Here is a 72,089-nt window from a genome sequence, read left to right as displayed (position 1 = left end):
CTATTTTGTGCTCACGTAACATACAATGAAAATAGATGAATCAGAAGCCACGAATTCTAGTACACCACAACTGTAAAATGAGAGCCCCAAAACTCATCAATAACGAGTGAATTTTTTTATTTCTTTATGATACATAGATTAATACATTCCTCAGGCATAATATATTTCGTTCTTTAATGTCTAAACATCGATTATTCGTGAGCGGCGATACCATAGGGTGAAATTACACATGATTTCATATACCAAAATTTGATTTTGAAACATATATATCCCAGAGTTTTTGTCATCCCCTTAACCTCTTTTATGGTGTTTTAAATCCTTAAACCCTAAAATTCCACAGTAAAAGTTAAAACTCCTCTCACATACCAACTCATAAGAACCTACTGAAAATATCTACCGCAAAAAAATGGAAGAAACTGGCAATGTGTTTGGTCAAGAAAATATGCTGCTTCGGTGAAATCGAAGAATCATGAAATATTTTACGGGTTACACAAAATTCAGCACAACAGATTTGAAAATTGAAATAAAATACGTTTTTAATGGTTTGCATTTACAGATTCGTAAAATAAATGGTACTTTCGTAAAATAAAAAAAGCGGTACTTTCAAAATAATCATGAAACAGAAATTTCACCTGTAACTCATTATTTTTGGGGCTTTATAGTTTTGATGAACGAGGTTTCATGGCTTTTGATTCATCCATTGGGTTGAACAAACGATTTTATGCCCCCATAACATATAATGGAAATGTATCATTATCATTATATCTCATTTTATCAATTTTTAAAGTAAAGTGTTCCAAAAAAGAATTTTCAAGTGTATATTCAGAAGTATGCGTGTTAATAAAATGTTTTATCAAGGATTTTTGACCGGCTGTTTTCCTCCTGTTAAATATTATATTTCCTCCCATAACTTTTTGGGGTTATTTATGATGTCTCTGAATTTCTTAAAGTAGTATGATGACTTGGCTTTTCTAATTTCATTATAAGTGAGATTTCTATATTGGGTATACTTTTTTCCTATGCGAAATATTTGAGGGCAGCTTTTGAAAGCGTCATATAATTTATCTCTAACTCTAATCATATTATAAAGCCTGTTTGACATCCACAATTTTTTAAATCTAACATTCGGTTTAGCTGAAACAGAAGTAGCCTATAAATATGAATTATTAAAATAACCATTTATCAAAACAAGCTGCTTGCTTAATAGGCTCCCTCTCAGCTAGAATAGTGTCAATATTTTTCTATAATAACAAAGAATTTATTATATTACCATCAATAATTGTTCTATGGGGATACCCAAACTGAAGATTTAAGAGGGGGTCAGGATAATTGTCATGTTTAAGGTTTATAGACACACCTGTGACATAATGGTCAGCCAACCTTGATTGGACAATGAAACCATTCACTAACTTTGTGTTACCTCTGAAAAGTATATGGTCTATTGAAGATTTTGTTAGTAATTCTCCCTCAAGCTCTTCTCTCATTTTTCCTTAAATCACATTAATGAAACCCAGAGAACTCAGAGTATCTTTATGTTCAGAGACGATATTACTTTTCCCTTCATAATCAATATTTATGTCACCTAATATAACAACTTTGTTATGAGCGGTCATAAAAGAGAAATTAAGGGCTTCTTCTAATTCATGTATAAAGTCTGTTGCCTTTAAATTCGGAGGTTGGTAAATGCCCATGACATTGGCCGAGGTGTGAGGCAAGGCTGTCCTCTATCGCCGCTGCTCTTTAACGTGTACGCTGAAGAGATGGTAAGGGAAGCGTGGGATGAGTTAGAAGCTGGGATAAAAGTGGGAGGAATGATGTTCAAATCAGTGAGATTCGCGGATGATCAGGCGCTGATTAGCCAGTCAGCAAGGGGGCTTCAGGCTCTAGTAGATGCGTTATACGAGCGTTGCGAGGATTATGGGATGAGGATTAATCACAAGAAAACTAAGGTAATGCGGTTTTGTAAAGCACCACGAGCGAGGAATGTGAGACTTAATATGAAGGTGGGTGGTGAAAAACTTGAGCAGGTTGAGCAATTCAACTATTTAGGCAGTACGTTAGAGGAAAACGGATACAGTAGTAAGGACATCAGGAAGAGAATAGCATTATCGATGGAGGCTTTCATGAGCAGGAAGGAGCTTCTAAGAGGATCGTTATGTAAGAGTTTAAAGAAAAGGTTACTGAAGAGTTTGATCTGGAGTGTAGCTCTCTACGGTGCGGAAACGTGGACACTGAGGAAAGAAGACGAGAGAAGATTGGAGGCATTCGAGATGTGGGTATGGAGAAGAATGGAGAGGGTGAAATGGACGGAGAGGAAAAGGAACGACGAAGTGCTGGATATGGTTGGCGAGGAGAGGCAGCTTTTAGATGAGATACGCAGGAGACAGATGGTATGGATGGAGTTAGTGCTTAGCGGGGAGGGGATGTTGAAAATGGTGTTAGAGGGTAGAATGTTAGGTAAACGAGGGAGGGGAAGGAAAAGAATAGGATTTTTAGATATATTGAAAGAGAGTAGGCCTTACTGTGAGTTAAAGAAGGCAGTGCTGGAAGGTAAGGGAGGCTCCCAGATCACTTCTTGCGTACTCCATGGAATACTACATATCAATGTTAGACACATGTAATACACCCATTACAAACTCAAAAAATACTAAGTTATGATTCATTTGAGAAAAACCTAATGAATCTTTTATAAAAATAACAACTCCTCCTCCTCTTCTATTTTAAGAAAAGGAAATTTTCCACGAAAAGCACATAGGTACGGCCGCAACGAGATAATAGCCGTGATAGTTCTGATAGCCGTGGTAATCAGTGCGTTAAAAACTACATACTGCTGCCCTGAACCGTCCCAAGAGGTTGGGTTGATGACATACCAACGGGTGAGGGTGGTTTAAGGCGGGTGGGGATGGTTTAAGATGGGAGGGGGATGGTTTTGGGCGGGAGGGGGTGATATGGAGGGGTGGGGGCGGTAGGGGTGGGGGTGGGTGCCCCAAAGAGTCCCACGAGGGTTGGGTTGGGTCACACCCATGGCTAGGGGGTGGGGTTACGTCATCTGGGTAAAGGTGCCCCAAAGGGTCCATATTAGTAGTGATAGGTCAACGGATAATATGATCCTTCGAAAAACAAGAATAATGAAAGAATTAAAATGATGGGAAAAATTGTACCAATTTCAGTATTTGCAGCTAGCATTCGAATTTTGATGCCAAAAAAACGTGGAAATCTTCTTGCCGCGGCTCCAGATGTGGCATTTCCCCGAATGGCCCGCTGAAACAATGAAATTAATCCCTCTTCCACGATCCGACCCCACCACGTAGGTAAATATTTTCATTTCCCTCGGGAATCACACCAAAGAAATCATGGAACCCCATCGGATGGAGGAATCCCTTGTTCGCTCTTTGACCGCCTTAACTCGACAGTGCACACAAGGGGAGTCGGGGTGCGAGGCCGCTTTGGCGGTCGAAGAGGAAATAAAGAGAAGGACGGCGCGCGCGTGCATGGCGGTGCATCGAGCGGTGGAAGCGAGAGAGAGAGCGAGCCTGTGGTCGCGGCGTCTCCCTCGCGAGAAGTGAGTGAGACAAAGTGCCCACGGGGGCGTGAGGAGCAGGTTCGCGCCCCTGAGGCCTCGGAAGTGCGCGCCTCTGAGCTGCTGCTCTCTCAAATTGCATTTCGAACCCGATTTCGCCCCGCTGAATGCCCCGGGGGCGGGCCAAGGGTCTAAAGGGATGAAGAGGCAGGGCTCCGGCAGGAGGGCCGAGTGGAAAGACGGAGGAGTGGTTGGGGAGGGAGGCTCACCACTGCCTTTGCCACTGCAGTTCCGGGAAGCACAATGTGCGCTTTGTGGCCGCCGAAATGGTGGTATCTAGCCCACAACGGCGCGTGATTAGAACGAGTGTCCTCGTGTGATTGTGATTGCCTGCATGACTGGGTCTATTCAGTTGGCTCTTATATATCGGTTTAAATACTTAAACTTCTAGCCGATGCGCTTAGATACATGCGATCTCTGCAATCCTTCCCTACCCAAAATCTGTGTTATTCACACTCACCCTAGTGGCTAAATCCGAGGCAAACTCTACCTTCACCTATTCAAACAACCTTCATTTTGATGTACTAAGCATGTCATTGAGTGAATGACCACCCGGAATGGGTTCATTTTGGCTTAGAAAACCCAGAAAGTTATTAAAGTATTGAAGAGAGCGGAGAGTCGGTCAACGAATTCGAGCCACGTCCCGGCCACTCCGGACCACGCTCCTTCCCTCTGCACCTCGTCCACTCCCTGGCCGGGTGCGGCTCCCGCTCCCCTTCACGCTCCGCCCTCCACACCCACCCACCTCTTTTCATCTCCATATTTGCGCGCTCAATGGGACGACGGACGGCTTGGGACCAGGAATCTCTCGCGGCTCGAATAATACAACCGCTCGCTCGCTATATATATAGGAACGACCCAAATCCTCTTCCGACCTCACGCATGAGTTTCCGGGGCTCCCCCTCCCTCTCCACCCTACGTCGTTTCCACCTCTCGATTTCCACCCCCGCCCCTCACACTCATTACGCTTGCCCACCCTTGAAAACACGTTCGCCGCGTCCCGCAGGAGAATGCATACAATGCACGGCTTCATTTCTCTCTCGTGAGGGAATAAACATTTTTATGGAGCACGGTCACGGTGCGCCGTCAAAATCGTACTCTTGAACTTTTAGCACTTTAAATTGGGAGAAGACTCGAACAAAGCATACGAGTTTCTCCGTGAATACTCTGTTGCAATGCAATGTTTGCAGCTCAAACGACAGCCCAGCTGAACTTTGACCCAAATTAGTGCGGAGTCAATTGCTTTCGTTCAATCTCGGAGTCTTCTCTCTGCGCAGAAATTGGTTGGATATAATTATTTGAAACAGCCAAAATTAATCATTGGTTAAAAGAATACTTGGTTATGCTTAAGATAGTTTAAAAATATGTAGTAAGCATTTGCTATATCCAAGAAATTGAATAGGTACCGACAGCAGATGCCATGTAAACTTTTTCTGATGTCCAGGAACATTTTTGACATGCATATCGATAAGACGCGATAAGAAGAGAAAAAAATAAAGGAAGACAGAGAGAACAATTGATCGTGGGCACATCTGACAAGAGTCTCACCGCCGCCTCCACGCAACATCCTCAATTGGAGAGCTGCCGAACGGAATTTCCACCTTCATTTTTCGATGATTTCTCCGTACTCCACATCCACATACCCATAGGCGTTCTTCTTGCCATCTCAACTGCCACCCTTCCTTCATATGTACCACTCATACAAGGGTAATGCTAAAGGTCAGAAACCATATTACACCCCGCGGTACAGAACATTTACAGTATGAAGACTTCGCAAAGATTCGAATAAGAACCATGATTTGAGCAGTTTCATCAGTGAGTAAAATGAAGCATCATTACAACTCAATTTTACATTGAGTAACCCCCGAATGCTATATTCCTGTGTTATCAGGTCCTATTTTACCAAGTGTACAGCATTTCAATAACCCTAAAACTCTTACAATCAATATAATTCGTTCGTATGAATAATGGAAGTTCTCCAGGTGGGGCAAATTCAACATACCGGTCAGTCCGGCAGCCTTATCTTTTGAGCCTAAAAACTGTCCTCCTCTACGGATCTCCCATTCCCTCCCTTCCACCCTCTTCTCCTAGGAGACACGCCTTCTGCACAGAGCCCATCATCGGTGGCTGCGACCGGAATTCCGCCGACGCTGTCGCCGCTGCCCCCGGGAGGGACAGGGCTGCTTGCCCCTCGATTGTCGTGACCGTGCGGGCGGAAGACGGATAGACGACCCCTCGGGAAGCTCGAACTTCGGGTGTTGCTTATGCCTTCAGTGCCTTGAATGGGCCAGTTTGACTTACTCTTACCATCCGCAAAATCTTACCGAGACATTCTTCTTTGTTCCTAGATTCTACCTATCCGCCCTCCCCAACTCCCGGTGCCAGAACACAGTCGAAGCAAGGAAGAAACGAAAATCGGAATTTACGTCTGAAAGAGTATTCTAACAGTTGCCTCAAAAATAACATTCTTTCAAAATAACATTTCACCTTTAACACATTATTACCAAACACGATCAATGCATATTGTTCTACATATTAGTATTTTAGACACACTGATAGGCGCATTCATCATTCCTAAACATTTTCTTGGGATATATATTATCCTACAGATTTATACACGTCTCATCATACGAGAAATAAAAATACTTATGTGGGCCAAATTATTACGTTGAATTCGTTATGATATTTATTCCAGTCGTTACTAACATTTCCCTAAGAAAATATTTAAATAATGCTTCGTGTATTCGAGGTATCAGTAAGTAATTAACACATTTCTTCGTGTTCATCGAAAGTTGGAATGTCTAAATAGTTGTCATAAATATATTTTGGATAGATAAAAAACCTTCGGAAACAATTATTACATAACTTGTTTGCCTCTTTCTTACCATTTTAAGGCACATTTAGTACATGTTTTATCTTTTACCCTTTCACTGAGAGGTCAAACTAAGTCTTTCCCACTTTTTGTTTCTTTTTTCAGCTAGAATCAGTCGTAATTGGCGCCTGGTGATATCATGCATGTCAATGTCCTCTACATTATCATGTATAAGTGTTTTCGCAACAATAATAGAACTTACATTCACATAATGAATACCTTGTGGCAGTCTTACGGGTGAACAAATACTGATCATTATCCTACAAACAAAAAACTACGCATGCATAGTTTTCATCCGATAAAAATATACCGTGTCGGGTACCTGATGACTATTTCTGCGTAATTAATAAAAACAATATGTATTAGCTACCAAATATAAAGCTTGTGATTTAGCGATTTACGGTGCGGAAACTTAGACGAAGACGAAAGATGGATAAGGAAAGAATGAAGGCAACCGAGATGTGAGTATAAAAAACAACGGAAAAGGTGAGATCCACGGAGAGGAAAAGAAATGACGAAGTGCTATCCATAGAGGAGAGATTTGAGGAACGGGGGGAGGAGAAGGATAAAGGTAAGGATATGGATAGAATGAAAGGGCTCTAATGCGAATGGGCGTTACTGTTAATTTAAGTGGTAAGTTCAAGTTCAAGCACAGGCGGAGTGATTCGTGAATTCTTTCATGTATTCCAGCATTATCAAGATACCTTTCATAATAATCAAATATACTCCCTTTTTCATTTCAGAAGGGCAGGTAAATTTTGTTTTTTCATGACCACCGTAAATGGTTGACTCACAATCATAATGCCACGCTGATATTGCCCGCACTATTTTCTTAAAAAACACCGAACAATACTAATGCACGAGTATTCCACAGAAAGAAAAGGACAACATTTCCTGCGACGCATTGCGGCCAGAAAGCTTGCCATTTTTCTCAATGTCCATAAATATCTCGCTACTTCTTTCACTGAAAAATTATATTTATCTTCAAAGCGATTTTAAGGCAATCCGATTGCTCATCTGAAAAATATAATTCAATAATTATCTTCTTTCATAAAACAATTCTTTTGCCGGTGGTTTTTCTAGGTAAAAAATTACAATACTTCTTCTTTTATATTAACAGGATGGGAATAAGTTACGGTATTTAAAATATAGGCACCACTTGTACTCCGAATAAACTTAAACTTGGGGAGTAACTGATATTTCACTAGTAAACATTGAAAAATGTCTGAAAATCCTTCGCCTTCGACACGGGTGAACGCGAGCATGTTAGTAGCCGTGACGCAAACGACAATAGTAAATTGGCGTAACATATTTTCGTATTTTATCAAGACCATGTTGAGAAAAATATATTGGACTATTATGCTCGAAATGTTGTGAAAATTTTATTTCTACTATATGTGCTGCATAAATTCACCAAACGATACGGATGTCCTTCTCACTTCCTCTCACGATGTGTTAATCGCCAGAAAAATCCTTAAATAGGGTAGTTTCCTTCATCAAAGAAAACGAAAGGCATTGATTGCGATTCGTTACCCACCATTAGTGTATTCAAAATACACAAATTATTTGGTTTTTGAAATACCGGTTTAGACGAATGGCAAGGGTCAAATTTTATCCTCATTTGAAAAAGGCCAGATTGGCGCCCATGCGATTCCACTCCGCATGACGTCACAGGGACCTAGTTTCTACACGAGAGGATAGGAGTTATGCATCGTCTGAGGTTAGCAATGCATGCATGAGGCACAGAGCTCAGGGAAACATGTCTTAATAATCACCTATTAAAACTGGCTAATGTCGGAAAGTTTTCTTCGTTTGATAAGGTATTAATAAACCTTTTTTAAGCCAAGCGCTACCGTTCAATAAGGTACTCAGCTATCCGCTAGCATCCTGCGACGTATCAGAGCTAAGCCTCGCCTCAAGGTCACGTCACCGGGCGGGAGGGGGAACCAGAAATACGACGTACGGAGATATTTCCCGACATTCATACTTAAGCGTCGCGTTTTCGCGCGCTTGAAATTTTTCACTTTTAATTTAATCGCGAAAAATAGATGTTGTAATTTAAAAATCTAAAAGCGCGAAATTCGTACTCCAGGAGTAATAATATTTCGATTAAGGCAATAAAAAAATAATAGGAAACCACCCTATTCTTCTCCACTTTCTTCGATGGTGGAATTGTTTGACTGTGGGGGGGAGGGTATGTAGGGGGTAGGGTCCACCGGGACCTTCCTACCTTTGAAATCGTGCTTGGCGAGGGTTAAAGTAGTGAACTTGCACCATTTGCACAACCCGATCAAATCAAATCGGTCCCAAGGGGACAAGGAACGCGTAAGCAATACGCGAAGGTCGACTTCGGAGAATAACAGAGACGGCTGCGCCAGGTATGTGGACCGACTTTTGAAAGTGACTGTACATTCTACCCCGCAAGCAGCCTAAAAGGCGGGTGGTAGCATAGATCACTTTACTCTTCAGCGGTATCTATACTTATTTCATCTAGCCCCACATAACCAGTACATATATACGTATCACCATAAAGACCTACAGAATTTTATTATATTTTCATATTACTTCCAGAAAATAAAGTAAAATTTCTATCCACGCTCGGTTGGGTACGCTAAAAGCCACATTTAGAAATACCATATTTGTAAATTTAGACGATAATATAATATATATATAATGACTACACTTCCTTTCTCGAAGCATAACACTCAAAAGAAAACGAAAATTAGATGAATTAAACGCATAATGCTGGATCAAGGTACCTATAGTGTGGGGGAAGAGTGGATCACCACGATACCCTGTAACTTATCTCTATCATGGCTGTCTGCCGCGATGTTCAGCCAGCCACTGAAGCGAAGACGGCGAGCACGGGAGGCGTGCATATTGAGACGCGCTCGACGGAGAGCAGTTGACGATGAGAAGGGGAGTGAGTGAGTAATTGTGAGGACGCGGAGAGCATCCGAGAGGCGAGAGGGGGGGGCGGGGGGCGATGATACGGCAGTCTTGATACAGCGGAGAGTAGCGCGTGCGGTGGAGCTCACCGTTCAGAGGGGGGAGGAAGGGGGAGGGGACAGGGGGAGGGGAGGCATAGCGTTGGACTCACAGGGTTGGCTTAGCAGTTCATCGGAGTGGCGTTAGGGGGGGGGCATCACATCACTCGGGACAGACTGACTGCACTCGCCTCTTTATCCCACCAACCATCAATCCATGCATACATGCGTGCATTTACACATCCAGGCAAGCACGGGGTCCTTTTGAGTCTCCTCCCACCCTCCCCACCTCCTGTCCCGCCGCCAATTGCGTGTAGAAGCCCAATGACGCCATCCGCCCAATCAATAATGGATGGAGAGAAAAGAGTGGGAGGAGAGAGAGAGGGGGAGGAGAGAGAAAGAGAGAGAGGGAGGGAGGGAAGGAAAGAAGGCGAAGGGGAGAGGAGAGAGGAATTCGCATCGCACCAAATTATCATCGTGTTTCCCTCTCCCTCTTTTGCGGGGCAGTTTCGGGTCACCGTGAAATTATTCAGACTCCCTGAGGGAATAAATCCACGACTTGAATTAGCAATTGAAGGTTGGAAGTGCATTTTTACTTTGTGAGCCCACAGTTAAACTAGAAAGAAAGACACTTTACACTACTTTTACTATCCCAATGACCATGCTCTCAACGAGTTCTCGTCGCTCCGTCATTGAAATTTTCCACAGCAAGGAACCGTTCCATTTCCTAGTTATCACATATTCGCATTAGTTCCTCATAGTTATCACAGATTCGCTTTATTTTCAAGCGAAAAAAGAGATACAATTTTGACTCTCCCGGAACTTCTGGAGATTTCCCTTTGAATGGAATCAATTCAGGGGTTAATAAGTCAGACCTTTTTTTGGTGGTGTTACAGTAAAAGTTGAGTTTGGCTAAAACAGCGTTGTACAATATTCATCGACCTCATCAACAGAAAGGACACTTAAGATTCCAGTTTTTTGTTTGAACATAATCGCGACTTAAATACTGCCTGGTAAGGAGGAAAACATGGGCTAAAGGAGAGAGAACCTTCTACACAGATGAGAAACATTCTTATGAAAATGTCTTCCGACTCGGAAGCTCGGTATACGTGAGGCCCTCATTTTGCATGATGCGTCGTAGGGTCTGTGAATGAAATCAATGAATAATAATTATAATAATGACAATGATAATATAATAATAGTAAGTAATAGTTCTATAATAATCATAGGTTCCCCCAATTACGATCATTTTTGTAAAATTGGACTTAACTTACTTACTTCTGTTTCTTGAGGATCGATAAGAACTACTTGTCATTTGCACCAAACAATTCCATCACTACAATGGCCATTCTATTTTCTAAATTTTCCCAATATTTATAAATATCCCACTTTTCGACTGGGCCATTCAAGTTTCTCTTTCCCATTGTTATCCGTAGCATTTTTTTGTTCCTCCTCATACTTAATGGATTGGCCCCAATGTTTACCTCATTCTGCACAAAATTTAGCCAATCTTATCCTCAACTCAAATGGAATTAAAAATCCGTTAGTAACCCTTGGGATTTTTCGCATGCTGGTTTGCTTCAGCGCACTCTACTTCTGTTATCCTCCGTGCCATTATAGTTCCGTCTAATTAAACTTGCAAGTTTTTTCAAACATTTCACAGGATTAAATTTCTTTCCTGGAGAAGAGTACTCAGAGCAAATTGTGGAGCGTAGTGACATGAGGACAGAGGAGATGATTTTTGCTCCATGAAGTTTCTGCGCTTGCGAATGACTCCGCGATGCTTCAGCGCTGTCTCACACTTGGGCTTTTTCCATTAAAGTTAATATCTATAGATATTATAATGACTTTCCTTGGTTTGAACCGAAGACGTTACAGCAAAATTACATTACCATCAACTAATTAGCTAAAAACCTCTGTGCGACATCTCAGTATACAAATAGAACATCAAATATGCTTAATGCATACAAATTATCAGATAAAATTCGAGGAATCCAGCGAGATGGAGTGAAATTGATTCATAATGAAACACCGACTTGCAATTTTCCACGAAAATTAAATTTTATTTTTGTGGAAAATTGCAAGTCAGTGTTTCATTATAAATTATCAGATGTTTGTGCGTCGCTACCTCCATAAAAAATTAAGAGGAAGTAACTCGATCTCGGACAAAATGAACGTTTTCTAAAACCTCAGAAAAATAAACAATGGACGAGGGCATAATTTTGCAGTTGACAACTCTATGCATAAAAGAGATTTGTTTTCTTGGGTTAATTAATCAGGAGAGGAAAAAAGTTTCCACGACGGGAAGCTGTGCGAGGAAGGTGAGGGGGGGTGAAGGGAGGGGGTGTCATGTGCGCGAAGCGACGAGCGTGGATGACGACGACGCGGCCCTCTTCCCTGACACGCTTGTTAATAAATGCCGCGAGAGGTGAATAAAACATGAGCGATAAGGATGAAATTGCTTTTTAAAGCGCTTCCTTTTTTCTCTCCCACACCTCGCCATATTGTCATTAATTGCTCAATTCGGGAGAAGAGATAAGGTGCACCAGCACGGCAGAAGTTTCCCAATCACCCCCTGCCCCGTTCGCATGATCTCGGTCGGTAACGACCAACCAGCATTCACACCACCGCGGTGACTCAGTGCTGCCTTCGAGCGCCCAAGTTTTAAAACTCGTCTGAATATAAATGTCCACTGGAAAAATTATTCTATTACCAATAACTAGAGGTCCGTGAATTTCGCGAGACGCGATATCGCGAAATAACGCGAAATAACACGAAATAGCGCGAAATCGGTCAGTTAAAACGAAATTTCGCGTTATTTGCGATTTTAGGTGGATTAGCGAAAAAATCATATCTAATGAGTCGTAATCTATTAAAACATAAGCCTTCATTGTTTAACGCTGCCGACGTTTATTTGCTCTATCTCATTACGATTCCAAGGTCAATAGGCTCGTTTAGTCTCGCGCATAACGCATCCGCGTAATATCACGCACTGTGGTGCTTTATCCGCCAGAATTTGCCGTTAAATTTATCACTGCCTCTTTCTTATCTGAAGAATTAGATATTATGAATTAAAAATGCGCGGAAAGATATTTAGCGCGGCCGCGGAGGAGCGGAAATACAAGCTCACGCGCCCGATACGCGTCAATGCCGAGCAGTAATTCCGGCGACTCACCGCGGTGCATTAGACTGCGTTGTTGGATAACTTGTTGCAGGAATACCTTGAGTATGGGTCTAATGTAACAATTTCGTTAACTTAAACACGGCCGCTGGCCGGCACGGCCCACAGCGTGGCAGAGAGTCGTCTCGTCTGAAAGCGGCCTGAATTTCACGGCGTCGTGACGTGAGCGGCGGCCGGCAAAAAGTCGTTGCGTCAGAAAGCGGCCTCATTGTAGCACTGCCTTATTTCACGGCGCACCGCCGGGCCGGATTGAAATGGGCGCCGTGGTGACCACGGCGGCCGTCAACGGCACCGTGCGTCAACTGCGCGATTTGATTCGTTTTAAGACATCCATAGACACGTAAGGTTATTTGAAAGCACGAAGCGCTAGCAGTTGGGAGAAGGTAAGGAAGGAACAGAAAGGATAAGAGGATAGAGGATTCTCCTTATTTGCAGACGGATCGTCGAATATTCAGCTCTCCACTGAGCTACAATGCAAAAAAATCATTTGGACATTGGCCAAATCTAATACCTAATTCTTCAGGTGAGAAAGCATCTCATTCTAGATGCTTCAGGATTGATAAATGGGAAATAATTTCTCAAGTTTCTTTGAATCCGATTATGTTTTGTTATGTGCGCTTCTTTCCCTGCCTTTCCTGACCGATTGGCAACAGCTGTAATCAAAACTAAGCGACTTTGTTGTATCTAGCTGCTGTCCCACCTTCCCTCAGCACCTGGGTGAGGGGTATCGAAAGGGAACCCACGACATGAAACATTTCAGACAATTTGTAAGTTATACGGTACCGCAGCTACCCAGCACTCAGTTTGAAAACACCACCGTGACAGGTTGTGTTTTGGGGTTAGACTGTTTTTTTATCGTAGTTCTAGCTTTAAATATTGAACGAAGGATAGGAATTTTAAAATGCCAAAAGCTAGTGATACTCTTCACACCTTCTCGACTAAATTCACTGACCCTGCAGGGTTGAGAAGGATTTTATGTGAAAGACAGAGTATTACTGCGCAAAGTTTGCGATAAAACGATTTTAATTCAAAAGATGTGACACTTTGTTAAAGCACATCAGTAGCGATACACATAAACGTGCGAAAGAAAGGGGACCCACAAAACGACAGCTATCCTTTGAACACACAGTCAGTCACTCAAAGAAAGGAAAGGAGGAGCTTGTTGTTGCTACTACAGAAGCATTTTTAAAGGCTTTATTTAGTGTAGAGAAACTTGACAATGCAAAAATCCCGGAATGGCTCTCGAAGTATACACATATAAGGTAGTGGGGATTTTGCCGTTTGCTGATCGTATTAGCCAAGACTACATACTTGAACCATTCATATACCTTGAACCAATATAAATTGAACCACTTCTTTCATGTTGTTTTACCAGAAATTTTGTGCTATCGAAATTGTGTTAAATGTTAAGTAAAATGCTTAATAAAAGTATAGGTATTAATGAAACGTGTACCATAAAATAATAAAACGCCTATATACCGGGAAAAATGTAACATTATAATAACACCGCCAAAATTTTCTATAACACCGAAATCATATGGTTTTAAAACGAATTTTAGCAAAAAATAAAACCACTTTCACGGACCTCTACCAATAACTCCACTCACCCGTTTTGAAAATCATCTTCACTACGCTGAAGCTTATTCCCGATTCATATTCGCTCTCAACGTCTCAAAATGATCACATTGTTCTCATCCGCATACTTCATTTCCAGTTTTGGCGAACGCAGGTAAGAACTTAAGATAACCAACGCACGTGTTCAGACGGACGACGCGCGGTACGGACCAAGGTCGCGAGTGAGCTTATGTGAACGGGGTGTCATGCTTTATTTTAGTTTTTCACACCGCAGCGCGCTTCTTTCAATATGGGCTCCATCGGCTATTTCATTTCATTGCCAATTAGAATTATAGAGTTCGAAAATACGTGAACCTGGATTTTTCGTTTCCCTATTCTTCGATTAGTTTTCGAGATATTCGCCACGAAAATTCGATGCCTAAAACCCTTCCAAAATAAGTTTGCAACGCGATGAACTCTGAAAGCGAGATGGTCGCCACTTCACAAACCCTCGGCCTTGAGCACAGACCTCCGGAGGTTCGTTGTTGTTATTCTATTTTGTGGCGTTCTCAAATAAATTAGACAGACGGAAGGGGAGAATATGCTAGATGAGGACGTTCGTGTGTTTTTACAACTATTTTCATAAACATTATTTTTTCATTCTATCTAAACAAATTACGAAGTCATTCAATATAAAAAATTATTAAATTGCACACAAAAATCATAACACTCTAAACAAGCTTCTATACACAAAAAGAAAATCAGAGACCCCTAAAAATCTGAGAGGACGAATATTCAAACGTACCTGAATCTATATACTCTCATTGTGTAGTAAACCGATACAGGAACCACTGTTCTTGTTCAGCCAAGCACTGAAGTTTTTGAGACATTATTAAGATAAAAGAGTTTTTTCTTCTTCTCATTTATTTTCTGCGCACCGCTTCTGCATACACGTTTACTATCAACACTTCATGGAGGATGAAACTCACTCACTAACCAAACCAGCATTCACTGAACTAGTAAGGTTTTTAGGAGAGATGACCTACGTATTTCGCTAGTTTCAAAATCACAAGCTAGATATGCATTCTAAAATTTATGATAAAACCTTTCAATAAGGAATTTAAAAGGTATTAAACAACATACCCATTATGAGCAGCTACCACCACTATCCTTTAATTGAACACAAGCTGATAATTTTGATTGCTAACGCAAAATATTCACAAATTCACAATTTCATAACAGAGCATCAGAATTTCGGTGCACTTCAATGGAATTTGAACCGATTGGAGAATGAAACGTGTGGCGCCAATTCCACGGGGCTTGAGGGGGGCCGAACCCCCTCAAAAATTCGTATTGCTTGTGAAGAAAAAATGTGTCAGGCTTGTCGATTTTTCCCGGAGTGTCTAAATATCAAGATTCGAGTTGTCAGGGTTCTAATGTTGATCCTATGGCCCTTCTAAAATGCTTAATAAACTTAAGTCACTACTTATAATATTTGCCGGGGAAGATCCCCGGTTTGGGCCCCTTAATATTTTTTGCAAGTCGGCGTCCCTGAATGAAACTAACAGCAATAAGTATTCAGAGGGGTCGCGGACAATACGCAGCATTTCAGCAGGTTAAACATTCTGAAAATATCACGTGTTGCTACGACTGCATTACATTCGCGTTCATCAACGGTTGCTACTTTATATTTAAGCATATTTTTTTAAGAGGACGGAATAAAATAAGCGATTGAAACTAAACTCCCTAATCTCTGGATGAAAGTAAGAAAATGCAAATTAGTGATATGAAAGGGTGAAATATCAGCATGTAATGGGAACAATAATAATTTTTATTTATCGATCAAGGATCGTATATTACTGTGAGCCACAGAACAGAGACATTGAACACGCCTAGGAAGATAAATGATTCATAACAATGTATCGAAAGAACGATAATATATGCAGAATAAAATATCAATCATAAGACAAACGCTTGAGGAAGCACAAACAAACACTAAGTTCATGCGAGGATATCGTTTGCAAAAATGGGCATGAAAATTCCGTAAATATTCACATAAAACAAGTATTTTCCTTACCTTTCCACAGCTTTCGGAAAGCGAAACAACCTCCAATCCGAAATATGGGTATCACACCCGGAAACACAGCATTAGTACCTCATGTTCAAAATCACACACACGCGGATTACAAAGACGTGTGACTTGCTGCTATAACAGTCGAAATATGTGCAGTCACCGGCGTGGGCAGGTAGGACCACATGAGTTCCACGAAAACCCTCGCCTACTTCCTCCTCCCTCGCCGTCACCTCCCCTACCGCTTGTAGTAACACTCCCAGATGGCGTGAGTGTCCAAGCTACCCGGAAGCCCCAGCCTTCCTAAAGGCTGTCTAAGGTGCACAACGGATAACACAATCTATATGACGAAAATAGAGAAAATTTGTGTGCGCGCGCAGCTTCCCCCTCCAACAACGCTTCCTTCCCAACTTCCAGTCCTGAGAGAACTACTTGGCACTGATTCCCACGGTACCCTATGTGAAAAAAACAAACAAGAGAGGTGCGTAATTATACTCCGACATTGTAATATGATATTTTTTCCCGACGAACGAATTGGGTTCTCGACTACTCAGGAACACCTGCGGGGATATCTGGTTTCGCTACGGAAATGGAGGCTTTGGGAAGAGCCGACTAGACTCCTTGCTTTGAGATTGTGGGGAGCAATGGATTTGGGCTTTTGGGTCGGTCGCGGTGCGTCGTGGTGTGTCGCCACAACAGGGAAAGTGAGCGAGGGAGGGGAGTGAGTAGGGGGGAGGGGGGGAAGGCGGAGGAGGGGAGGGGGAGACGGTATCAGCGGAGAGAAGGGGATGATGGACGGCCGAGGTTCCTCCAAAGAATAAAAAAAACTTGAAAAGCAAGCGAGGGCTGACGCGAATGATGATTCGAAAGATCATCCCTACACGGTGAATGATCATTCGAAAGATCATTCGAATGATCATTCGCAAGAAATTCATACGCCGGTACCGCTATACACGGTCACGGCGAGTTTACTTGAGGGTGAGGGGGGGAGAAATTCGCGGCGAAGCGGGGTCGCGCCGCTACCCCGGCCACCGTGGCGTGGCAATCGCGTGACGTCAGGATAACAGCCAATCGGCAGCGACTAGCAGACAACAGCAAACCGTTTGTAATCGTTTGAATCTAAACATGCCTTCGTCTCAACCGGTCTCAACGTTGTCATGCTTTTGGATACGACGCGCGGAAAACTCCTGATAGCCCTATCAAATTGCATTCATTTCCTCGGAATGAACATCTGTAAGTACAAAGTGAAAGAATCTTGTAGTATAAGTTGGCCATTAATGCACTGAAAGCCAGTAGGTGAGAACGGCGGTTCCGCTGTATATCCCTGTTCTTCCAATTCACTTTCAAAATTAATGAAACAATCTGTTTTTATGTGACATATCGTACTTAGCGTATAATATTCTTATATTCTTGGAGTATCTGTGGATTTTTTTCATTAGTGTCATACTATATATGTGCTGTAAATGGTGTTATGACGGGGTGAATGCAAGTGCAAAGGGTGGGGTTTCAAGTACTATTAGGTCATTATTTTCTTCCATGCGAGAGACAGTCATTCACTATAAGATAATTTTCCACGGAAGTACCCTTATATTAGGGAAACTGGCGTGATGAGTAATCCCTTTGAAGATAGTCCTTTCTATTCCTCCAACACTTTGGCGAAGATATCCTATCTTTATTTCAGATTTGCGGGTGAAAAAATGTTCACCATCGATGACCCTCCACATCTCCTGAAGTGCCCACGAAACATGTTCATGGAATATGGCAATAAAGAAGAGGTATAAACATTAGCAAATTCTTCAAAATTGTCAGTATTATGTAAATAACCATAATTAATTATAAATTTTGTTGTAAATGACAGTTGGTGGTGTAGCTATTACAAGGGTTGGAAAATAGACCCACAATGAGGAGACTGTGAATCTGAGTAGAAGACTCACTGGGAATATCGTTCACTTCCCCAAGATATCCACCGCTGCTCTTAATCCTAGGTGAAGAGAGAAAATGACAGGGAGCCTTGCCGCCCATGTATTCTGTCGATTACGGTCTTCTCCATTTGGACATTTTTGTTCGGTTAGGTGAGTATGATTTCATATAGATATGAGAAACTGTAAATAGATAAATTTAGTAAGGGAGACATCCATGTTATTTTTACTGCCTATTGCAGGGTGGATTGATTAAGGTGTGAGTGTGACTGCAGAAATCGTTCAATTCATAAAGCAGTTTTGCAGCTTTAATGGAAGTGCCCAACAGAAGAACTCGAATGGAAATCTTGTGGCCCCTTGCATGATAAATGTCAGCATCTGGAATTTTAGGAAGAAGGTATTGAAAAAGTTGATATATTTGTGATTCGCCAATTCTATGCAGTCTCTATAGTGGGTATTTCTATATTATGTTTTATTTATCAAATTGCATTTCTCTGGCAATTTGCATTTCTCTGACCAAGCATTAGCCTGTACCTCTCCTGATGTTTTCACAAAGTTGTATGGTATGGTTTTTTGGAAAGTATCTTTCCCTGTTACTCATTTAGTCTGTTTAATTACTCATGCACCAAGATTCAATAGAACACATCAGTCAGATTACACAACATAGCCAACAGTCTTAGCACACCTTACAAAATTATTCGGTACATATAATGGCCTGATTTATTTCAACAATCAACGATGGGAATACCATTCAAGATATGTATAAACATACTGTTGTCTATTTAAGATGAAGGAGATATTATTTCTTTGTATCTTATGAGACATTCTTTTCTCTGTCTTTTAGGGAAGTGTAATGAAACTTTGTCTTAAGGCCTCACCCTTAATGAGCAAGATATGAGAAATATTAGCGAAAACAGTAGTTACAGTTTTTGCTACCAACTTTAATAAAATAACCATTACTTAAAGACAACGAGTACCAAAACCTCTAATTTTTGCATGGCAGTGGTAATACAGCCAACTTTTTGAACAGAGGACAGTAAAGGGCATCATGTTTTTAAAAAATTCATAGCCTAAATGCCTCTTTTTTTGATCTATAAAAATGGCCATTGTCTTAGACAAGGAACTCCAATGTATTCAATGAGATAGGTAGAGAAAGTATGACTCACTTTTTGCATTTTTCTTTCAATTCTCCAAAATTATTGTTGCTGTGAGAACAATATTGGTGTCAACAGCATAGGGAATGGATTGGAACCATTTATTTGTAGAAAACTATTTATATGATCATTTATGTCTGAAAGTGATAGGATAGGCACAGGGAAAGAGCTTAATGGAACTCCTTGCTTTAAGCCTGTTCCCAGGCAAATGAAAGTTACTCCATTTCCTGAGGTAATGACAAATTGAATTTGGTCTTACAAGTAGGTTTCAATCAAAATTAGCTATGACACAAAAACCATCAAGTCAAGTTTATTGAGTATCAATTGGTGATCCACAGTGTTAAAAACTTTTGAGAAATCGAAAAATATTGTTGCAACTTCCATTTTAATATCTAGTGCATTGATAATCTGGTTTTCTAATTGATGGATTTCAGAAGATGAGATTACTGTTTCCTGCCCTTGGTATTTATGGTTAGGAAGTAAATACCTATGTCCTTATTGATGTTGGGGGAATATGAATTATTTAATCAGTATAACTGCATTTATCAAGGGAGATATTATCGTGGGAAGAAATGGATTGCTAGACAAGTGAATCTCATCTATTTGTCAGCATAAATGTGAAAATTATAACTTCATATCTCAAATGAAACTTGCCTAAAGGAGGTAGTAAAGAAATGCTGCCTTCGATTTTTGGTAACCAAAACGGTTGTTCCATAAGAAATGCACAAGGATAAATGTTTTACCACCCTAAACACTTAAGGTCGCTCACTCAAAAACATTTCAACTTCAAACAAAGGAGTGGATACTGCTTTGGCAAATCTGGACAGCTTTTAATGGAAATTTTGAAGCATGTAGTAGGGCATTTACAATTTTCTGACATTTTCCGACCTTGAGTTTTACATGATATCAATGTGGATTGTATGCCCCTAAAATTGATTAATTTGGAAATTCCTAGTAAGTTTACATGGAGACTACTGTTCATTATTCCAGAGTTAGGATTCTTTTGAATGCGAAAGTGTATTTTTTCCATCCTTAGAAATAAATTAATAAATATTTAAGGCTGGGTAAATTAATCAAATTTCAAAGTAAGACAGAGAGTCGGGTTTTTCTGTAATCAGAAAAATCTTTCCTGTTCCCTCCTCATTGTTTTGTTTGCTTTTATTTAATAGTTCATTCAGACTGTTGAAAAGTTACTGCAGTCAAAAATTTTAAATACACAAGTGTTCCCACTGCTAATTTGCTTTGAGTTGTATTCTCACGTGTAAAGATTTTTTAGATTAATTCATTTAGTCATTCATTTTACATATCAAATGAGGACCATAGAAGCCTAGGGGGACTAGTGCAATTTTTTTATATAATAGCTGATAATTCTTGGTAGTTAATTGCACTTATCTTTCTTGGTTTCTAAGATCCTCAATTATACAGTAAAACCTCTTTACATCGTAATGGAGGGGACCAAACGTTGGGCAATTTGATGTTTGGAGGTAGTTAGGCTGTCTTGGGAGTATCTCCTTGGTATGATAAGTGGAGGTTTTATGAGATAAAGAGGTTCACTACAAAGAGGTTTGCCAATAAATTTACATGTAAAACTGACCGCAGGGGTGGTATGAAGTGTGGAGGTTTATGATGTAAAGAGGTTCACTGCATAGAGGTTTTACTGCATATGTACATAATCCTAACAACACAACACATTCGAATTTGTAAGGGAGTCTTAAATCATATGACATTATTGACAATGGTAAGATATTTTCATAATAATATGTTTTGTACCTTGGCTTTACTTCAACTCCAAAAGTCACCTCAATTCAAGTGATATGTAATAACATCCCTTTCACTACAGTAATTTCTCCTGTGTTTCGAAATTTTGATTTGATTACTAATTTTGTGCAATATGGATTAAAAACTGGAATGAGATACCATGGATTAGTAGTGGTTTTCTGTTCATCGTACTCTACACTGTACAGTGCAGTATAATCTCCTAAGTTTGATGTATGATAAGTACATTTGAGAGATTCAGCCATAATAGTGTGTGTGGAAACCAAATTGGAAATAGGAAAGATTCACTTTGTTACTTTTCATTGATACGAATGCACTTTGAGATATGAATGGATAACTGCAGCTGAAATTTTTTCCAACCGGTTACAGTAGGCTATATGCTTTTCAAAACATCCTACCATGTTTGGTAGGCAACTAAAAATCGTCAGTAACAATCCCGATTAGGTTGACAACCGAACATCATCTGTAGCCGACCGGGTTCAGTAGGCTACTGAGAATCATCTGCCTGAGTGAATTCTTCCCATTTCCAATTTGATTTCCACCCTTACCAATATGTCTGAAGCCTTCTCATTTAAACTCAACTGATTTGGGCGTTACTTAGTAGAATGATGAAATATTCATGGTGAAACAAAAACCAAGTACTGTTCCAAAAACTTTTTATTTGGTATCAACTATCTTGTATGATGTTGGGCACTATATGGTGGAAGTTCTTAATATTAGTAAAATAAGACATTGCAATATTTCCACTGACTTTTATTATGGCACTAACATTTCGTCATTACAAACAACATTATCAGGTGTTGCTTGATCATACTTGATAACGCTGTTTGTAACGACGGAACACGTAGTGTCATAATAAAACTCAGTGGAAATATTGCAATGTCTTATTTTACTAATGCTATCAACTAGTTTCAACATCATTACCGAGACAATTTGTCTTGATAGCAAATAAAAAGTTTGTGAAACAGTATTTGGTTTTCGTTTCAACTTCTAATTTAATTATATTGCATCAAACGTAGGACATTATACTGTAGTACACATTACGGTATATAGCCTGATATTTAAAATAAAATTTTGTACATTAATTGTTAAGATGGAAGCTTATTTGTTAATATAATGACTAGATTTTCAATGTATAAATATTATTTTAATGTGTGTTGGTTGTAACCCATGTTTATTGATTTGAGCTTTCCTAACTTTTTACAATGTTAGTTTAGAATGGTAGAACGTACGAGTGGTACGTGGGAGTTTCGTTCCAATTAATTCTTACAAACTAATCCTTATCCGCTTTACGTGTGAATTTTGTGGACTCCTGCCCTGCTTGTTAAAGAATAATTTCTGTTGTAATAACGATTTTTCATGTACAGACACCAGCTCAAAATAAAGGCTTTTGAAGCGTAATCGTATTTTTTACTTATTTGAAGCAGTAATACCCCTATCCTTATAAGATCCCTACAAAATCCTGTCCCTAAATTCGCGCTGGTTAAAGGAAATAAGAAAAAATAATAAGGAATACGTAAATACAGCAATATATGCAGACGACATTGGCAGTCAATTCCGATTGGCTGTTATCCTGACGTCACGCGATTGCCACGCCACGGTGACCGGGGTAGCGGCTCGACCCCGCTTCGCCGCGAATTTCTCCCCCCCTCACCTACAAGTCTACTCGCCGTGACACGGTGAATGATTTCAGCGAATTTTCTGCGCAGAAATGATGCGCACTGGTGCGACTATCGATAGTGTATCTCGATTCTAATGATAATTCCGACCGTTTCTGACAACGACCAAATTTGTTTTGGAAGTTGCAGACGACGGAATGCTTTGTTTACATGTGCGCTTCAATATAATTTTGTATTGCTTTTACTTTCCGTGGTGTATGACGTTCTAAGTAATGAGAGGAATTATAACGGTAGACATTGATAGCGGAAAACCACTTTATTAAGGGCGCGTTTCGTAATTCACTGGCAGTACTGCTACTGCTGCTGCAAAACGGAACGGAAAACAGTATTGCCACTGTAAGCAAATTAGTGATTTTGGAACGGTCAACAGTAGCTGCTGTTGATAATTTCGCGGGAAATAGTGGACATAGCAACCCCTTTGAAAGAGATTAATTCTAGATATAATTGGGATTTTATGGATTTCAAAATACGGGTTTAATACAGATTTAATACTTTCTGTGTTTGTAGGGAATGCATCGTGCAAATACCATTTTCAAAATAAATTGAATATATATACGTAGTAAGCATGAAAGTTCGAAATTGATCGATTGCAGCCTAAATAAATATTTTTAAAAACATCCATTGCAATTGAGGATAGACATGTAAAACTTTCAAAATTAAAAGTACTTCAATCTCAGGTTGACAAATGCCTTCAAACAGTGCGTAAACATAATCAAGAACAATTTACAAGGCACCAATACAGGAATTAATTAGGTGTACCTCTATATTCATGTTTGAAGAAAATTTAAACGTAATACACGCTATACACTTCACATATTCGTACTTCAAGCAATGGCACAAAACAATTAGGTCAGTATCCTGAAGCTTAAGCAGACGATAACATACGTACAGTTAATATGGTAGAATAATGTAGTATAGAGAGACGAATTTCCAACGTGTAATTAAAATTGCTTTTGCCATTACTTATGTTATTATTACGCTCACACATTAAACGGTACGGTGGAACAAGAAAGTATACGTAGATATTGCATTGCATTGATAAAAGAAATCAACAAAGTTTATGCATGCATTTATGTAACACACGATACCGATACATACATTGAGAACGTAATTTTAATAATGATACTTTCTTGCATTGAAGTTTTCAGGAATTTCTTGTACCACTGGAATTTACGAGACACTATCGGTAAATCACACGAAGTTAGCAAAACAAATATTTCATATAGGTAAGTAATCAAACACTCATTCGCGCACAACTTGCCATTATCAATATCAACAATATATATTTATAATTTAAAATTGGAGTTCTTATTCTCAGTTTACGTGAATATATTATGAATTATGTACGCCATACTTCATTTACTTGCGTACCATATGTTATTAAGCAAAGCGGTTGCTGTGTTCCAAATACAGGTGAACATCGCCTTTCGTCTGCTTACTGCCGCAACTGCTGCTCTCGGCTTGCAGCAGCCACAGTAGAGTTCACAGTAGGGAACGTCATCAAATGACTGACGTCATCGGTTACTGTACCGTACTGCCAGTTGATTTTGGAACGGTTTGGCAGCACTGTCAGTACTGCCAGTGAATTTCGGAATGCGTCCTAAATCGTGCGTTTTGTGATACCGTAACGAAGTACATAATAAGTTGTTTTCGCCGCAGAGCAACGATGATATGCTTGAAGATAGTACACTCTAGAACATGATCATGAGGAAACTTACGCTTCAAATGGCTACCCGAGGTCTTTTCCCTTCCAATTCAGTAAATTATTAAATACGTGAAAAAATAATTGTGGGCAAAACTGCACGTTGTTTCTCGCTCAGAAAAATCCTACCTTATGGAGACGAGTCCCGTTTTGACGCCGCAGCGCCCAGCTCTAATAAAAAATACACAGTAAGCTTAAAGCAAAAGCTCCACTAGGGTGAAGGCCGGTCGACAAGGAGTTTTTATGTTTGGGGTCCCTTCGGGTACACAGCCTTCACAATGCAGTCGAGCAAAGGTCATCTCTGCGCGAGAGAAGAAAGGTAACGGGAAGATGAAAAAATGAAGGGACCTGCTCTATTTTCCAAGGAGTGCGCTTCAGCATCCTCATACTTTCTACTATGAAGTTGGCTCTGTGTTATCTCATTCTTTGCTACTCCCCCATTACCGTAAAACTACGAATGCTCTCAAGATATCTTGTGCGAAATTTGCGAAATTGCAATTGCGCGAAATTACAATTAAAGGCTATATGAGTAAGTACCTCAATTATTCACCACAGAGAAATCACTATATTTTAAATATCGATACTAGGGAAGAATGTGGACTGTGACATTCATGGACTAGTTTATGGGGCTTGCTCCTTGACTTATAATTGGGAGTCTCACCCCAAACTTTAGCGTTCAAATCTTTAATAATGTTTAATAATTGTAAATTAAACAAAAATAGACGTAATCGAGGAGAAAAACGACGTTTTTATTCATTAAATATCAGAAATTTTATTTCCGTATTACCCTATTTAGAAGAATGATGTTAAGAAACTTTTTTACTGCGGTTAACGCGTTTCGGCTCACTGATCCATCATCTGGCACAAGACATCGTTAATTCAACCTAAGATTTTAGGTTGAACTAACGATTGTATAGTTACAATGGAGGGAAATTTTTATACATTCGAATTACATGAAAATTATCTGGTATAAAAATAGTATCAGCGGGCGAAAAAAGATCCAAATAGATCTTAAATCAACGACTAGTCTAAAATTCAGGTTGAAGTATTCTTTGCAGTTAATTTTTCATATATATTTCCTCATGATTACCTATAACCCCTCAGCTCTCGAAAAATAATTTTACAAGGAAAAGAAATGAGATAACCTTACAGACACGCCGCAAACACCATTTCGTACTCCACGAGTTGGCGTTACTACGAACCTGCAAAGAAATAGAAAATATTTTATAATAAAGAAAACAGGAAATTACATTCTATACCCAAATCTGAAAAATATCGGCCATATTTCGGGACAAAATTAGTGGCTTTAAATTATCATAAATTCATCAGTTAACATTCAGAAAACTCATTGCTGGTTATTTAAATAAAGTGTTATATTTAAAATTACAATAGATTCTACTGCTTGAAATGAGTTTGAATTATAAAATGACCCAAGTGATTCAATGAAAATCATTTGGTGAAATTAGAATATTTTATTTATTTCAACCATCCAAAAAGTTCATTAAATCACCTCTCAAAACGTACCATTTATTAAATATTATAAAATAAAATGCCGCTATAACTATAAGAAATTAATTTTATTAAAAAATACGTAGGCTTTCCTGAAGAAATATATTTGTGAAATTTCCCCCTTCGTCACCAGGGCAGTCACCAAGAGTCTAGGGGCCGTATTTTAAGACGTTCCTAGAGGAACGACTCTTCCCGTATGACGCGTTACTAGGGGGAAGTCAACCTCTAAGCGTTTTTTAAACGAACCTCTTCGTTTGTAGGACCAGCTCTATCTACAAGCATACCGATTGTCTCCCTCGTCTCCCTACTATTTTGAGCATGGCTCAGACCATGCTACTAAATTGTAGGAACGGTTTCAATGCCTAACATGGCGGAATGCGTTGATCACCTCCGGATTTTGGCATTTTTTTTTAGACACATGTGGCAATATGCGATCATAATGTAGTTAAAATGTCGCTTCTTTAACCGGTTGATGTTTATTTATTTCATCATATATGCCTGTTATAAGGAAACGTATAAAAAGAACGAAAAAGTGAAGTCCGTAATAGCAATGAAGTAAACAAACATTGCATCAACATGGACGCAGCATTTGCAAGGTACGTGATGGAAGAGCCGTATATTTATGTTGGAAGAATGCACCTAAGGGATAGGCAGAATCCCATTGAGTTTTATTCAGAAGCGGAATTCCTCCAGAGGTATCGCTTCTCAAAGAGAACGGTATCAGACGTCTTATTACCTTACGTGAGGAGTGAGCGTTTAAGCAACCGTGGTTTGCCGATTCCGGATATTTTGAAGCTGCTAATTGCCTTGAGGTTTTACGCCACCGGGTCATTCCAGGTATGTGGTATCTTTTACTTAATATTTATAAATGTGTTTTTGTCGCGTTGATCATGTAATACATATTCAAATCCCTTTTGCAGTTAGTTTGCGGCGATCTGGCCGGGGTTACTCAGGGGACGGTGTCCAAAATTATTAAGGTATGCTTTCTCCTTAGTTTGGTGCTTGTATGAGCGTAAACTTTCCATTTGTAGGGGGAGAGTTATAAGGTGTTTCATGACAAATATTTGGTAATCATTACAGAGCATCAGTAATGACCTGGTGGCAGTATTACCTCGGTACATGAAGTTGCCAAGTTCAGATGAAGATACTGCTCGATGCAAGAGATCTTTTTACGAAAAAGCTCAATTTCCTGGAGTGGTGGGTTGTATCGACTGCACCCATGTTCCGATTGTGAGTCCGGGGGGGGAGTTTGGCGAGTTGTACAGAAACCGGAAGGGGTGGTTTTCCCTAAATGTGCAGGTATGTATATTTTATTTATCGTCATCATGTTGCACCAAGTTGTTAGATTTCTCGATGTTACACTACTATTTATTCAAGTTTCTTCTGCACTACTATTTAGAATGCAATTTCATTGTTTTTATGTCAACAAGTGCTAAAGTGGAATCTTATAATTTCATTTTAACTTAGGTCGTTGCCGGTCCAAATATGGAAATAATGGATATAGTTTGCAGATGGCAAGGTTCAGCTCATGATGCTAGAATTTTCCACAATAGTCGCCTTAAGATGAAATTTGAGACCAATGAGGTGAAGGGCATCCTTCTCGGAGATAGTGGGTATCCTCTATTGCCATATCTTTTCACACCAGTTTTAAGACCAGAGTCTGCTTCTGAGAGGAGGTAAATAAGGAGAGAATTTGTGATTCACGTTGTAATTTTGACAAAAGTTACAGCACCTCAATGCCTTAAGTATGGTGTTTTATGAAAACTAACCTTTCAGGTACAACATCTCCCACATTAGGACAAGGTGCACCGTGGAGCGTACATTTGGGGTGTGGAAACGTAGATTTCCATGCCTCAGTATGAAGCTCCGCGTGAAGTTATTTACTGCACAGAAGGTCATTTTGGCTTGTGCAGTTCTTCACAATGTGGCTATGCAGAATCATGATCCTATGCCTGATCGTATGCCAGCTATGCCCAGGTTGGAAGTCCCTGTACAAAGACTCCAACCTGTTCACGGTCGCCCAAATGCCATCCGGGCGGCATTCATAGAGAGGCATTTTGGTGAAGAGGTAATTATTTTTGGGAAAATTAATATGATATGAAAATTACCATTTCAACTCCATTTGGCTTACTTTATGTGATATCAAAGAAGGAAATGATATGCAGAAATGGAGATATGTATGACAATGGCTGGAAAGATTTCAATTTTAACTTCCATAATTTCATTTATTTTGAAAGCTCACTGATAAAATATAATTCGATTTGATTTAAGATTATATTCAGTGTACTCCATTGAGAATTCACCATGTTAATCTTCAGATCTAACAACAATGTACTATTGACTTAGATTACTCATTATATGTAGCCCTGAAATTGTAAGGTATGCATGTTCTAACGAAATCATACAATGTCATTTTTCTTTTAAATAGGTCAATGTTCTTGAACCTCAGAACGTGGCATAGGATTTGATTCTGCATAAACACAATGAGAAGAACTTCACGACCCCAAAATTCTTGTGTGAAGTAAATAACTTCATGTGGCGTGGCACCTTGTCCCAGGAAGCAGACCTAAGGTATAGAGGATACTTACTGACTCCAAGGATATCATTTGTCTCATTGGTCTATGCATGCCATCTTTTTTGGAAAATTTTGCATCATGAGCTTCAACTTGTCATTTGTAAACATATCCATTATTTCTATTATTGGGTAAAACATCTCTGTACAATTCGCCGAGTAGGGAGCATGGTTGCAGTGCAATCCACAACTCCAGGACTGCTTGCATTGCGCAGTATCTTATGCTGAAATTGGCAACTTCATCTCGAGGCAAATTATGGTTTGAAAATATCCGGATGAGGCAAACCGCGGTTGCTGAGGAATTCTACTTCTGAATTAATGGGATTCTGCCAATCCCTTTTGTGTATTCTTCCAACATAAATGCACGTGTCTTCCATCACGTACTTTCATAGTGAATTGTTCAATTGCAATGGATCTTAATAAATAAATTATGTTATTCTGATTTAAAACCATGTATGTAGTTCCTTCATTTCCCTTTTTGCTCTAGGCTCCCACAAGTTTTGCATGTTCCTTGCAATGCATGAATATGGATAGCAAAATGAAGCATAAGAAAAGAGCTATAATTACTTCTCATAGCTATAACCCTAATTTCAGGCCTCTATCTGCGTGGAAATTAATTAAATGTTTTATATATTATACATACTAAAATTTATCTAGCAGGCACATCCATGGACCATCGGACCATGTTATGCCCTTTCAATTTGTCCATTTCATATTTGTGAGGAAATACAATTTCATGGAAAAATAATCATGAACGATGAATAGGCAATCAGATAATATGACAAAAAATGGGCTTCGACAATTAAATTTTAGGAAATTAATAAAATTAAACAATTCTGTATTGAAATTAGCATCATTTAAAGAAAACCTTAGCAGAATTACTTTTCATTAAAACCTGAAGAGGTAGTCAGTCCCATCATGAAACATGACTGTATGATAGTAGGACTGATCAAAGGGAAGAGCAACAGGGGAGGGTTATTCAAGGTCACTTTCCATATTCTATGCTGTTAACATATCTTACAACAAGGAGAAGGTAATAAAAAATGTAAAGCAGGAACTTGATTTCAGCAATGGACCACTACTACATTGGAGAATTGAATCGAGAGCTACACGCAATCAACCTTCATATTGATGACAGATGTGATGAACTACATAGAATATCAAATGAAATCTTAAAAAAAGTCTCCTACAAAGGCAGCAATGCCTTGCACAGCAGTGAAATTACTAATGAGAGGAGTTGTGTAAGCATAGTATTTCATTAGCATTAAATTATTTTCATTCATGGGAGGTATTGAGAGAGATCGTTCACATGAAAGCAACTATATGCTAGAGTCACTATGGTTAACCATGATGCATTAATGACTGACATGTCAACATAAATATTACTCACTCAATTTGCTAAACGAAAGTTTTTCCAATGAATAGTTTGTGTTACCTTCAGCAACATGTTAAAGTGATCCAAAAACTGCTTTATATTAAACCACAAAACTACACCTTTGATGGTGACCACTCATGGTGAGAAAGGAATGCATCAAATTAAATATAATTATTACATTACGTATTGCTTTTACCTACGTCACCGAATTACCTGAACAGATTGAAAGAAAGAGTAATTTAAGGAATGGGAAATGCAGCTAAATAACATTAGCCATGTTCAATTGAATTAAACTTTATTTAAAATTTAAAAATAAATAAATACAAAAAAATTACAAAGGAAGGACGAAGTTGTTGGTTGACAGACAAAACATATTTCTGAGAGCAAGAAGACGATGCAAAATCAAATGCAAAGAAGGCAAAATTGCTGGTTGGATGTGCAGAATTACATGAGGAAGAGTTGGGATATGGCTAATGAAAGGCAGGAGTCAAGCAGGATGGAAAATAGTCATGCAGGTGCAGAGGATCTCTTTCCAGTTACAAAAAGGGCACCATCACCAGGGGAAATGGTCCATGAGAAGGCATGGAAGCAGGCGGGAGTAATGGCATCTTAAATGACACAGACGCATCCAGCAGTCCGGGAGAGAGAAGCAGGAACAGGGAGCAAGCCAACGCCAAGATAGAGGAGGAATTCATAGAGGCGTATCTGAAAGCTTACAAAGAAGTTGGCATATAAGCATATGATGCATACAAACTCCACACAACAATACAGATGTAATTTGGCCCCTCAAATCATGCATTACACCTTCATATCAATATGCAAATACAATGGTCATTCACATGCTTTTATTTACAATCATTCATTTAAGGAAGCATTGCATGGATTAAATGTTATCATGCTGGGTTTCATAACTGCAAGACTTCATACACTGAAAAGTTGGCTATGCATTTGAAAGTTTGAGTTCCCACAACTAATATGCCAATTCTGCAGAAAACTGAAACATGCATCAAACTTAACATACATATATTTTGTTTTCATTATCCCTAAAATTGGCTGATTTGAATGAATGTACTTTCCTGAATAGCCATTGGATTAGAATCATAAGCAAATAACTTTACAGATAACAAGATAATGGAGAATTTTAACAAGAAAGACCTTTACCTAGGTGAAAGAACGCACATATTAGGGATAATGAGTAACCAAGTAATGAATCCAGTAAGAAATAACTTTTCATTTTCCAGTATTTTAAAGTTATTGAAAAATAAAGACATGCCAGTCCTATAATTAAAAGCTATTAAGATAAAATAGAGAAATCAAATAATAGAAAAGATGTGTGACCGTGACATGCATTATTCAAGAACCAATGAGAAAGTGCCTTAAGCTTCATTGTCAATTCCTGTCAATACACACTTCAGTGGAATTTCAAATAAAACCAAATTAAAGGAAGTACTTCATACCTTAATGAATTTAATCTTTTAATGGGGGATAATAAAAAAGTTCAATAACGGGCAAATGGAATGAGTGGAAACAGAAATGTGTTCATGAAGAACTGGAGGCATTCCCTCCAATAGCAGTCTACCACTGGAAGAGATATTATTTCATGCTGTAGATGTTTCATTTATCACTATTCCAAGCACATCATCAAACAACAAGATAAAGAACAATGAAATGTCCTAGAAATTAAAGGGAATGCTATGCTTATTGTAAGTTAGCTATTTGCAGAAATTTTATTCATCAAGAGGTGTATTAAAAATTTTGAAATGAACACTGATGCATTATGAACTCACAATAGGAATGATTATTGCCTCATGTTCACATTTAAGATTCTACTCATGTATTTGGCTGTTACTAAACTTGTTTTATCTTTGCAGCATAGTAATATATCATAACAAGTACCACACGCTTCAGCTTCGCCTCCTCCGTTTGAAGCTGTATACTTAAGATACGCCTCTTGAATTCCTCCTCCATCTGGATGGTCTTTCCAGCAGCCTTGGCGTTGGCTAGCTCCTGTTCCTTGATTGCGCATGCAATCTCTGCTTCTCTCTTCCGGATCCGCTGGATGGCATCCTCCTTTTCATTATAAGATGCCATGTGCTCCAGCCTAGCTTCCATCTCCTTCTCAATGGCCGCTTCCCTGGTAAATCGTGCCCTTTTCGAACTGGAAGAGGTCCCTGCACCTTGCATCCTCGGAGTGTATGCTTCCTCTGCCGGTCTGTCCTCAAAATCTGAGGAAATATCATAAAGTATACCATTGATTAATGAAAAACATCCGATTACATTCCTGGAAATGGTATCAAGAAACTCAAATTAACCTTGATTATATTTGATATCCAATAACAACTTCCATAAGTCGCAGGAAAATAAGAACATAATACACAAAGGCTAGTACGATACAGTTAAATTTCTCTTTAAAGAAGTGTTATTCTTTCATGCAAAATCATGATACTGTTCGCCATTACTAATTTTTGGCTGGAAGATGTTAAATGTGATACTTTTTTGATTGTTGTTAATCTCAGTGTGACACTATGGAATTCCCTTCATTAATGATAGGTACATAATCCTTATTTTCAATCAACTTGCCTGATATCTCAGAAACGTTGGGAAGAAGCAAACACTCCGAGGTCCCAACCCTACCCACCGTGGAAACGCTAGGGACCGGCAATGCATCGCAATCCCCCGCATTCGGCGGTGAGTAGGAGATGGACGGCATGGCTATTTCCATCTCTGGTGGCAAATCTTCCCGGCTGGTGGACGGCATAGGTCCGCCACCAGTCCTCATCCTCTCCTGCCTTTCATTAGCCAGCTCTTTCCTCTTTCTCATCTTCAGGTTATCCCAACTCTTCCTCAATTGCTTGGCGGTGCGCTATAAGGGCGAGAAATTATCGGTAAGATTGAGGTTTACGACACAAAATAAATTACTGGACAAACTAAAAATCAATATCCATCACTACAGCCACAATTTATAATGCTACGTTTATAAAAAAAATTACTTACTTTACCACGAAAAAAACAATTACAACTATTCCGCCACCATTGTGGAGTAGTTGTAATCATTACCGCTACCACGCCGATACCAAAAGCTCACAACAATAATTCCAATAGCATTCCATAACATGGAATTATTGTTGTGAAGTTTTTGGTTTCGGCGTTGGAAAGTAACATTTATTTGTATTGCATGGCGTGAATCATACTTCATCTTGCATTGCTAATGAAGGGAAATACGTTACAAGTGAATCTCTGACAGCGACATAATCACAAAGGTTTTTTGCAATCTACTACCAAAATGCACTTGAGGATTCCAGCAAAGAATGGAAAACAAACTTCAAAGATTTATCAACCGATTCTAAACCCCGAAGCCAATGAATGATCCAGGAACTTAAGTAGCGTTCAAAAAAGTCCTTCTTCTAAACAGAGTTATACGAGTTATGCAGAACCTTTCCTACAATCGCACGATACATTCATAACCATCATACTTCCAAAGTTACTTACCCTCCGCACAAATTCATTAGAATTAAATTCTTCCTGCACATCCAACCAGGCTTTCGCCTTCTTCGCATTTGATAATGCATCCGTCTTCTTGCTCTCCAAAACCTCCTGATGCTTAACAATGATGTCAACCAACAACTTCGTCTCTTCCTTTGTGAGCCGAACCATACGGCGGTCCTCCATCTTTCTGTCTGTTTCTGTTTCGCGCAATGAACTGTGGGCAGCAAATGCCACACGAAACGTCAAGGACGCGTGACGTAGATATGAGAATTTCAGCGATCAACTCAACACTCACTACTTCGAAGAGGAAGAGATTGCTTTCGTAGTAGGAACGTTCTTGACTGCGAATAGTAGGTGGAGATACATCTCTAACTCTCCCCACTCCGGCGAAGAGTAAGAGAAAGAGATTCGTTTAAAAATACGGCCCTAAGTGTCTTAGAACTTCAGAACGTTAGTCAAGTCTTGATCCTGACTCAAAATCGACTTGACTAACTCTTTAGAATAAAGAGATCTCAATTGAGCCCTGAAGTTCATTCCGACTTCTCTACAGCGGAGAAGTTGTGTCTAAGCTGTAATTGAGTGGTCAATTTCCAAGATGTCCGCCGCCGTCGCCTTAAGTTTTTAAAATGAAATATCTCTCGTAAAACAATTTCACGAGTGATATTGTGCTCCAGTAATTTGAGTTATTGATCAGCGGGATGCCATGAGTGACAATAGATTAGGTTATTTCATATTATTTAAAATGCTGCTGAACTCTAAAAAAAATGAAAATTTTTAACTGATCTCCACCATAATTACACTAGAACAAGTTATTTGGACGGAAGTGAATTTCTAAAATACAACATTTTCCCTGCTTTGATTGAACACAGCTTTTAAGACGTCCGGTAGGTAATTGATCATGAAATCCGAAATACTGACACTATTTTTGAAAATTGAATATCCAGGGACACAGGCATTTAGTACAAAACCTCAGAATGGAGGGCTAAGAAATAAAAATATGCACCATATTCCGTGGGCGCGCCCACCTCCATCATAGAACAAGAGGGAGAATAGTTATTCCAGCCCTTCCTTAATCAAACAGATTTCAAAAATTAATTTCTCTATATATCACGTATACTACTAAAGCACACTCTGTTTTGACATTATAGCCGTACTATGCTGAGGAAGTATCTCGCTTTAGATATCCACACTGAGAAGGAAGACTGTGATTATGACATTTACGAAATTGAAATGAATTTAATATGAAAGGATAGATTCAATTTTCCCCCTATATTGCAAGATGCGAATGTAACAGAAATGGCTGAAGGTGAGGATATCGTGTGGCGGGGGAAAATAGTGCGTGAGAAAGGGAAAAAAGGAATATTACAGTAGATTTTATTAATATTTATGACGCTGTTATAATGGCATCCTAAAATGGCAAAATGGGCTCTGGGAGTTAAAGTCATCTTTGGGATGGAGAAACAAGACGGGAGCCCCCCTGCTGAAAACCCTCCTCTCCCCTAGCTCTATGCGTACATGCGTGAACATCCCCGCCACTTCTACTAGAATACTGCCATAATTTCATGGCTCCCACGAAAGAATGGCCCCAGGAATGGGTGAGCCATATTAATATTCGCTACAACATCTAGTAGAAGGAAGGGCTCGCGACCAAAACAAATCATTAGACCAGTTAAAGGAAAAAAAATATCAAGCAAAACGACTTGAACATTCATTCGAGTGCTATGGTGACAAAAAAGAACTACTAGCGGGGACTATCTCATAGCTTCCGTCAGGACACTATCGCTTGGACATTCCTGACGAAACAGCGGCCTGTGGCTGTGGTAAAGGTAGATTAGCGGTTGAAGGGGTGGGATGGGTAAAAAGAGGGATGAATTCATACGGCCAAATTATATAGATAAGATTATATGACCCAAGTTCATAAATGGAGCAATCTTTTTAAAATTCCGGCCTCGATTGCCTGCCTGCTATAAAAGGATAAGCAATTTATCGCTCCAATTTCCCTCCACGACCCCTGAACTCTTTCTCGGGCAATCGAGCATCTTCCCTTCCCACAATTCCTGGCTCGTAAACACCACCAGAGCTTCCCATAACATTCAGAGCACGCGCCCCGCATTTTACAACAAAAGGCACGCCAGGGAGCGACCAGGCGCGGCCTTGGAGCACGCGCGTCTTGAGAACCAGTATGTTAAGCTGCGCACGGAGATCGGTAGAGAGGTTCCTCACGGAGGTAATGTTGCTCACAAATTTAGAGGTACTCACAATTCGCGTGGGTTAAAAAAAATATTGGACGTGTTGAAGCAATAAACTCATCACGCAAAAACTGCAACTTGCAACATGCAACTTTTACAAGCACACTATGATAACCAAAAGCAACAAGTGAGACCGATCTCATTGCTTCCGTCAGCAAAATGTCACTGCCTGACTGTAGTCAACTATTACGCTAGACAAACACAAGTAAACATCTACTGTGAAGAGATCAAGAATCGATAGGTAACGTTCTCGATCCTGATCCGATTTTGGCGAAGTTGGAAGAATCGAAGGCTCTGGATGCATCGCGAGCGGGACAAGTTGATTTCATAAAAAAAGCACCGAGTATAGCAACCGCTCGCATTTTTCAATATATAAATTATTACGTATCAATGGCAAGCAAAAATTTAACTTATTTTCTCAGCATGGATATGAACATAAGCCATAGCCATTTCTTTATTTTTCTCCTCCCGCCATCAAAAAGCGAAGAGACACTCAAGAACACTTCTATTTACAGAATAACGGCGAGATAACGCTCTTGACTCTCTAATATCATTGCAGCGTGCCTCGACGAGAACACCAACGACATAATGACTGCTATGTGATCATGGCGCAGCGCAACATTATATATGGCTAACACGGTAGCACCAGCGTTTGGCTTCACATGTGACTACACCGGCTACACTGGTTAACTTGTGGTAACACATGATAAACAAAATGATTCAGAAATTAACCAAGAAAATTTTTGGCTCAGGACGAGAAGTTCAGTGTAAGAAAAAATATATAGTTTCTTCGCATATATATTCGAGAATTTAAAGGAACTAAAGCATAACAAAATGGTGTATTCATCATCATAATTAGTCAGCAATCCCAAGATTGCTTTGACGCAGCTCTCCATTCCTCTCTCCTATCCGCTAGCCTTTTCATAGCGACGTATTTCTGCTCTTCAACATTCTTTATAACCTATTCTATGCAACTCATTCGGGGCCGTCCCTTGCCCTTCTTCCCTTCCACCTGTGTCCTTCAACGATTGTCTTCATCAGACCATCATGCCTCAAAATGTGGCCCACTAAGCTGTCCCGTCCTCTGCTTAAGGTTTTTAGGAGGTTTCTCTCGCTCTTCTTAGCACTTCTTCGTTACCTACACGGTCAATCCATTTTATTTCCATCATTCTTCGGTAGCACCACATTTCGAATGCTTCCACTCTTTGACTTCTCTGCTGCTGTCAAGCCTCGCTTCCATAGAGAAACATACTCCATATCTAGCATCTGATGAATTGTTTCCTTACTTATATGCGGGTACAGTCAGCTGTAAGAGGATTCTTCTTTTCGCAAAAAGCCCTCTTGGCCTATGCTATTCTACTACATATTTATTTTTATCGTTAGTAATAATAATAATAATACGTCTTTCTTTGGCGAGATTGGGACTAGGAATCCACCTAACCCCTCGTCAAACATGAAATATATGCAGTTAAATACATCGTCAAGTTGCTCATGAAATTACATGCAGAGAAATTACATAAAAATAAATAGAAGTTCCATTTCCAATCAACAAATAAAATTATAAGTTAACAAAGTTACTATTGACCAAGTGTAAAAAGATGTTAGTGAACGTGGGAAAAACCTGAGGATATTGACTGTCGTCCTTATTAGAAAAAAAACCCACGGCAGGAAAACGCCCACACAAGAAGGGGGCTTCCCAGGTGAGGGTTTATTACTTCGATGAAAATATTTCAGCCAAGCACCGAATAGCAAAAGAACCAAGAGAACGCAGTCTCTCGTCAATCGTCGCGGGGATGTCAAAAAAATGGCCGGCGCACTTCTATGGTCGCCTAAATAAAACCTTTAAGACTTACGCATGATACTTGGAGCGCAGAGAAAGAAACTATTTGCCATAACTGAGTCCGGTATTTACATAAAAGGATAGGAGAGAAGGATATTGCCTCTGCATCTGTATTGATGAGCATCGCAGCATTCAATCAACTGGTGCCGTAATCATTCTAGGAAGCATGGAAGGAATCTCCTTGCAACACTAGGAGTGTAACACTCGCATGCACTAACATTCCAGTCGAATACGCAATCTCATCTGCATAAATCTACTCAAGGACAAAACGCATGAACAGGCACGACTGCCGTGCCTCCATGGGAGTGAATACTCAAATGGGTGAGAAGTTGGGAAAAATAACAACTTCACGGGAAATGCACTTAATATTTAACTTTGCCGGCCGCTGTGGCGGCGGTATGAGGTCCTCGATTGCAAACCCGAAGGTCGCGGATTCGTGACCCGCCTAAGATAAGTTGCCTCTACCCAGGGCATGCGAATTTGTACTCATAGAGTTGAAACTTTGGGACCCTCTAAGTAAAGACCACCACGAGCTATTTTCGGGGTATATGGAAATAAAAAAAGGAAACATTAATTAACATACAGAATGGTAGACTTCTCTCAACAATCATGCATATGACTTTCTTTGATATAAATGGCCTCTTTCAGGCAATAGCAATACAAAAGGACGCATTTCATGCTAAATAAACGTACTCTCATCCATTATATCCATCAAAGGAATGGAGTAATTGGATAAAAGGACAATTTTCACACAAATGTTCACCGTGAAGGAAAACAACTAAGAAATAATCTTACCCGCGCGGTATCCCGAGAAGATTTTTCAAAAGTTGTTCGCCGGGAAAGTGTAAAATCATATATAACTAAGAAATATGTTAAAAGAAAGCGGCGAGTTACGTTCTGAATAAACACAAAGAGAGGAACGAAAGCATAACGGAGATTATGGCAGTTTTAGGATTGGAGAGTCTACAGAGCGGGTGGAAAAGAAGTAAAATTGGGGGGTCTTATGGAGGAACAATTAAGAATGATAGAGTATGGGGAGGCTTCGAAAAGAACCGGAAGTGCCGCCCTCCATCGGGAAAAAATTACCGAACGTACATTCAAAGTAAAACGCAGATGCTCTAGAATTAATTTTTTTTAAATTTCCATTCCTCAACAGGTTAATTATTGAATGGAATCACTCACTTGGAGATTTGCCAAAACCATAACCTCGCATTACTCATTCATTTAAAAAAACAAGACAAATTCATTCAGGGCCATTTATGAGCACCATTTATCAATTAATATCGGATGTATTAAACATTTTGTACGCTATTGTTTCATGCTTGGTCCCATGTTTATGTATAATGATGCATAATTTTGCTTCCTACGTTCTTCGTTTCATAAAATATAAACAACTAAGCGCACTTGAGTAACCTTACTGTGTCATCTGACCATTGTCAATTCACACTCACTATGAGTAAGTAAATAAATGTTACTCATTCACTACTGTGAAGCAAAATAAGGTTTACTGTACGCAGTACGAAAAATAAATATTATCAAGAATACAGAAAGTATAAGTTAAAAATTAAATGAAAATACGGCTTGCTTGCATTTCTTCACGTTTAATCAGCACTAGTCACCTCTCTTCAGCGTGAGGCAAATCTAGGGTTTATCCAATGACTTACGGAAGCAATCTATGCAGTATGATCAGGGCGAATGGGCGAGAGTCCCAAGTGGAATCTTGGGCCCAGCGAGGGCCCGGGCCCTGTATCTGTACGGCGATTTGGAGCTGGCCGTCCATGCAACCGAGTATATTGCGAAGGGTTAATCGATAAATTCAAAAGATTAGATCCTGAGTTGTGTTACTCTTCGTCGCCATTACATTTGAGAATTTTCCACGGGACAGGCGTTGACAGGCTGTCAGATCTCAACCTCTCAAGCGCGATGGACATTTAATTTTATCCCATCTTAGAGACCGGATGATATTTAAATGGTTTCACCTTTTGGACATGCTCTCATTTAATATTTTTTCATGATATTCAATCAGTAGTCTGAGTAAAATAGTGCTTTACTGTATTTTCATTTTTCCTGATTACATGCTAATTAGTTTTAATTTAAAATGTAACGTCTGACAAGGAAAAAGAGTTTTAGATAGGTACAGAAGTTCAGGAAGCGTTTTGTGTACGCATGATGACGTTGAGGTCGACAGGACCGTGGGGATATTACCTCCAGGATATTGGATTTTCTTGAACTGGAGTGTACCAGCATGGTCGATTAAATAAGTACGGAATTTCAGCTTGGACTAGAGATTGAAGAGTAAATATCGATGGACATTTGTTTTTTGGGAGAGCGTAGCCAACAATTTAATTCTGGAATACAAAACAGTGAAATAAAATTGACATAGGAGTCCATTTGCTTTTTGCGTTGTTTTCTGACCCTCGTGCTCCACACGGACGCTCCAGAGAAGGAGAGGGGATGGCGGAGGGGGGGAGGGAGGGGTAATGGAGGGGAGGGACATCGCGGGCACGTCGTTTCATTTTTTATTCACGCCGGCGAACGCGATAACTCGCTTTCCGAAGTCACCCCGTCAGGGAGACAATTTCAACGCTCCTTCTCGACCCTTTTTCACGTTTATGATTCCCGCGCGAAATACATTTGCAGCCAAAAAGTCGGATAAAACCTCGCATCGCATCGCATTTTTGGTCAACTAATAGTTAATTTCTCGATATTCAGCATCAGCTGGTAATCGGCGTGTTGGTTGTTATTGTATTATGGCTTTTTTGTGTTTGGTGGTTAATTATTCAATTTTGTTCAGCGGTTTGGGTGTGTAATGGCTCTTTTGGGTCTGTTGTATTTAAAGTGTGGGTTTTCTTCGTAGTTCCAAATTGGTGTGAGTAGCGTGTTGTTTGTTCTTTACCTCACTTCGGTATATGCTATTTATTCGCTGGGAATCGCACGTGCACTGGCTGGTGGTCCGAATGTTACGCATTGGACAGTGGAGTGGGAGAATGTTTTTTTAATTAGTGGAACGGGTGTAGAGCAGAGTGTGACAAATAGATGGCTCTGTCGTCCATTCCATGTCAAAACTAAGTTCATCTGAAAATGCAATTGCAACAATCAACCGTGTGAAAGCACATTGGGGAGACAATTTTTCATCGTATTTTTTCTCGTTTTAAACCCATTCTGAATCCTGAAAGGTCGGAAACCAGTTCATTTCATATTTATCCTCAAAGAGCGATCAGTAAGTTTAAGGGCAGACGCATACTAGCATGCCGAACACGGTGATTACAAAATTGAAGTACTCACCATCATAATGTTCTCAGGCGATTGACACCAGTTTTTCGTCTTGTCGCACTCGCAGTTTTCTGAGCGTATTGACCCTTGCATCCAGTGATTTTCGGTCCGGGACAGGGTCTGACTAAAGGGACTAAATTGAAGCGATTACAAATATCCCGTCGAAAAATAGGCCTCAATAGCAAACACGCGCTCCTCATTACGAGCTCCTCGTATTCAAACACAAGATGGCGACGGACCTTTATTGGAACAATACTATATTATCACGCCTCAGGAACGAGATCACCAACAAACTCGACATTAACCGACGAAATGGCGCACAGTTAAACAAATAAGGAATCATGTTTCAATTTTATTTTCGATCCCATCTATGACTTAGCGTAAACGCTTGCGTAATTCACGAAAAACGTAAAATAAAGTCGCACATAGAGGGAGAAACTCACCCCGCCCTCACCCCCTATGAGTGAGGCACTTAAGTGGGTTGTTCTTGAGACTCGGCTCGCCATTTTTACGAATTATTAAATTGAGGGATGAAAGAAAAGAATATCAAAGAAAATTGACCCCATCCTAAAACACCCCAAGGCTTCGTGAGATGAAATGAAAATTCTTACAATAATCATGAAATGCAATGGATTATCTCGAGGCTCGTTCGAGAATTAAAGGGAGTCTGAGAGGAGGATGGGGTGGAAGAGGGTTAGGAAAGGGGGTGGGCGCGAGAAGTATGGGTCGGAGGTGAGTGAGGGGAATTCTCTGATTAGAGGGCAACTATCTTCTAACGTACTGTAACAAGAGTTTTTATGTTGTGTTTTTCTACTTCGTGTTATCATGCCCCACGTCGTGGATAAACATTAACACGAAAAACTATTGATTATTTTACCTGAGAAGAAACTACGATTGCGATATCTTTTCTTAACTTATATTTTTATTCCTTCGCCCCGGCTTGCTCGTCGGAAAAGATTGCAATTTACTTGACAAAATGAAATATTCCAATTTACAGACAATTAAAATATTCAAAATAATTCATATACCCTTAGGTCATGACCAACTGTATATACTAATTTAGACAGCAATTTGGTATATGAATGATTATTCCTTCTTTTAACTATATCGTCTAATTATTTGCCACACTTCACCACTTAAACTTTCCACAAAATCCCATTACTTGATACAAAAGGATACCAGTCAAAAACTTAATTCTTTGCCAATTAAAACCTCTTGCCTCATGGCTTTTCGCATCGTATATGAAAATAAAAGTTTATAGTAACAACACAGTTGTTCGACGACACAGGTTGGTTTGTCCCTCTGTGGTCTGGAAAATCCTATCAGCCTGCGTGGTGTTCGTCCTTGGCGAGCCCTCAGCTTGGTCCCGTCCTGTTGTAAAATCTCCCGTTCCCCTCCTTAATTCCAGCTCCTTTATCAATTCTCCTTTTCTACGTGGGCCATGTCTCGCACGATACCACACAATGGAACTTCCCTCTACCAAAAAAAAACTCGCGTGCTCTCTCTTTGCACTCCGACAGTTTGATCTACAATTCCCTTTGTTGCCAACGCCTCCACTCCTTAGGTCTATTGTTTATTCTCTAATTTCACTTTATGGTGGATCTCTTATTGTTATTTTAAACCATTAGGTGGTAAGAGAAAAAATGGCGAGGCCAGCGTTACATTACAGTGTGTTGAGATGGTATCGCCTTCGAAGGCTACCCACAGCCGCGGGTAGACGGAAGCAGAGAAAAATCATAAAAAAGGAGAATTGTGCGCCAGTGCAAAGGAGGGGTGAGGGAGGAATCCTTCCACTTGCACGGACATGAGACACACGGAAATGAGAAAAGGGGAGGGATTCCCTTAGAACACTTGTTGCTAGTGTCGATAATTCATTCGTTGTAAGTGTCACCCTTTCATCACCGAGAGTCGGAATACAGTAGTGAAGGAATTTATTGAGAAGGGCTGTGAAGGAAGGAGGTGAAGCCAGTATGACTTCAGGAAGTGCAAAGAGAGGAAAAGAAACGAAAATAACGGAACGACTAACTTACATACCACCGATTTGGAGAGGCAAATACTTCCGGCCAAGTTGCTAGACGACCTCTCACGATGATCACTCCGCCTGGAACGACCCCTCGTCCGACGCGTCCCCTTGGCAGGACGACTCATCGCCCGCACAAGTCTGCGACAGCGGCGACCTCCCCTGTCGCCCAGCTAATTAACCCCTTGCGCCGTAATGGCGAGACTAGCTCGTCATGAACTTTCGACGCCAAATCGCGCGACGACGAGTGTATCTCGTCGTCGGATTTTCATAATTTTAGCACTATTTAGAGGAACAATACACTTATTTTGAAAGCTTAAAAATGATAAAACATGCTTAGTAAACATAAATAATTCATATTTCATGAAACATAATGCATTGAAAGGATTAAAATGATTTTATTCGAGTAGCGATAGCTGTGTTCTCCACGCTTAGTAATCACATTTTATTTCACGGTTGTACGTTGATTAAAAGTTACAAAATATCATTTCATCACCTTCCATTTAAAAGAGAACAATAGGAAAAAAATACATAGCTAATAGAAGCACGGTATTCGGAAAATTAATCGAAGGCCTTAAAAAAAACCTATTCAGCGGATGCACGTGACCCGTCACAGTGTGTCGAAGACTAAAATTTTTGCCCCTCTGACGAAATAAAAGAAGATGCGGTAACTTTGTGATTCCACATGCATTTATTTATAGATTCATTTGCTTCCATCGCCCCGAAAACAGCACTGTTTTTCCTTAAAATCGAAGGGTTTTCAACAATTAAAATAGGACAATCACAAACAACCACGCCCTAGTTAGGAGTAACCTCTCCAGGCGGGCCTCGAACCCGCGACCTTCAGTGTGGCAGGCGAAGACCGCACCCCGCCGCCATCGAGGCCGGCAAAATTACTCAAATTACCTGGGTTACGAAGAGGAATTCCATCACAATAAGAAACAAAGTATACCAGTGCGTCTTATCGGAATACGTGTAATTGATAAAAGCTTACTACTTCAAATTCGAGATCCTCTGAATAAATTGACATGCAATTGGAGGGTCATTGCTTTTTACTCAATGCGATTATCAAAATTTACGAATTCAATTCTGGGACAAACGGAAAGTAGCAAATGTTCCTGCCAATTTCCGCATCCATAGTTGCAATGTAATAAGGGAAGGGATGAGACAACGATGGCTTTCGCAATTAATGGCCCCAACAGGTTTTGCTGCCATGCGTGAAATTAGTACCAGGGCTTCACCCATCGCCTGATTCGATCTGCGTGCAAAAGCGTCCGCGGCTAATAACGTGATGACCCTGCGGATAAAGCTTTGTGCTACTGACCGAATGGGCTGAGGCACCCATTCCGTACGAAACATTTGGACAACAACAAATAAATTATTCCGAGAGCGAGATGGCTCAGGAAAAAGAAACTTGACCCCCTATCCTTAATAATTCAACTTCGCACGCGTGCAGCTTATTGTTGGATGGCATTTACCCTCACATATCCCTTCCAATTTGTAAAATCAGCAACATTTCTGAATTGACAACTGTGATAGTGACTGATGAGTAAAATATGAAGTAATTCTTCTCTGGCGAATCAATTACGTTAATTCTTCTCGAGATTTCGACCGTTTTAATTCGTTTTGTATTACCAACGTTTCAATTTACGACTCGCTCATCGTCATCAGGGTTCTCAATTCTAGTCATTAGCTACAGCTCAGATGGATAATTAATAATCCAGTCATTCTTAAAGGTAGTAACATCAAACCAAATGATCCGTCAAAAAATGTGCATTTTCCTCTTTCATACAGACAATCTGAACTAATTGCCATTTTATGCTGCAAAATGAAATTTTCTTCATAATGCTGCCACTTTAGTTATGATTAGGAATAAGAAATAGTTATCTTTTAAACAACAAGTATTTAAGTCGTATTTTTCCCAGATATTACGCTTAGTTAGAAGGTGTTAACAACAGCAAAACCTTCCGTATTCTTGTCAAGTCAAAACTCGTTATTGCTTATGGCGACCATTTATTGCATTTAAAGTTAGTGGGTTATCCTTCGATTGGTCTCATAGGCAGAAGGCGTAAAGCGGATATGAATTGTGACTTTATCTCTCCCTTCTCATTTTGAAAAATCGCAGAGAATCCCGCATACCTTCCCCTCAAAGAAGGACGCCACAGGGGCATGGTTCCAAGTCCAATTCGACCGACGAAGAAGTGCAATCTAATTTATTCTTCGGAGTACGGGCCTCTGAAAAATCCTGCGAAAATTTTTTACCTTCAACCTAGTCCAGACAGATTCAGCTAAGAGTTTGAGGGTGGAATGGACTTCACTATTAAAATATAGCAAACGCCCTAAAAATCGACACATGTTTTCGGATGATTTGCTCCTTTTATTATCAACACCTCTTATTGTACTATACACAAAGTTCTTATTAAGTACAAATTTATTATTTGTACGTCTTTGAAAACATTTTTTGCATCTTAAATATCCGTTGTAATATTGATGAACATTTACTAGCTTTATCGATCTCGTATCCATAACACATGTTAATGAGGGAAAAGTGTTCCATTTGCCTCTAATTCCAGCTCCGAAAATCCTAAAAAAAAATAGAAGTTAAATAGCTATTTTGCGAAAAAACAGTTTTATCGAGCTGTATTATGCTAGCTCTGTAATAGTCCTGATGCACAACTGAAATGACAAATTAAAAAAAAAACAGAGGAAACTAACTTTCAGTTCAACAAACCCCCAAAAGGATTGTGACAAAATGAATTTTATTTGTTCACCCATTATAAGCCAACGTTGCTTCGGCGCGCCGATCCTTTTCCTCGGCCTCTGTCCCAGACCCTAGAGGGATTAAAAGCCCCTTCCTAGGAAGAGTCCGCGGTCAACTAGCTAAAATATTAACGCAGAATATATGCAAATACTTGTTGTTCGTATCGATTTTTTTTATTAAAAATGAATTTCGTGTTTTTTTTTCTGAGCGTGCAGAAATTTTAAACGAAGTTCTAACGTTTATATAGACGGATCTAGTATATTTACTAGTTGTTCTATAACTCTGTTGATATTAACGTTAGAATTTCATTTGAAATTTCCATGTGGTCAGCAAAAAATGATGAATTCATTTCTAGCATTGGATTTCAAAAGTAAGCAACAAATATTTTTTTGGAAAACACACTGCAAATAACAGTAGTTGACCGCGTGGAGAGGATAGGAAAGGGTCGACCTGAGCGGTGGAAGAAGGGGCTGCCCTCGTGCTAAGGCGGATCACGAGGGGCGACCGCGTCCGTGGGTCTATTGTGTCCGCCACGGTCACTTTTTTCGACCTGTGCCGCACAGGCGCGGCATTCGTTGGTTAGGGTAAGAACATTCAGGACGCACTGGTGTGGCATTCGTAGTTGAGGAAAAAAAATCCTCGCCGCACAGGTGCGGGATTCGGCGCGAAAGGGATAATTGTGATTGAGTAGAAAATGTTCACATTTTTATAATGAAAAGCATTGAAATTTAATTTCTCTCAGAAGCAACAATGGGTTAGAAAGGGTTAATTCTTCTATCCACGTCGTTACCAATTATTACCCATAAAATCTCTTTTAAGAAACTAGAGGAATTCTTTAAAACAAATCAAGACGGAGAAATACTTTGAAAGAGAAAGGAAAAATACATTGAAGGTAAATGAAAGCAAACATATTGTGCGAATATCATAAGAAAGAACCACTCGCTTCGGAGTCAAGGGACAGAGACGGGTAGGAGAGGAAGGACTGTCCGACTCAAAAACATCTTCTCGTGGGAATATGGACCGGAGGAGGGGAAGCGGTGGAACCCAAGGGAGAGACAGCTCTTCTCATGTCCGGAAGAAATCCACTCGTGAAGAAATTCGAAACGACGATCCGACGCTATGTGAAAGAACGGGCAGACGGGGAGAGAGGGAGAAACAAGAGATAAAATCAAAGAGGGAATGCTCACTCGAGTCGTCGTTGTTTGAGTGAGCAATGGAGTGGTGGTGGATATGATCGGAGGTACGGGAACAGAGGATGTGCCCAGGGGAAATTAGTGCTCGAAGCCGCCAGACTTGACAGAGCAGACCTTGGTGTGGCTAATAGAAGTGCTTTCAAAGGCTTTCCACGATAATGAAACAATTACGCAGTGCTACTCTAAAAGTTTCTTCAAAGAATTTCCTCTCGATTCGGGTGAGGTAATTAGTAATAGCGTTGAAAATTAAGCATGGTCAAATGTGAAATTATTCGGTCACGTAATAGCAACATAATAACTCGACAATGAAAAGGAAAAGACAGGCTTTTCAAAGGTTTTTGAACAAAAAATTAGATTTAGTGTGTTTTCAAATTTCCGCGACAATCTTTAAATAACCTTCTTTCGAATTACGTCATTCATTCTCCCTAAAGTGGTGAACCAGATTCTTCAGATTTGTATAGAAATAATGCATTAACACAAAGGTTATTCGTGAATTACGCAACAAATAGCATTAGAAATTCGTGGATGATTACTCGGGAATTCCACCGGGTCAGATTCTCCAACGCGTGTCGAATCTTGGAAATGGTCCGCCTTATATACACGGATGACGGCGGCGACAAACGGGGCAAGAGTTACGTGATACCGCCGTCATCTGTATGCAAGGAAGTCATTTCCCAAGATTCCCTGACATGCCCTGATCAAGATGAACAACTCGTACAACGTCGGCTGAGATGGAGAGCCTGACCCGGTAGAATGCCCGAGTAACCTTCCTCGATTCTACACTCCGGGAAAGCCAGCGATCATTCTTCAGCATCATAAACCATTGTTAATTCATAATAATTTAGAATAGGGTAGGAAGCGCTGCTTCATTTTGATGACTCTAAGATAGTTCACAATGAACCGATATCGCAGAACAGACTCTGAAAGAAATTGTTGTCACTCTACGCAATAGGAAATAAATTGATCAAAGCGGTGAAATCAGTTGACAAAGGAGTATGGCATAGAGTACCGTAGCATACCGTAGCACGTTATATTTTATTGCTTACTTATATAAGTTTTGTGTAATGATAATTTTACTCTTTATTGCTGTTTATAATCCTACATTTTATATATGCTTGATCATATTTCCATTTTTAAATTTTTATAATGACTACAGGTACAAAATTTTTGCATTGCTTCTCATTGCCATCTAGTTAACATAATTATGTTTGGTCGCGAAATTCCTATTATTTCACTACAATTAATCATAGAGTAAATGGGAAGGATTTAAGGCATTATTTTTATTCAATATATAAGCGAATTGCACTAGCAAAGGAGGCGTTCATGAACAGGAAGGAGCTTCTTAGAGGATCGTTATGTAAGAGTTTAAAGGAAAGGTTAGTGAAGAGTTTGATTTGGAGTGTAGCTCTCTATGGTGCCGAAACATGGACACTGAGGAAAGAAGACGAGAGAAGATTGGAGGCATTCGAGATGTGGGTATGGAGAAGAATGGAGAGGGTGAAATGGACGGAGAGGATAAGGAACGACGAAGTGCTGGATATGGTGGGTGAGGAGAGGCAGCTTTTGGATGAGATACGGAGGAGACAGAAGGTATGGATGGAGCGAGTACTTAGCGGGGAGGGGATGTTGAAAATGGTGTTAGAGGGTAGAATGTTAGGGAAACGAGGGAGGGGAAGGAAAAGAGTAGGATTTTTGGATAGATTGAAGGGGAGTAGGCCTTATAGTGAATTGAAGAAGGCGGTAATGGAAGGAAAGGAAGGCTCCCAGATCAATTCTTTAGTACTCCATGCAAACCTACCTTAATCGGTAGAATACATTAATAATAATTAGAATTACTTTTATGTTTTCTTAGCCCTATTTACGTTTTTGTGCAATATCTGAACGAAAATATGGTATGTGTATGCTATACTTAATGAAGAATATATTTCACCATATATCTTGTGATCCCCATAATTTAATATTTTTCTTGTTTAGGAAAAGTAATCGTGATAGACTAATCTTTTTTTCTCTAAAAGATCAAATAAAAATCCATAGATAAATCAATTTATGACCAAATAATAAAAACCTTTTCTGGCACAATTCTCTAGGCAATTAAAATTAAAAATATAACATCGAAGTATAACTATAAAATTAAAAAATGGGAGCATACAGCATTAAGAAGGGAGAGGAGAAAAATCATATAAAATTTTACAGATAATTTTATTAATAACAAAGCATCAAAATTAATTTAATTTATTTACAATTTCTGCGAATTCGTTCGACAACTGTAGTTTCATTCATGTTTACGCTCGCACAACGCTTCCTGATTTTTTAGTACATGGTAAGTTTCGGGGCACTAATGAAGAGAACTGCCTGAAGGCGATTGATGAGGGTTTGCTCAAGATTTGGGAAAGAGAAGTGGAGAGAGAGAAAAATGCGCGAAGAAGTGCAGGACATGGGGAGAGAGGAGAGGAAATTAGCAGATGAGATACGCAGGAGTCGGTAGGCTTGGATGGATTGAACGAGTGTTGATTGGGGAGGGAGTGATGAAAACAGTGTTACAAGGGTAAACGAGGGTGAGGATGGGGGAGCCATATTTACGTTGAGACGCATTGCTGGGGATTCTGTCCACCGTGTGTTAACTTCATACGGTGTCTATCGTCTATTAACGACTACCTCATGCCTGCCGATTCTCAGACTTTAATTCTATTCCTGCGGAGTCTCGTTTGCTAGCCACTTTGTGTTAGGTGCATTCTTCATCCTCGAATGAATAGACCTTTTGATACATTATGGTGGCTAGTATAAGATAAGAGGACGAAAGTAGAGTAGGTTAAGTATAAAGAAGAGATTATGAGTTTATTAACTTACAAATAAGGATAGAAAAAAATTCTGAAGCGAATACTTGGCGGTGAAAGGATGTCGAAAAACGTTTTAGGGAGAAGAATGTTCGGTAAACGAAGAAGAAAAAGAAAAGATTTTTAGATAAGTGAAAGGGAGTAGACTTTACGCTGAAGAAGAGAGATCACAATGCCGACTCACTCGAGGAAATCAAAGGAGAATGATGCCTGATTTGAACCATTATTTTATTCTCCTGCACGTTGCCATGAAAAGTGATTCCACATCAAAAATAAGTGTAGTCTTATATACTTAATGGCTTCCATTTCCATATACTAGTTTTATATTTGCGAAATGTTACTTTTGAAATGATTTAAATGGAAAAACACCAAACAAAGGCCTCAAATGGGAAACCAGTTTCATTCATGTCATATCAGAACCCCGCTATATTTTCAATTCCAACCGAAGCGATACATTAAATTTTCCGAGCCGATAGGTATGGGAATTCGTTTTTCCCCTAACAATAAAGGACTTGGAAACAATAAATGCTAGGTGGAAATTCGTTACAGAATTTCCTTCATATTTTTACCGTCTGATATCCTAACACCTCCCGCCACTCGCCCATTGAGGCGGATTTCAGGGTATTGTGTGCATGTAGATGTACAGACTTCATGTAAATCAGGTGGGCAATTATAATTACGTGTATGTAGGTGTGCGGTGACGCCAAAAACAATGTTTTTTGAGTCAACACTGCAACCCGTCCTCAAGATTTAGGATGATGTAAGGAAGGATAAAATTGGCGAAGTCATCACGCGGATTGTAGTTGATAAGAATGATCAAATAAAGTTTTTCATAAAAAAATTATCATTTCTACTGTTTACATTTATAATGCTGTGTAATGTGATAAGCTACTGTCTTGGTGGGTAGGCCCTCATCCTCTGCTGGTAATGACTTAAAAAAAAGAAAGTTGAAACAATAAAGAGAGAAAATTTGAAAATGAAAGCAAAAATAATAAAGTGAAGGCACAACAATAACAAAACTGATCAAGAAAATATTTTAAAACTCAAAAAAGTTGTATTAACCGCAAAAACCGAGAAAAAATAAAAATAATGCTTTGAATTTACTGTTTTTTTTAATCCATTCTGACTCCTTCCGATGCCATTTGTTGGTTAGGCATAGTTCTTATATTCAGTATGCATTGCTTGCGCTCTAAAGTAGGTCAATTTTCTCGTTCCCTCACATTGGAAAGGTAGCACTGTTCCATTTACACTTGCTTTTACATGAGAGTAATTTGGTGGCAAATAGATGCATTCATGAAGAAAGATCTGAGGTTTTCCCGGCGTATGATGCTGTTGAAGTTTATTCGGGATTGCCACCGGATAAGGTTCTCCATCTCTGCCGACGTTTCGATGGCCGAGTCGTCCATCGTCATCAGGGCTTGATGACGATGACGATGGACGACTCGGCCATCGAAACGTCGGCAGAGATGGAGAACCTTATCCGGTGGCAATCCCGAATAAACTTCAACAGATGCATTCATCTTACACTACTATTGGTAAGTTAGTTAACGATGCTACACAAGCCTATCTTTGAACGCTCACGCGAGTGACTGCATTAAATTTCCATCGTCGCAAAAAGACATATGAATAATATTCCGCAAGGGATGCAGGTGAATTTTCTATGCTGGAGCCAATAAGGTGGTTTCCTATTATTTTTTTATTGCATAAATAGTAAGATTATTACTCCTGGAGTTCGCATTTCACGATTTCAGATTTCTAAATGACGATATCTATTTTTCGCGACTAAATGGAAAGAGACAATTTTCAAGCGCGCGAAAATGCGACGGCTAAGTGTAAATGCTGGGAAAACCCTGTGTGACGTCATTCTGGTTCCCGCTGTCGCCGTGTGAGGTGAGCTTGGGGCGAGGGTATGTGCGCTACTGCGATGCCGGCTGCTAGCAGGTAGCGCTTGGCTTAAATAAGGATTATCAGGGTTCCCACTCTACCTGAATAATGAAATTCACGGCTTTTTCCAGGTTTTCACGGTTATTTTTCACGTTTTCACGGTTTTTTTAGGTTTTCACGGTCACAATTTCGCTAAATTCACGGTCCGTTAATAAGCCAACAGTAAGAAAATCACTGGCCGTATATCAACAGAAAATTAACGTACGCGGCAAACGCTGTGAATGTTAACGCCGCAATGAAAAGTGATATCTGTTATGACGTGAACTGTCGTTTGCAAAATTCAGGGCCGGCTAAAGGACCAGCCCAACCGCGCTCCTGCCTGGACGCCAAATACCTTTCGGACCTCCTTCCGTCCGGACACCCGAGGTCCTTTTTTAATTCCTCGCCGAGAGATTGTTTTTTGCGCACGTTGTTATTACTGTACAGTAACCGAATTTCCCCACCGCAATCATTCTTATTTAACGGAAAATATTTTATTTAAATTGTTAATAGAATATAATAAATTGATTCTCTCTTATTTAACGGGAAATATTTAATGAAAATTGTCTAAAGAACATAATAAATCGAAAAATAATTTCATACACCGTATTAGCACACATCTAAGACGAAGACGATTCTAAGACTACCCTCCTTTTTGGGAACTCCACTAGGGGAAATTTTTTTCTTCCTAATAGCGATACGATTATAAAATGAATGCGGAAAAACGATCAATGCTTTACTTTTTGCTAGGTTGCCTATGTCCCAGGAAACGCAGGATTTTGGAGAGTAATTAAGATATTCATTAAAGGTTTCAAACAATATTTTTAGATAATAACAGGAATAGTAGTACTTTATCAAGACATATAGGTCATATTGTTGATTCGACCCATATCCCTTTCAAAATTCTGAACAGTGACTGGTTGTGAGATGGATGACGAACGCCAAAAATAGTCTATTACTTGAATTGTTCCTGTCTATTGAATATATTTTTAATATAATTGAGGTAGTGTGTAAAGCGTGAACAATGTTGCCTTAACCGTCAGTGGCACGCTCATCTGGATCTTCGCCTTCATATCTCTACTTGTTTTCTCCAACTCTACCCCCACCCCTACCGTCATGTGCTAGCGGACAACCCAAGGCGCTCTGCAATATTCACGCGCATCTAGCCCGGATTCTTTTCTTCGTGTTCAATTATTTTCAGTCGATCTCTTTAAGTTCTCAATAGTTTCTTCGGAGGGGCCGAGGTCCGAAGACGAGTAAAATTAAATTAGTGAAAATGAAACCTGACTTTATTAAACCCACATGGAAAACACTCGGTGGTTCGAAGTCCAGCCACCCTGGAAAGTAGGGAACCACTCGTACGAGGTGAAGTTCGGAACTGATGCTATCGCGTACGGGGGTACGCAGAGCATACTGCAGAGGGCGAAGCGTGACCATATGACTGCGCCATCAAATTTTTTACCCTAAAGATACCCATTCTTTTCTATCGTAGCGCCAGATGAGCAGATGTATTCGGATTGTTAGTAGAGAGAAACAAAAACCCTGAGAAGATATTCCTTCGTCAGTAACTCTGACAAGTGAGACTTATAGTATAGCTCGTAAATTTATAACTGATAACAACCTGATATCATGTTTCCGGGACAAAATGCCAAATTAACTGCCGAGAAGCTCAGCTACGACGATATCGCGTCTCGCCAAAAATCACCATCGTATTTTTTCATCTATTTCCTTGCTTAAAATACGTCGCGTTTGGTCTCTTTTTTTTAATTGCGTGCAAATTACTAACATTTCAATCTAATAAAAGCATAATAGCAATTACTGAATATCATTGTTAGATACCTTTTGGGCTAATACGTGACTCATGCAGCAGTTGACCTCCAGGAAATAGGAACTTTGAAGGAGTTATAGAGCGTTCCACATTTAGTTGACAGTATGGGCTCTTATGGGGAATCGTTTCCCATGTTAATTTCCATAAGGCCAGGAGCGCGGTGTTGTCAATAACAGCACGAAAATTAATGTTGCGTAATGCACTGATTAAAAAATTGCATTCTTATGTAGAAAGAGATGCTGCATTCATTGGTGCCAATAGTTTTTCGATAAAAATTATGACTAAAGCTATAAAAAACATTTCCTCAAATTTCCGTCAGAAAGGTGTATTTTTTACTTTATCTTCTTCTCGCAATTTCTGCCTAACCGTTGTCTGTATTGAATTGAATCTTCAACAGAAAATTCTTCACACTATTTTCTCTTTGAAGGTCTTCACCAATTGTACAAATATTGTGTTAAAATGTTGTTATGCCGACGTAACACCATTTAGGACAATAAAAGTTTGATTTTTGCAAGGTGAAAAGTAGTCGCTCACTAACTTACGTTTCTTACGTCGTAGGTCCCTATATGCTGCATACCAAATGAGATGAAAATTACAAAGTTATTTTTGGTGAAAAAATAATTAACTTAAATCAATTCTGAAGCGAGTTACAAGGTTTTGATCTTAAGAAAAAATATTACGGCGCCGCTGGGCCGGGCTTCTTGCTTTTCCTTGCGCGCAGAGGGAAAATTCTCGGGCGGGAAAGGAGTTTTTTGTCAATGCATACTATGAAATGTATTAATCTATTCGTTTGATATCCTAAACAGAGAATAGTCATACGTCGTAACAGCAGTGTTTTTATCGGAATACATTGATACACGAAAGTAAGCAAGCGGCTTGGAAATAAGACGCTTTCGCCACGGGTGTTTCGGTCCCATCGCGGAAACCAAGAAAGAGAATATCTCATTATCTGTGCGATACACTACCACATCCAGTGCACGCCTTTTAAAAAAGGGGGCTTGGGTTTTTTCTGAGTTCCTTTCATAGGGTACCATAAAACCTGCACCAGAATCGACCCAAGCCGAAGGGGTCGTGGGAAGAATTTACGAAGGCCTTCAGTTTGTCGTTGCATTTTTTGGAGTGAACAAGTGTTGTGTGGTCTGCTGAATTTAAGAATTGTGAAGTGTGTTTTACACTTATCTCTGCTGTAACACACCCAATCAATATGTCAGATACAAAGAAGAGGAGAAAAGGTGAGAAGCTTATAAGCTGCGAAAGACAGTTGGTGCTCAGTCTTATCGTACTCCAGGAAATCTCTCAGCATTTGTGAGGCCTGCCGAGAAACTTCGAAGGCTACTGGATGCAGTCTACTGTTTACAGAGTGAGAAAGGAAAGCTCCCGTGGTCCATTGATAACACCTTCAAAAATTAAAGAAATTAGACAGCCTTACAAAAATTCGAGAGCAGTGATTTTCGACGATTTTGTCCGATCGGGAATTAGAAGGAAGGTACATGAATTCTTCGTGAAAATATTCTTCCGACTTTAAAATCCATCTTAAACTCGGTATATATGGATAGTATTCTCCCAGATTACAAAAGGACAACACTATCTCGTCTTCTTTTGGACATCGGCTTCGTGTACGAACGCAGGGGGAAAAGAATCATCCTCATCGAAAGGGATTATATTATTCGTTGGTGGCACAATTAATTATTATTTAAGGCAGCTATAAAAATATCGTCGCGAACGCAGGACGAGTGTATTCACAGGCGAAAGTTGGAATAATGTCGGACAAATAGTGAACATTAGTTTGCGAAACAAACAATTAGAAAATCCGCGTCAAGCTTTCCTTGCTGGACTAAATACTGGGCTTGGCCCCCACTTTCCGAGGAGGATGATTTGCAATTATACACACAGGAACGGAAAATGGGTTCATAAAAGGAGCATCGCATGTGTTTCTGTACAAAAAGAACTCATTGGATGAGTATGAAGAAGTGGGTGGCGAGTGTTACCAGAGATGGTTTGAGCACTCACTTCTTGCAAACTTACCCGAAGGATCAATTATAGTGGTAGATAATGCCTCTTATTACTCAAGGAAATTGGAATCCTTGCCTACTACAAGGTGGAGGAAAGAGAATATTAAGGAAATTAGCTTTGAAGATGTCAGCTTGAAAAGAGATCTTTAATTTACAATAAACCAAGTACAAGAAATTTTGAAAAATTAAAGATTGATGATGTCTTATACAACATCGCCTTTCATGTAATACTAGCCAGAGCCAAAAAATATTGCATAATAAGGAAGGAATATAAATTTTGTCTCATTCAGGAGTGGCAATAATTTTAATTATCCTTCAATTTATTGTTATTTTTTACATTACAGATTATTCATTATTCAGCTTGTGCATTGAATAAGTACGTACATGAAATAACAAAAGACTTTTCCTTTTATATTGCAGCAAAGGTATTTTAGTTACGGTAAAAATTCCTTAATTTACGTCGTCTTTCGTGCGATCCCTAACTCCTTTTTGAACTAAACCATTTTGGCGGTCTATTATGTGTGGTTGCATACGCTGTTAGGATGCCTGCCGGCGGAGCGGAAGCTTGGCAACACTGTTATCCATAAGGCCTGTACTGTCAACTAAATGTGGAACGCTCTATAGGCTGAAAAAGGTCAGTGGGCGAGAAGAGGGGGGAGCGCGAAACACGTTTCTATTGTTCTCGTGTAACTCGATATTTTTTTCGAAGCTAAGGTCCTCGCAAACGTTATGGGCAACGCAGTAATAAGTACTGAATTTACCTTGCCAAAAGTCTTACATTTCTCGTATATTCCTGTAGCATGCACCGATTCACAGAGAAGGATGGAGAGAAATCATGACACACTCGCTTTCAAGTCTAAAATTCAACTGCCTTTATTATGTCCTGTTTATTATATCACAAGGCTTAAAGGCAAGAGAAAATTTTAAAATGTGCCTTTATTATGGAACACTACTATCCAACAAAATTTGAACGATATCAGCGAAAGACACTTCCAGGGTTCCCACTCTTACCTGAATAATGAAATTCACGGCTTTTTCCAGGTTTTCACGGTTATTTTTCACGTTTTCATGGTTTTTTTTCAGGTTTTCACGGTCACAATTTCGCTAAATTCACGGTCCGTTAATAAGCCAACAGTAAGAAAATCACTGGCCGTATATCAACAGAAAATTAATGTACGCGGCAAACGCCGTGAATGTTAACGCCGCAATGAAAAGTGATATCTGTTATGACGTGATCTATCGTTTGCAAAATTCAGGGCCGACTAAAGGACCAGCCCAACCGCGCTCTTGCCTCGACGCCGAATACCCTTCGGACCTTCTTCTGTCCGGACACCCGAGGTCCTTTTTAATTCCTCGCCGAGAGATTGTTTTTTACACACAGTATAACTGCACAGTAACCAAATTTCCCCCACCCCAATCATTCTTATTTAACGGAAAATATTTTATTTAAATTGTTTATAGAATATAACAAATTGATTCTTTCTTATTTAAAGAAAAATATTTTATGAAAATTGTTTATAGAACATAATAAATCGAAAAACAATTTCATACACCGTATTAGCTCAAATCTAAGACTACCCTCCTTTTTTGGAACTCCACTAGGGGAAAAAAATTTTTTCCTAATAACGTTACGATTATAAAATGAATGCGGAAAAAAGATCAATGCTTTATTTTTTGCTAGGTTGCCTATGTCCCAGGAAACGCAAGATTTTGGCGAGTAATTAAAGGTTTCAAAAAATATTTAAGATAATAACAGGAATAGTAGTACTTTATCAAGAAACCTACGTCATATTGTTGATTCGACCCATATCTCTGTCAAAATTCTGAAGGAAAACGCCAACTCACTAAAAAAATGTTTGCTCTCCACTCGGAATTTACACTGCTATCATGGATTTCAGTCTGATGTAAAAATTCTTATCCATCAAACACCATTTCCAGTACACGTATTCACGAGAGCAATGTGCATGTTGTGCCTAAAACAACCGCATTCGCCGGCACAGTGACTGGTTGTGAGATGGATGACGAACGCCAAAAATAGTCTATTACTTGAATTGTTCCTGTCTAATGAATGTATTTTAAATATAATTGAGGTAGTGTGTAAAGCGTGAACTATGTTGCGTTAATCGTCAGGGGCACGCTCATCTGGATCTTCGCCTTCATATCTTTACTTGTTTTCTCCGGGTAGCTCACTCTACCCCCACCCCTACCGTCATGTGCTAGCGGACAACCCAAGGCGCTCTGCAATATTCACACGCATCTAGCCCGGATTCTTTTCTTCATGTTCAATTATTTTCAGTCCATCTCTTAAAGTTCTCAATAGTTTCTTCGGAGTGGCCAAGGTCCGAAGACGAATAAAATTGAACTAGTGAAAATGAAACCTGACTTTATTAAACCCACATGGAAAACACTCGGTGGTTCGAAGTCCAGCCACCCTGGAAAGTAGGGAACCACTCGTACGAGGTTAAGTTCGGAACTGATGCTATCGCGTAGGGGGGTACGCAGAGCATACTGCAGAGGGAGAAGCGTGACCATATGACTGCGCCATCAAATTTTTTACCCTAAAGATACCCATTCTTTTCTAACTATCGTAGCGCCAGATGAGCAGATGAATTCGGATTGTTAGTAGGGAGAAACAAAAATCCTAAGAAGATATCCCTTCGTCAGTAGCTCTGACAAGTGAGACTTATAGTAAAGCTCGTATATTGATAACTGATAACAACCTGATATCATGTTTCCGGGACAAAATGCCGAATTAACTGCCGAGAAGCTAAGCTACGACGATATCGCGTCTCGCCAAAAATCACCATCGTATTTTTTCATCTATTTCCTTGCTTAAAATACATCGCGTTTGGTCTCGTTTTTCTTTTAATTACGTGCAAATGGCTAACATTTCAATCTAATAAAAGCATAATAGCAATTGCTGAATATCATTGTTAGATACCTTTTTGGCTAATAGGGGACTCGTGCAGCAGTTGACCTCCAGGAACTGGAAACTTTGAAGGAATTAGGCTGAAAAAGGTCAGTGGGTGAGAAGAGGGTAGAGCGCGAAACACGTTTCTATTGTTCTCGCGTACCTCGATATTTTTTCGAAGCTAAGGTCTTCGTAATACAATCCCTGCGCGAGCTGGGGCCTTATTTTACTTTGAAGAAGAGGAAAGCTTCAGAAGGGGAGAGGCGAATGCTGAATGGAAGGGGATAACGAATCTTGGGAAATGCGCTAATGTTACTTTCCCACGGCACTAAGCTTCTCCCAATGGTAGTTCCATCTCTTGGGGAAGATTCCAACTATGTGCTTTTCGTTTTTAGCCAAAAATGACACATTGTATTTATTTCGTCTCCTTCTCGTCTAACGATGGATGCGGGAAAATTAAGCGTCGGAACCGCGATCTTCAAACGATCAATGCGAGAAACGATACTTCGGGGAACGATAGATGCGGGAAAAAAATTACATTGTCTATAAGGAACTTTATTTGGGACCAGAAACGGCGAACGATCAATGCGGGAACGATAGATTGAGGTTCCACCGTATAACTTTTCTTTTGAAAGCGGCAGTGTAAGGACTTATTTTCTCTGCTATCGTAATACTCTGAAACCAAAACTGAATCGATCACTCTAATCAGAGGCAAATCATGTTCCCTTCATACTGTTGCTCTGGGAAAAATGGAACGACTTTGTAGCAGTTTATATCGCGACGGCATTGAGGCTTTAACGTAACAATCCTAGGCGGATATAGGGAGGGGCACGGGGGCACATACCCCCCAGACACTTAAAAAATATGCAAGATTTTGAATACGGTCACATTATCATTGCGCTCGTTTTGTATCATGAGGTATCCTTGTGCCCCCCCCCCCCCCAGAACAAAATCCTGGATACGGCTTTGCTTGTGCTCCCCACTCCCCAGAAAGAAACCCTGGATCCGCCTCTGGTTAAAATTTAGGTAAATTGTAATCAATCACACAAAAATTTTGTAAGTTGATCAAGCTCTAACTTGAATGGAGCCGAACCCAGGGTAAAGCAGGCGATCTCGCGGACACGGCAGAAGTGCACCCGGCGATTGATTGGCACGCACGCTTTACCTGCTGCCTAAAATGGCAATAGTTTTTCACTTTAATACAAAATTAAATAAGCTAAATTACTGTTCAGGTATTTTTGACGTCGAGTTTTCGTTGTATGGCTATATATATATTAGGTGACAACCTCAGGTATCCATAATTTTTTCCGACGAAAATTATGCAACCCAATTGACGTCGAGAATTTTGCATTCGATTGTAAGACGAACCCTCTTTTCTGCAGGAGTTAGGAGGAAAAAAAACCTTGTCTTCGATAGGTGCAAATAAGTACATTATAATTCACATGGTTTGAAATACATATATAAAGACATAATAAATACCTGCTGAAACATGTTATTTTCACATTCACTTTACTTTATCACCCGTCAAATATTTCCACACAAACTTTCCGATTGCGACGTAAAACTGGCAAGTCCCAGGTCGACGCATGCGGAAATCGTGTAATGCAGTATTGCCATAAGCGGAAATCTTCTCTCGTTTTCAGGCCGCAACGCGCGAGAATTAGTAACGTCGCGCCGAAAGCTCGCTGTCGCCCGGTTCAAACGCAATGAGCGTAGTGTCCACAGCGCATAGCAAGTTGTCCAGGTTAGCGGTCTTCCAATCACAGGTTTGAGGGTGTTGAATAAACGTTCAAATTTTTCGACACAAATGCCATCTAGATTTAGTTTCGAAAGTGGTCGCTGCAGCCATTGGGACGCCTAATTGGGTGGAAGGGGGACTAACAAGCAGTGACCGAGGGAGGGGAAACCAAGACAGTCGAGGAAAATAAACAAGCTGATGAGAATTGGTGTCATATTTCAGGTGGGGGGAGAGAAAAGGCCTGCGCTGGGAAAATATTTTTTTTTCTTCAGGCAACATTCGTTCCCACGCTTTTCTGACACATGCGACGATGCTCGCTACAATGAATAGAAGTGCCCTCGCTACGAACGAAGTTGAAAATTTCTGGGAAGGTATTATTATCAAGATTGAGAGATTTTTAAGGTTTTAGGACGAAATTCACGGCTTTTTCCAGGTTTTTTCACGGTAGACGAAATTCACGGCTAATTCACGGTTTTAAGGTTTTCACGGTTGAGTGGGAACCCTGATTATTATTCCCCTATTTAAAGAAGGAAACTTTCCGAACTTAGGTCATTTCAATGGGTGATTATTAAGACATGTTTCCCTGAGCTCTGACCCTCATATATGCATTGGTTATGTCAGACTATGTAAAACTCCTATCTACTCATACAGAATCTAGGCTCCTGTGACGTCAATAGGAGTGGAATCGCATGTGCGCCAATATGGCCTTTCTCAAATGAGGTTAAAAATGACCATTTCCATTCGTCTAAACTGGGATTTCTAAAACCAAATAATTTGTCTATTATGAATACACTAATTGTGGGTAAGGAATCGCAATCAATGCATTTCGTTTTCTTTGATGAAGTAAACTACCCTATTGTGGGGCAGCTTTATTTATTGGAAAACTTGTTTGACCGATGTCACGTGGCAAGGGATGATGGGGAGAATTCATAGGGTGGTGGGATGGAGAGAGGGGTGGTGTGGTGAGGGTGGGATAATTGCTTCGGAGGGAGAGGGTGAAGAGGAAAAAGCCCTTTCACTCGACGGAGGACAGATGAGGGCGGGTGGCAGGGGGTGCAACTCAGGGGGTGCGCTGTCCTGGTATTTCAACCATGACGTAAACAGAGGGGGTGAGTTGGAAACGACTCGGGATTATAACGCCATAATTGCACCACAAAAAGGCTTGTTTAAAAATAATCATGGCCTCATTCCAGGATGGAAAAAAAGCCACCGACGTAATATTATTAACAATGAGCGCCATAAAAAAGTTGAAGTTGCTCAGTTTTCATCCCCATTCTTAATTAAGCTCAAGACAGGCCAGGAGAGCGTGGAGGGTGGGTGGGGGGAAGGATTAGGGGAGGGGGTTGATTTCATTGGAGGGAATGTAGGTGTGTGCAAAAATGGCGGCTGTGAAAAAGAGTTGCCTTCGTGTCTCGTCAACAACACTGAAGTCGAGAAAATCCCCCGCACAGGGAAGAATACATCATTTAACCAGCAACGTGACACAGAGATTAGAAGAAGACGAGGGCGGCTTAGTCCTCGTCAAAAAAGACATCGCGACATCTTATCGTTCAAAGCAGAGGCGACGGCTGATTCATTCGTAAGTAAAATACCATGTCGACCAGTGAGGACGAGGTGTGTTGAGAAAATTGTGGGAGTTTTAGTTTTTTCTTCCTACATTTACTTATTCGTCTACATCAATGCTGTCGCCCTCAAAATATTCCCCATTAGATATTATGCACTTGTGCCAGCTCCTCTTGCTTATACAATCATACATACTCAATTTCGAGGTATGTACACTTTAGCTCTGTAAAATTTCCTTGTCATCTATGCTTATAATATGACAACCCTTAAAGGTTCTCTTTACTTTTAGAAGCAGAAAAAGTCACATTGAGCCATGTCTGGTAAGTCGGAGTTGTGAACATGGAGTCTGATGAATCGTTTACATTATTTTTCTTTACCAAAAATTCACAAACAAGCAATGAAGTGTGACCTGAAAATCGTCGAGCTCATGAAAATACGTCTATTCTCTGAGGCAGCCACAGACAAAGTAAACAATGAATACAGCTGATAGTTTATAATACTTCTGAGGCATGAAAACCAGCATAAGGAAAAATATTTATAATCGTAATCTCCAAACTTGTGAACAATTTAGCGCTTTTAATATCTACCGCCTGCCGCTTGTATTTTCGTTGTACTTCCGATCCCTGCCTTAGGACTATCGAATTTTCTTACATTAGCTACATATATGTGTCAGCATGTTAATAACCCTACTTTTAGCCTATTCGCATTTTCCGTAAGTTTTAGTACTTCCTGTGGTACCGCTAAATCCATTTAGTCACACACATCATGGAAGGGAAGCGTCACCATAGTTCCACACCTTCATACTCACTCGATAGGCTTCTTCATAGACCGTAGTCTCCTTTCCTGTGTGCGCAGGTATAAAAATATATCATCACTTCTCTAAAAGTTGGTAACATCGATTTATTTAACGCCGACGAGGCGCCAAATAAGGGACAAGTCGTCTCACTACGCATCGTTTTTTACCTTCTACCATCTTCTGATTTATATTATCAAAGATAAACGACCTCCTAGCAGCATGCGCGGGATGAATTTTGCTGTGTCAGAGGCGTGGGAGGGGGAGAAGCGAGCGTGGAGGGGAAGGGATCGGCCTGCGGCTCTGCAGGGTTATTCCACTAATCGTATGGCCGGGCCATAAGTCGAAATCGACCATAACTACGGCCTCGCGACATACGTATGGCTTCGAGCGATTCTACTCTGAGCGAAAGGCCATAAGTCGGGCGGTAGCTATGGCCTAAAGGCCGTAATATTATGGCCTGCCTAGGAGGCGGTCATAACACGGGCCATACGAAATAACATTGCTCGCCTAAGGTGTTATAAAAGAAACTTACGAAGTGTCATCGATTACATAGCGATTGTTTCAAGAAATATATGAATATTGTGGGTGAGCACATACGGATTCAACGGGCATTGGCTAGATATATTTAAAAAAGACGTCGTTTTCATAAGGAGGATACGGGATACGTGTAGGTAATCCGTTCGCATACGATGATGATATTTTCTCTGATAGTCTCATATTGATGTTTTAACTTTATACAGCTACCGAAACATAAGCCTCTGATAATAAAATTAATGAAACTTAAAGTTTCAATTTCATCTTTAAATTTCGTGTATTGGCTGGATTTATAAGGCTTTTGGGGGCAAATGATTGCAGCCATTAGACAATAGTTACACCATTGGAAGGAGAGGAAGGGGGTTAGAACTACAATAGGATGTCATGTTCTAACTCTATCCATTACATGCACAATTCACGAATATTATAATACTGCACGGTACAAATTTCTTCTGCTTCTTCTCGCCGGTGATTTGCGTTCTTCACTTGTTTTAAAGATCTTCAGCGTCTGCCGCTAGATTAGTGTTTAAAGAAAATCCAAATTTATCCTTTAATAAGAGTCCATTTCGGTTAAGGAACATATAATTAATTTTTTATTCACGTTGGAACAAACTTCCTTCTCAAAAAAATGACTGGTGTATAAAAAAGTGAACCAAACTTATAGTACCAATTATAATTCTCATACTCGCCTGCAGAAAGGGCGTTAAGACTTTTGGCCGGGCCATACGATATGGCCCCTCGAGAGTGGAATCGGTTTAGGCCGTAATTTCGGGTCAGACCATAAGAAACTTACGGCCGGCCATACGTATGGCCCCGTTTAGTAGAATAGCCCTGCTGGTATCCGCGACGCTGCGTGGGCGTTGGAATATTTTCTTCGCGGACGCAGACTCAAATTAGGCATTTTGTGGCTAAACGGTGGCAGATACGTCAAAATGCACGAAATACTTGCCCCAAAGGACAGTAACTCGGCAAAATCTATAGGGAATGACCATAAAATATTATATTTTCGAATTTTGATCCTCCCCCCCCCCTAAATTGCATTTGAGCGAGGGTCAGGGGTTCACGTACAGGTCTCAAATTTTTCAGGCCTTATTTTTGATCGGTCCCACAACTTTTTTTCATTGGGCCAGATGGATTTGAAAAAAATCGATTTTTGCGATCCGCCCTATTGTGTATGCCTCTCTACAGACCAAACATCGAGCCATAATCTCACTAAAATTTAAGGTGGAATGAAAAAGCACGAATTTGTTAACGAAATTCCAACTTGAGATAATACAGTCCATAAAATTCGTACTCACAGAAATTTTGTATCACCTGAAGGGACCAAGAGCCAAGGTACCACCTTCTTACATGGCTTACCTGGAACGAGAAAGAAAGAACGATTTAGAAAATAATCTATATTCATCTTCATAGCCCAAAATATATGCTTAGAAGTTAGTTCTACCTTGAATTTCTGTTTTCAATTTTAACTTACAAATTTTGAAATCAATAAAAGGCATCACAATTAATGTGAGTTGCTTTAAATACTTCGAGGGAAAAATTTGCCTCAACAGGACTCCCTTCACTAATTTTTAAATGCATGGAAATTGCTATGAAGTAACAAGAAATCACAGAGAAATTATTAAGAAATACCAAATATAGAGAGAGAGGCATTAATCATGGTGAATGGAATTTTCATAAAATGTTAACGAATTCATAACGCCGGGTATAAATTACCGTCCATCATACAACTTCGGTATCATCAATGAAGACATAATTTCAACGTATGCGCAACAAAGAAGTCAAAATGAACGAAATTCATTACCTCACGCAGTGTTCACGAAATAGCCTTGTTGTCGTACAGGATGTCGTATAAAGTCGCCTTGGTTATCATCAAATACGGGCTGGACAATAAGTGAAATATATACATATTTTGACTGAAGGAAGAAATCCTTTCTTTCCTTCCTCTTGTATCCTTTTTTTCTTCTTAATTTGGAACGATGCTCTGTTATAATTCCAGTTTTAAAAGGATTTAAGACTAAACATTTCTCGGGTTACAACGCGTGCATTATTGCCGTAGACAACAGCTTCCGGCGAAAGCAACATCCTCTTTGTGTCTTTAGGACGAGGGTCCTCAGAGAGAGGCGGCATTGCGTTTGCCGCAGATCGAGGTAAGTATATCATTGTTCTCAGCTGTTTGGGAGTAATTGTAGATGTTGCCTGTCAATTGTGATACGAATGGAAGCATTTATTCATATCAGTGAGAAGGGAGAAGTGTTTGCACTGGCGATGTTTTGTACCCATCGATGGGAGGGTGTGTTTTACAAAGCAAGCAAGTCCCTTCCCACCTTCCCATATTTCCCCAACCACCTCCCACACCCATTATCAACCCCCGCAAGAGACGAATGACGCGTCATGCTCATTCGTGTGACGTTTACATTTCCTGCCAGCGCATCTCTGTTTCTGGGGGAAGGGGAGGAAACACACTCTCCATGAATGTTTATTTCGGGGCACACTCACATCTCAAAATTGCTTCTCCGTACGCAATAGTAATCCCATTCCGAAAAAAATGAAGAGAACCGTAGAAAGCGACGTCAAGGGAGGCATATGGCGGTGGGAACGAGTGAATATTGAGGGAGTGTTGCTACGGAGAGCGACTCTTTTCGGGAAAATAAAAGGGTAAGGGATGAATAAAGCAGTTATTTTTTACGCCGCACTCTAGAATGATGTAAAAATATCTGACCAAAAATGACTTTTTTACTATTTTGCGTTTCTATGAGAAATATATTAAATTGAAAGAAAATAATGCCCCTATAATGCAAAAGTATGCCTTGTTTTCAATACTCAATTATCTGTCAAAAAAGGCGCATTTCATTTTTTCGGCAAAATTTCATTTAATCCATGCTTGGATGTCTAAGCTATAAGAGTTGCCTTCACTCAATGGCAGAGCCGAAGGCGCGGACGTAGAAGCTGTACAGGTGAGCCAATATCACCTTAACCTGTCAGATAGCCAAATTATAAAAACTAATGACTCGCGCATATGTTCTGCTGTTGTCTGTAGTGTTGTATGCGATAAAATGAAACTTAAAAACTAAATGGTTCATGGGATTTTGAATACAAACAGATGGGAACATTGATTATTATTCTTTTAAATTCAATTATTTATTGATAACTATTGTTTATTATTATTATGCTTTTCATTTTGAATTTTGAGAGTTTTTCTCTTAACAATTAAGTATGTTTTATTCTTTTTTGTGACAAATTTGCAGCAGCGAATTTAACCTTTAAACAATGAAATGCAGATAAAATATCCATAGACCTGTGATTTGAAGGAGGTAGAGACAGAGGAATGACTCATAGGCGATTAATTAGGTGAGACAGTATGTATGTAGTTGGGATACTTGAGTTGCAGTCCCATATGTCTGTAAGTAGTTAATTACCTGTGCCCTTCAGCCTGGACTTGGAGTTATTTATTAGGTGAGAAATGAATTCGTTAATAGAGAAATTTTTCGTATTTTTACCTATAAGAATATGGAAGATGCAATTTGTGACAGGTCCTGATAGGGGACTATTTGACCTACCGAATATTTTATTCGAGAGAATTTAACCTCCACATCGCAGTACTACAGCCGTAAGGTCACCACGCACATAGCGTCATATATGTCGCCGTACCGACCTAGATGGTTTCCACCTCCACATATTAGAAATAGAGCTGCTGCCAAGGGGGCGACAGAACTGCGATATATCGTATAGAAAACCTCTTTTGTCTTGATTTTTCCGGAGCCCCAGTGGTCCAACGGCCTACTCAACATAGAGGCGCTGGCGTAGCCTGTTTTTCTGTGCAGTCTGCTGGGCAGTAATAAACTGGGGGCTGCCATATTGAATCTCGTTGTAAACAAAGGTGATATTGAGGCTTATTGATAGTTATTATTGTTAACTGCAGACTTTTTTATTGCTTACAGTGTCCCTTACGATTTTGGAATGTGCTCGATGAAGGATACGAGTCTCACAAATGAAAAAACGACTTCGTTTTCTTCCACTAATTTATTTTCACGGTACGACATGTTTCGACCTTGAGCGGTCATTTACGAGTACAAAGATTTGTTAAAAGTCGGGTAAATTTATACCAGGAAGGGACTTGGGGAGGTTGGAGGGGGAAGAGGGTGTTAGGAGGGGGAGTAATGGGTGGCGGTTATTGTGAGGGATGGGAAAACCACTGCGAGGACCCTCCCTCACAATATCCGCCCATTCCCATCCCTCACAATAACCGCCACCCATTACTCCCCCTCCTAACACCCTCTTCCCCCTCCAACCTCCCCAAGTCCCTTCCTGGTATTAATTTACCCGACTTTTAACAAATCTTTGTACTCGTAAATGACCGCTCAAGGCCGAAACATGTCGTACCGTGAAAATAAATTAGTGGAAGAAAACGAAGTCGTTTTTTCATTTGTGAACTTTAACTTCCACAAAGTTGAGCCTGATACCATTGAACGTATACGAGTCTCAATGATCTTGGTTATAGCTAAATTGCATGGGTATGAAATGCAATTCGTGATGAAACTGTGAGTAATTCTGTTTCCTTCATTATTCCATTTTGATTTCAACCTGTGATTAGCTAACCTTTCCTCATGTTTTCAAAATTTCATGGTGTCTTGTATTCCTTATATTTCAAAATGTTTTTCATTGTACTTGCAGTTTTTCTAGTGTTCAAACTACTCATTAATCGCTACCGCTATGCTTTGGTTTGTTTAATGCTAATCATTTTGTTGGTTGTGTATGTAATTTGCTATTTCAACTCTGTCCTTTCGACTGTTTTGTTGTCATCAATTGAGCATAATTCATTAAGTGTTCTACGATGTTTGCATTTCTTAAAACTTTAATCTCTTTCATTATGAAGTAAGAACTTAATTTCCACTACATTGGTATAAAAATATTCTTCACTTTTCTCGTTATCTACTTTTGGGATACTTTCTTTCGTGTAAGTGAAGGATATTAACTTCTAAGAACCTTTCATTTTAAGACTCCTCTGCCAAGATATGTTGTATATCTGAATGGGTACTCATCATGAACAACTTCCTACGAAATAATGTCCTCTTTTCATAATTAAATAATTATTATCCATGAAATGATATCCAAACTTGCATGCTTATTTCTAGTGAGGTGTTGTTATGGTCTATGGTTTCAGGATTAGCATTATTTTCCCTGTACCAGAGCTATTGCAAGATACATCAACGTCAAGGAAAATTGGGTCACTCTCTTTGTCTATAACTGTGGAGTGTTTACTCAAGTAATGGAATCTTTCTCCTATTACGCAAAGGCTGCTCATCTCTCATTGCAATGTACTGTTGTCATTGATATTTGTTGCTTATGCATCTCATGTGCTTGTAGAATTGATAACTTCCACAGATTTCATCTCTAGTATGTCATATTTAAATTGTTATTGTTGTATTTCTTTTACCAGTTATTGTATCAATAAACACAAATGTCCACTGAAGTGAGTTTCCGAGATCATTATTCTTACCAACCACCAAATCGTCAGTTGACTTTGTTCATTAATGTTGTATTATGGTTACTAGTTTAGTAACCTGGGGAAGTTAATCGGGAAAATTTTCCTACGTTCATTGCTTTTAAGTTTCTCGCAATTGCAGTAGCATTATTAAGCCTGAATAGCACGCCCTATCGTGACGCGTAAAAAAAGTTTGAAACACGCGCCGAGATGTGCATTCAAACTTCGCGGCAGCATTGGACCACTGGCATAGATGGCACTGATGTATCAAAGCCTATACGCATTATCCTTATGGGTATGTCGCCCCCTTGCTGCTGCTATCTACTCCGGGACAGGTGAGGCATAATAGTTGGCGGCCTCCAGTCACGCCATCTTCAAAAGTTTCGGCATCATTGAAATAGCCTACATTACGCAAGGATACCCCAATATGCCCTGACAGCGCCGTTGCTTTTTCCACGGCTGTTAATTGGGCGTTCGACCTTGCTTACCTCGCATCTAAACTCTATATCTAGGGGTACACACGGCATCCGCAACCCGGTGGACGCACTCGGTGACTAAGCTAAGCCGAGAGAAACACATTTTCATTCATCAACAAAAAGAGACCGGTTGAGAAGAAGTTAAGCTTTCTATTAAGGAAATTTAATGTTAGTTAATCCTACGCAGCTTCAAGAAATAGAGTTGAGGAAGGAATCTTTGATAGGTTTTAACTTTTACTCCAAACTGTTCAAGGTTATGATGACGAGTAAGGTATCGAAATAACAATCTTATAAATTTCATGGAATGATGCCTACCTTAAAATTGGCAATTTTTCTAAGACGGTATTCATTTAAGTTAATTAGTAATAATACCTAGCAAATGTATCTTTTAAATTCTGTTGCAAAAATTAAAATTCATGTCGAAAGTTCAAGCACGCTACTTAGAGAGTAGATGTCGAGCAGGTATGCCGGGAAATTCTCGACGAATGCAAAATATTACTATACTAGTTATGTTTTTCTTAAAATTTCCTTTATGAGTAATCATTCGATCGAAACCGATCCATTATCATTATCTCTGAAAACTAGAATGGTTTGCATTGAAAATTCAATATTACATTACTATAATTATAATACCAATATTAGGCTGTATTGATATCAAATATCGGGACATTTATGCCGGAGCAGACAAAAACATTAAACCCAATGCAAAAATAATACCCGATTAAAATTCGGCTCACATTTTTATAGGGCTCCGTATATATTTTCGGATGACACGTTGTGATACTTTATAAGGAGGCGATTTTTACCCTAGATACATCGTCGGAAGGTGATTTTTTATCCGGCGCGCTGTTTAAATCAGTTGATGCACACTGATATTATATCGGGAGGCGAATTTACCGAATCGGACCGATAAAAATATCGTGACTGAATAATATCGGATAATCATATAGGCCAACAGTCAACATCGGATTCGGAATACATCATAATATAATGATGTTTAACAATGCATCACCATATCTCCAAGGCGAACTGAAACCCCATTCACCAACACCCCCTTCTCCAGGTTACTCGAATTACGCGAAACTGACTTCCTCGCATCCGCGACTGAGCGTTTATGTATTGCTCTCTCGTCGCTCTGTGTCAACAATCAAACTTAAGAGGGAGAGTGTGAGAGTACATACTCAAACTAATCAACACTTGAGACACTCCCCGTTGTCTCCTTTTGCGATCCCCTTCTCTGCAAGCTTCTTATCTCCTCACTGATGCCTTTCGAACTCGCCATAATGGGAACACTGATTCCAAGGATCATACACCACGAGTTAGAGCAAATTTCAGAGAGTGAAAGCAAACATCTTGAGCTACAAATATGAGATAGAGGAAATTAAGCCGGAAAATATAATGGTAGATACTTCCTGAAATTCATAAACATCCAGAAGATCGCCATAAAAGAGAGAAAAAGATGGCTAGGTTAACGCATATTTCATTTAAGTCATAAAAATAGATGTAAATGAGTCTCTTTCAATGCTAGAGAAAGAGCTTCTTCATTTCGTTTCCATTATCCAACACATCAGGCAAAGCAATTACATTTGAAGGCCCAAGCCCTGAGAATAATGCTTTATAAATTATTATTTACCGATTTAGCTGGCGGAGAGGGCAATCTCCTATAAATACCAACAATATAACGAATATAATGCTAAACTAATGCGAAGTTTGATAGTCCTAGCCCGACCTAGGGTGGTTATTTGGTTAACACTGCCGCCACTGAACTACTTCAGCATCGGTGACAGACCAGCGCTTTTCTCCAAACAACGTTTCCTGCAAAAATTAGGAAATTTATGTAACTATTCCCTAAAGAGTCCTAATGTTAACTTCAAATTTCCAGCGAAAATAGAATTTTACACATTTCCTATTATTTTTATTGCCCAAATCGAAAGACTCTTACTCCTGGAGTACGTATTTCACGCTTTTAGATTTTTAGATGACGACATCTATTATTCGCGATTAAATGAAAAGTGAAAATTTTCAATCGCGCGAAAACACGACGGCTAAGTAAGAATGCTTTGAGAACCCCGTGTGACATCATTCTGGTTCCCGCTGCCGCCATGTGAGGAGACCTTTGGGTGAGGCTCTGAGTGCTTTTACGACGCAGGATGCTAGCAGGTAGCAGAGTACCATGCTAGCTGGTAGCGCTTGCCTTAAATAAGGATTATTTATACCTTATCAAGCGAAGAAAACTTTCCGACCTTAGCCAGTTTTAACAGGTGATTATTAAGACATGTTTCCCTGAGCTCTGTGCCTCATACATGCATTGGTAACCTCAGACGATGTGAAACTCCTATCCTCTCGTGTAGAAACTAGGTCCCTGTGACGTCACGTGGAGTAGCATCGCTTGGGCGCCAATCTAGCATTTTTCAAATGCGGTTAAAATTGACCATTGCCATTCGTCTAAACTGGGATTTCTAAAACAAATAATTTGTACATCATGAATACACTAATGGTGGGTAACGCATCGTAATCAATGACTTTCGTTTTCTTTGATGAAGGAAACAACCCTATAGCTTACAAACTTGCACATAAATGGGAGTCAATAATGACTCGAAGACTACGAGTGATGCATAGTGCACATACATGTTTCTAGATCCGAAGGAAACGATGAGTTAAGAGAGATATCATGCCAAACAGATAGGTGTACGAAATAGTTCTTTTCCGGACGGAAGAGGACTAGCGGTTAATAAATGCTAGGTGGGACTCAATACTAATTCACCCCATTGTTCACCTTCAGGTCAATTTTTTTTATAATTGACTTCGTAACATTTCTCGCTGCACACCTAATGAGCCGGTTTTGCGAAGTTTAATATAGACGCCTATGGTCAAAAGTGATATTAGTCGTCATGGAAACTGGTATGGCGTTCTAACCGCAGCATTTCAATCAATCAAACAAAGCGACTGTATAGAGAACGCTACATAATGTGCCAAATAAGGTTGCCACTTGGGGTTTAATATAAACGGATTTCAAACCTGTCCGCATCGCGGCGATGATGTTAAAACGATCCTATTAGTCATATTCTATAATAATTAAAATCAAGAAAAATAGAATTTAACATTTTACGAATTTGATCGATCACACCATCACGAACATGAATTCCGGTTAAAAGTCCTAATTATAGCTTACTCTGCATGGAATTTGGATCGCTTTGTCCGTCAGCGCCGCGGGTGGTAACATAGGTGTACCTACC

At 39.8% G+C, this 72,089-nt stretch overlaps 2 protein-coding genes across 3 annotated transcripts; one reads left to right on the top strand and one right to left on the bottom strand.

Moving 5' to 3' along the window:
- The first annotated feature begins 26,133 nt into the window (after positions 1 to 26,133).
- On the top strand, positions 26,134 to 28,733 carry LOC124172637 (putative nuclease HARBI1). Its single transcript, XM_046552083.1, has 6 exons — positions 26,134 to 26,821; positions 26,905 to 26,961; positions 27,065 to 27,283; positions 27,452 to 27,660; positions 27,761 to 28,052; positions 28,413 to 28,733. The coding sequence occupies exons 1-6, from the start codon at positions 26,561 to 26,563 to the stop codon at positions 28,443 to 28,445; spliced, it is 1,071 nt and encodes a 356-aa protein (XP_046408039.1). The 5' UTR covers positions 26,134 to 26,560; the 3' UTR covers positions 28,446 to 28,733.
- A 1,749-nt stretch (positions 28,734 to 30,482) lies between these two features.
- Positions 30,483 to 33,843, bottom strand: LOC124172717. 2 transcript variants are annotated; one of them, XM_046552187.1, is made up of 4 exons: positions 33,421 to 33,843; positions 32,512 to 32,794; positions 31,828 to 32,156; positions 30,483 to 30,643 (listed from the first exon to the last, which is right to left on the bottom strand). In XM_046552187.1, exons 1-4 carry the CDS (start codon positions 33,598 to 33,600, stop codon positions 30,623 to 30,625), a joined length of 813 nt encoding a protein of 270 aa, XP_046408143.1. In that variant the 5' UTR covers positions 33,601 to 33,843; the 3' UTR covers positions 30,483 to 30,622. The 2 variants fall into 2 exon arrangements, with proteins under 2 accessions (XP_046408143.1, XP_046408142.1); XM_046552186.1 differs by having other exon boundaries at positions 30,483 to 32,156.
- Between the last annotated feature and the right edge of the window lie 38,246 nt (positions 33,844 to 72,089).

Source organism: Ischnura elegans (assembly GCF_921293095.1).
Source record: "Ischnura elegans chromosome 13 unlocalized genomic scaffold, ioIscEleg1.1 SUPER_13_unloc_2, whole genome shotgun sequence".
NCBI classification, from domain to species: domain Eukaryota; kingdom Metazoa; phylum Arthropoda; class Insecta; order Odonata; family Coenagrionidae; genus Ischnura; species Ischnura elegans.
Note: the sequence above shows the minus strand (reverse complement) of the source record. Positions and strands in the feature narration are given on the sequence as shown.

Coding starts and splice junctions, on each gene's coding strand:
- LOC124172637 (XM_046552083.1), top strand. CDS start 26,561: ATGGACGCAGCATTTGCAAGGTACGTGATGGAAGAGCCGTATATTTAT. Junction 26,962..27,064: donor CGGTGTCCAAAATTATTAAG/GTATGCTTTCTC, acceptor TAATCATTACAG/AGCATCAGTAATGACCTGGT. Junction 27,284..27,451: donor GGTTTTCCCTAAATGTGCAG/GTATGTATATTT, acceptor ATTTTAACTTAG/GTCGTTGCCGGTCCAAATAT.
- LOC124172717 (XM_046552186.1), bottom strand. CDS start 33,600: ATGGAGGACCGCCGTATGGTTCGGCTCACAAAGGAAGAGACGAAGTTG. Junction 32,795..33,420: donor CTAATGAATTTGTGCGGAGG/GTAAGTAACTTT, acceptor TCGCCCTTATAG/CGCACCGCCAAGCAATTGAG. Junction 32,157..32,511: donor CAACGTTTCTGAGATATCAG/GCAAGTTGATTG, acceptor ATATTTCCTCAG/ATTTTGAGGACAGACCGGCA.